Source organism: Diaphorina citri, unplaced genomic scaffold, assembly GCF_000475195.1.
Source record: "Diaphorina citri unplaced genomic scaffold, Diaci psyllid genome assembly version 1.1 scaffold237, whole genome shotgun sequence".
NCBI classification, from domain to species: domain Eukaryota; kingdom Metazoa; phylum Arthropoda; class Insecta; order Hemiptera; family Psyllidae; genus Diaphorina; species Diaphorina citri.
The window spans coordinates 179,309-246,896 of record NW_007377674.1 but is presented as its reverse complement, the minus strand read 5'-3'; the positions used below and the strand labels follow the sequence as shown (position 1 = coordinate 246,896).

General features: G+C 37.7%; 8 protein-coding genes across 14 annotated transcripts in view; 5 read left to right on the top strand and 3 right to left on the bottom strand.

Annotated features, from left to right (window-relative positions):
* LOC113466271 overlaps window positions 1-14,896 on the bottom strand; it is a 20,483-nt gene extending 5,587 nt beyond the window's left edge. For 2 of the 6 annotated variants that reach the window (XR_003390717.1, XR_003390716.1), the window contains exon 1: window positions 6,821-7,199. Coding sequence is in view for 4 of the 6 variants with exons in the window: in XM_026821520.1 (XP_026677321.1) it covers window positions 9,391-9,519 (129 nt within the window). In the remaining 2 variants the exon portion in view is untranslated. Of the gene's footprint in view, window positions 1-6,820; window positions 7,200-9,390; window positions 9,588-12,236; window positions 12,253-14,643 lie in introns of those variants that run through there. The other 4 variants (XM_026821524.1, XM_026821521.1, XM_026821522.1 and 1 more) reach the window with 3 other exon arrangements.
* Window positions 12,297-22,595, top strand: LOC103506481. Its single transcript, XM_008470869.3, has 3 exons — window positions 12,297-12,468; window positions 20,051-20,315; window positions 20,471-22,595. Exons 2-3 carry the CDS (start codon window positions 20,242-20,244, stop codon window positions 22,593-22,595), a joined length of 2,199 nt encoding a protein of 732 aa, XP_008469091.1. The 5' UTR covers window positions 12,297-12,468; window positions 20,051-20,241.
* Window positions 22,596-29,534: 6,939 nt separating this feature from the next.
* On the top strand, window positions 29,535-31,948 carry LOC103506480 (LDLR chaperone boca-like). Its single transcript, XM_026821511.1, has 3 exons — window positions 29,535-29,724; window positions 31,069-31,224; window positions 31,852-31,948. Exons 1-3 carry the CDS (start codon window positions 29,621-29,623, stop codon window positions 31,946-31,948), a joined length of 357 nt encoding a protein of 118 aa, XP_026677312.1. The 5' UTR covers window positions 29,535-29,620.
* Window positions 31,409-36,604, top strand: LOC103506479 (major facilitator superfamily domain-containing protein 9-like). Its single transcript, XM_026821510.1, has 4 exons — window positions 31,409-31,474; window positions 31,852-33,328; window positions 34,649-35,095; window positions 35,487-36,604. The coding sequence occupies exons 2-4, from the start codon at window positions 32,631-32,633 to the stop codon at window positions 35,689-35,691; spliced, it is 1,350 nt and encodes a 449-aa protein (XP_026677311.1). The 5' UTR covers window positions 31,409-31,474; window positions 31,852-32,630; the 3' UTR covers window positions 35,692-36,604.
* Window positions 36,605-41,246: 4,642 nt separating this feature from the next.
* LOC108252034 lies at window positions 41,247-42,631 on the bottom strand. Of its 2 annotated transcripts, XM_026821519.1 has the most exons (3): window positions 42,073-42,631; window positions 41,688-41,917; window positions 41,247-41,453 (listed from the first exon to the last, which is right to left on the bottom strand). In XM_026821519.1, the coding sequence occupies exons 1-3, from the start codon at window positions 42,171-42,173 to the stop codon at window positions 41,425-41,427; spliced, it is 360 nt and encodes a 119-aa protein (XP_026677320.1). In that variant the 5' UTR covers window positions 42,174-42,631; the 3' UTR covers window positions 41,247-41,424. The 2 variants fall into 2 exon arrangements, with proteins under 2 accessions (XP_026677320.1, XP_017298375.1); XM_017442886.2 differs by having other exon boundaries at window positions 41,247-41,917.
* A 7,475-nt stretch (window positions 42,632-50,106) lies between these two features.
* LOC103506478 (haloacid dehalogenase-like hydrolase domain-containing protein 2) lies at window positions 50,107-50,723 on the bottom strand. The gene is made up of 2 exons (XM_026821509.1): window positions 50,459-50,723; window positions 50,107-50,132 (listed from the first exon to the last, which is right to left on the bottom strand). The coding sequence occupies exons 1-2, from the start codon at window positions 50,706-50,708 to the stop codon at window positions 50,107-50,109; spliced, it is 276 nt and encodes a 91-aa protein (XP_026677310.1). The 5' UTR covers window positions 50,709-50,723.
* Window positions 50,724-52,403: 1,680 nt separating this feature from the next.
* LOC103506477 (trehalase-like) lies at window positions 52,404-54,406 on the top strand. The gene is made up of 4 exons (XM_026821508.1): window positions 52,404-52,421; window positions 53,141-53,303; window positions 53,776-54,064; window positions 54,391-54,406. The coding sequence occupies exons 1-4, from the start codon at window positions 52,404-52,406 to the stop codon at window positions 54,404-54,406; spliced, it is 486 nt and encodes a 161-aa protein (XP_026677309.1).
* LOC103506462 (trehalase) lies at window positions 53,905-61,222 on the top strand. Its single transcript, XM_008470849.2, has 9 exons — window positions 53,905-54,030; window positions 54,391-54,590; window positions 55,139-55,263; window positions 55,657-55,793; window positions 56,211-56,377; window positions 56,757-56,958; window positions 57,469-57,665; window positions 57,961-58,096; window positions 60,846-61,222. The coding sequence occupies exons 2-9, from the start codon at window positions 54,408-54,410 to the stop codon at window positions 60,908-60,910; spliced, it is 1,212 nt and encodes a 403-aa protein (XP_008469071.1). The 5' UTR covers window positions 53,905-54,030; window positions 54,391-54,407; the 3' UTR covers window positions 60,911-61,222.
* The last annotated feature ends 6,366 nt before the right edge of the window (window positions 61,223-67,588 follow it).

The following is a 67,588-nucleotide window of genomic DNA, read 5'->3' as shown; positions in this document are numbered from 1 at the left end:
AAAAAAAAAAAAAAAAAAAAAACACTCTGAGGCTTGGGTGTAGGTGTAGGGGCTAACAGCCCCAAAAGTTTTGTTGAGCTTTACAAATCTTGGAGCTTAACAGGTATACTAAAGGTTTACAAGGGAATTAAGGTAGACAAAATAATAATAATAAAACACGTTCTTTCCTCCTTATAGGATAAGGAACGTAAAAGAACGGGTTCTTTCCTGATTTCCAAACCACACCAAAAGAACAAACCACCCTGTTTCATAGAAGTCTGCATAAGGCTATTAGTGTAATATGATCGTCTGTGTCTAGATATCTACAGGAGCTTTATGAAAGACTAATTAGGTAATTACAATGACTTTGTTCATTAGAGAGATTAAGTTACTTAGTCAAAAGATTCGTTGTGTACCAGATAAGACGTTTTTATCCTCAATTTCCTCATGCAATCCAATCATGATTTTTGTTAATATCTGCAAGTCTGCAACTCTTTTTCTTTTTTAAGCAGTTTGCTATGGAACTTTTGATCCCTCCCTATTCCTTTACTAGTAATTTTGGGATCTGCTGAGTACATACGGATAAATGTTTTTCTGTGGTAAGCGTTCCCTGGTAGGTATATTTTTAATGTCTATTTTTTCCTTTTTTTTCAATGAGGTACATACTCTTTTTTGCCATTTATTTTTTATTACATATTTATTTTTTCTCTTAAATTGATAGATATGAAGATATCACAGTCTTCTAACATGGTATTTTTCTGGATATAGAAAAAATATAATTTATATATTTGAGTTTTTTTACGTTTTACCTGCCCCTATCATTACTATTATAACATGCACCCACGTACGTACATGTGAGTTTCAAAACTGACCTCGTACGTAAAGATAGGAAACAACTCAGATATAATCACATCTACCAAGTACATCAAACTGTTTCAAATCATCATTAAAAAACCTATGTAAATTCCTCAACGATGTATTACGAACATGCTAATTGTACATACTCAGACATTATTTTACAAAGACGTTGTATTTCAATCACCGTTGACCTTAAGATGGAATTCGGTGATTGTGGTGAATCTTTAATCTGACCTTACGCTCGAAGGAATGGAGTCTGGGTTAGTATCTTTGACAGTTCCTGGTTCAGTTAATATCAACTTGTTGGCAAAGGACCATTGGGTCAATAGATCGGGATAATGTCAACTCATTTGCATAGGTACTTTTTATACATGTCTGCACTTTTACACACATTTACAGCATACTTTTATAGTTTTGTACAATTTGTACTGAACTTTCACACACATTTTATTACAATTTAAGAACATGGAAGCCTCTGCCTTGGTTGGTAGCGCGTCTGCCTTAAAAGCGCTAGACCGCGGGTTTGGAAGAAAAATTCGGATCACTACGGATGAAGAAAAATTCGTTCAATGTGAACGCGGGCTGTAAAATCATTAATGCTCGAAAATCATCACCAGTTAGCTGCACAGGCATACTGCACTGGTCTTTTCTTTCTGTTGGTTCACCCTATGAAAAAATATAATTTATATATTTGAGTTTTTTTACGTTTTACCTGCCCCTATCATTACTATTATAACATGCACCCACGTACGTACATGCGAGTTTCAAAACTGACCTCGTACGTAAAGTTAGGAATCAACTCAGATAATCACATCTACCAAGTACATCAAACTGTTTCAAATCATCATTAAAAAACCCATGTAAATTCCCCAACGATGTATTACGAACATGCTAATTGTACATACTCAGACGTTATTTTACAAAGACGTTGTATTTCAATCACCGTTGACCTTATGATGGAATTCGGTGATTGTGGTGAATCTTTAATCTGACCTTACGCTCGAAGGAATGGAGTCTGGGTTAGTATCTTTGACAGTTCCTGGTTCAGTTAATATCAACTTGTTGGCAAAGGACCATTGGGTCAATAGATCGGGATAATGTCAACTCATTTGCATAGGTACTTTTTATACATGTCTGCACTTTTACACACATTTACAGCATACTTTTATAGTTTTGTACAATTTGTACTGAACTTTCACACACATTTTATTACAATTTAAGAACATGGAAGCCTCTGCCTTGGTTGGTAGCGCGTCTGCCTTAAAAGCGCTAGACCGCGGGTTTGATTACGGCCCGGGGCGGATTTTATCTTGAACGGATAATCTTCGTTCTCGGAACGGCTGACTTTCTTTGATCCTCTCTTCCTTCACTCTTCAATAAGACCTTAGCAGTTAAAATGATGATGTTTGCAAACAAACTCAACCATTGAACAAAATGAAAAAAACAGCAGAAATCATGATAATTTGACCTTCAATTTGCATAGCCTAGGTTAATAATATATTTCTTGTAGCCATTAGGTCCACTCTGGCTCACTATACTGCCTACTTGCCTAGGTTAGTGGATTGTGGAAATACCTACCCAGATAGCTGGATACTAATAGGATACTATGTATATTGTGCACATACATGGAAATAGATCAGTTGCGCTTACTTGGGTGATGTTTAAAAGTCATAGAGCGGGAAAAATGAGGATTAACAGAATTTTTCTTTTTCTCCTACAACTTCTAGATCCCGAGATAAATCGATTTAAAAATACTGGTGCTCTCTTCCTTCACTCTTCAATAAGACCTTAGCAGTTAAAATGATGATGTTTGCAAACAAACTCAACCATTGAACAAAATGAAAAAAAACAGCAGAAATCATGATAATTTGACCTTCAATTTGCATAGCCTAGGTTAATAATATATTTCTTGAGGTAGATAGGTAGCCATTAGGTCCACTCTGGCTCACTATACTGCCTACTTGCCTAGGTTAGTGGATTGTGGAAATTGGAAATACCTACCCAGATAGCTGAATACTAATAGGATACTATGTATATTGTGCACAGTGCACACAATACAATAATGTGTTTGTGCGCATACGTTTCTGCGCATTTCTTTCTGCTCCTCCGCAAGCGTGTTTGCATACTGGCGCTACCTAGCGAACGAAAAAAACACTAGAGCGGGAAAAATGAGGATTAACAGAATTTTTCTTTTTCTCCTACAACTTCTAGATCCCGAGATAAATCGATTTAAAAATACTGGTAAATCGTGAACTTTGACGTCACGGCATATGCTCCCGTACACGATGACGTCACATCAAATGTCCCAAGCAAAGCTCCCTCGCAGGCAACACATTATTGTGTTTGTGCGCATACGTTTCTGCGCATTTCTTTCTGCTCCTCCGCAAGCGTCTTTGCATACTGGCGCTACCTAGCGGACGAAAAAAACACCTGCGTAAAGTCTGATGTCACACATCTTTGAACTCTTTCATTAGAACGGAAAATAAAAATTGAATTTTCGACCTTTTACAATTATTTTTTCGGAGTTTTGACCTCGGATTTGAATTTTTCCCAACTTTTTACATAGGAATCGACCATTTATTTATAATTTTTACCCATTTCCCATTTGCAACTGCTCCAATAAGGAGAGGATGATGTCCAAGGCATATTATTAGTGTGGTCAGTGTCAGAGCTTTCCAACTCCATTGTCTATGCGGGCCACATGCTACATTGGCACTTCGCGGGCCACATACATAGGTCAGGAGGTTCGTATCCAGGATTTTCTTGACGGGGTGGGTGGATGCTCTACATTTTCTTCCGAAGAAAAATTCGGATCACTACGGATGAAGAAAAATTCGTTCAATGTGAACGCGGGCTGTAAAATCATTAATGCTCGAAAATCATCACTATAGTTAGCTGCATACTGCACTGGTCTTTTCTTTCTGTTGGTTCACCCTAAAGACTCTGCTGTCTCTTTGAATTTATTTGGGAACACGAATTGAGTAATCCCGCAGAAGTTATGAATATTTGCTACCTATTGGGTGTTATTAGTGGGTAATGTTTGATGTCTGGAAACTAGATTCTTGATACTAGGCAGTCTGGGTTAGGTCCATTACCTCTCTAAGTCTGAGTCGGAGGCACAGACTGGGTCAACATGAACTCAATAGGACCAAAATTAATAATAATAATGATAAAGTACCATAATAAAACATCAAAAGATATACGTACATACAGTTTTAACAGGTACATAGTTCAGACAAATCAGTAAAGCTTGAACTATGAAAAGAAGAATATTATCAGATGAAGAAAAAGAAGAAGAAATAAAGAATAAGGAGAAAAGAAATGAAGAAAATGACGAAGAGAAGAAGAAAGAGAAGGAGAAGGAGGAGGAGAAAGAGGAGGAGGAAAAGGAGAAGAAGAAGTAGGAGGAGGCGGAGGAGAATAAGAAGGAAAAGGGGAATCGATCATTTATTTATAATTTTTACTCATTTGCAACTGCTCCATTAGGAGAGGATGATGTCCAAGGCATATTATTAGTGTGGTCAGTGTCAGAGCTTTCCAACTCCATTGTGTATGCGGGCCACATGCTACATTGGCACTTCGCGGGCCACATACATAGGTTAGGAGGTTCGTATCCAGGATTTTCTTGACGGGGTGGGTGGATGCTCCACATTTTCTTCCATCCCATAGTAAAGAGCAAAAATAAAACCGGATGGGGCCCACCCAAAAAGCTTCGCCCATAAAAATGGTCTGGCGGACCGCGGGCCGCTAGTTGGAAATCGCTGGGATAGGTAATAATAATAATAATTTGCTCTGTTAGCCTATAGATGTGTCTCTAAAGTACCATTTAAAAATAAATGAGAAAAATTTAAATTATAATAATAAGTCAATGATAAGCACTTGGGATCTCAGGATGGGAAATCACAGGGAAAAAGGAACTCAATAAGGAAAAAACAAGAATTTTATTACTTTATTTTTTCTTCGTCGTCTTCATTTTTTTATTAATTTTAAACAAATTGTATTTTCCACCGGATGTACATTCTTTTTCCTCCTTCTTTTATTCTTCCATATACATTCCTTTTTTCCTCTTTCTTGAACAGAAAATGGGTCTGTGTCGTAGTATGTCCGTCCTGGTAGTGTAGTGTGTCCGTCAACAGATGGGCGAGAAGACAAATAATACTCCCCAGGTCCCCAGGTTTAATTAAATGGGGAATAATAGAACTTATTTATTGCAACCAAAATATGAGTATTCTTTTATGGCAATCCATCTACCTAGTTCACGAACCTTCTAAAAATATATTTTCAATTTACAAAGCTTCCCTGCAAAACTGTTCTTTTTTCGATTTAAAATCGTAAGCCTTTAACGCGCATTTATGACATATAAAAGGGCAGTTTGACAAAGAAATTTGGAAAAAATTTGCAGGTCCTGAATCGATGACTTTTTTTTTTTTTTTTTTTTTTTTTTTCAAATCCAAGGAGGGTTTCGAACCCGGATACTTTGCGTTTAGTGAACTGTAAATCATGCGGGATACGGTCATGCACATGAGTAGTTCTTCCGAATTATATTAATGTTTATTTTAACTTTTAATTGATAACTACTTACTCTATAACGAAGTATTTGCCAAATACGCTTTAATATGCGATTTGTCCTGAATTACTTAACAACACGTTCATACAGGCACTTCTCACGACTTTACCTTAAGCCACAGGTCGCTCAAATTTTGCAGACAGCTTTGATATTTCATGATGATCCAAAGTGTCCGCGGGCCGCACCTCGAGAAATGTACGGTTCGGCCGCTATTTAACGTCAAATCTTTGAGAAAGTCCAAAAAGATTCGCAATTCTCAGGCCTTTAGATTTCAGCCAAAGTCACTCGAACTTGGCGCAGAGATTCGATAAATTATGTAGATCAAAAATATCCTTGGGCTCTGTTTCCAGAAGGTACGGTTCGGCCGTTATTCCGGACCAAAGTTCCGCTATTTCGGGCTGTACTAGGAAAAAGCTCAAAAGGAACTAGCGCTTCTTACGACTTTACCTTTAGCCACAGGTCACTCAAATTTTGCAGACAGCTTCCATAATTAATGATGATCAAAAGTGTCCGCGGGCCGGACCTCGAGCAATGTACGGTTCGACCGCTATTTAAAGATAAATCTTCGAAAAAGCTTAAAAAGAGTTCGCAATTCCCAGGCCTTTAGATTTCAGCCAAAGTCGCTCGAACTTGGCACAGAGATTCGATAAATTAGGTAGATCAAAATAATGTGCTACCCTCCAACTCCAAGCTAACTAGGCTGGCAACTTGGTAAAAATGTGATTTCATATTAGGTAGATCAAAATAATGTGCTACCCTCCAACTCCAAGCTAACTAGGCTGGCAACTTGGTAAAAATGTGATTTCATAAATAACAATAACAATCACAAGTTAATCATTTTATACTTATTCCGCCACCTGACACATTAAGCGCGGTTACCTTTAAACCACCTTACCAAACCACAACCAATCTTATCACTTGTTATCACAATAAGTACCTACCTAATTTATCTTCATTATTTTCTTAATCATCATTAGGAAGTATTTACACTATTTACGCACGAGTAGATAGGTGGTAAGTAGATACTAAAGTTGAAAAAAAAAACCACAACCAATCTTATCACTTGTTATCACAATAAGTACCTACCTAATTTATCTTCATTATTTTCTTAATCATCATTAGGAAGTATTTACGCACGAGTAGATAGGTGGTAAGTAGATACTAAAGTTGAAAAAAAAACGTCCTGCTTTTTAAATGGGTTTTTTCCCTATAAATTAAATTACTTAAGTGATTACTTAGTAATTAAATTAGCAATAAAATCCTCACTTCCTAAACCCTTGATAGTTTCATGTTAGAAAAAGTTGCTAAAATGAAACTAGTGTCGAAGAAAGTTGAGGAAATTGGCCTTTGGAAGGACACAGTTGCTCCATCTATCTTTGATTAGGAAACAGAAAATAAATAAACACTCCAACTCACCAGACAAAAGTCGGGGGAAAAGACTTGAAAATGGCAAAGAACTTGGCTTAAACTCTTTCAAAAAATACTTTCAATTAAACAAATAAAATAAAAAGATCAATGTACAGTTGGGCACCAATCACTTCATAAGAAAAATCGCCATAAAGACATAAAAAACAAGTACTTAGGTATGTACCTTGAAGGGATGAAAAAAGTAAGTACACTTTTTTGAAGAAATATTTAAAACAGTACCTACACTCTTCGAACAAAGGTTTTAAAAAAGAACCACTTTTTGGACACTTGATTTTTTTTTTTAGATCCAAATAAAAACCGCTCGACCTTTTAAAAATTTGTCGCCGATTTTCAGTCCAAGAAATTCGAGCCGCGATCGTCACAACATAACAGATCGGTTAGAAACTGAAAAACCCGCCCAACCAGTACAGAAGTGATTCTGAGATATCGAACCAGCGGATTGGAGGGATAGTACTAACCAAACATTGAATCTAACTGGAAGAGGAACTTAGGTGTATCTCAGAACCGAAGTAAGCAGAGAGATAGAAGTACCAAACAAATCTATGTATACCAACTATACTGTGTCCAACATAAGAAGATGTACTTCATAGGAACTCACTGACGGTATTTCAGAAATGAGGGGCAAGAGAGTAAACCGGACTAACCCACATTTTTTGGATTTTTTCAGTTTTTGGACTAACCCACAGCCCGAAACGCCCTCTATCTGCTGGTAGATGAAATTATAACGATATCAGCTGTCGTAGAGGAAAAAGAACAATTCCAGTTGATTCCTCATTTTTCCAGCTCTATGACTTTGAAACATCACCCAAGTAAGCGCAACTGATCTATTGGTTGATTTTTAAAAAAATCAGCCATCAGATTGCTTAAAAAGAGATTAGCCAGCCTAGTTAGCTTGGTTGTTAGAACGTCTGCCTTGTAAGCGCTAGACCGCGGGTTCCCGCCCGGAGCGGATATTATCCTGATCGGATAATGTTCTCGGAAGGGCTGGGTTTCTCCTATCCTGTCTCCTTTCTCTCTTAGATTTCGGGACGATAAGACCTTAGCAGTTACTGTTCCCTCTATCAAACCTCTTTCTTAAAAACCTCTTTGAAAAGAAAACGTTAGCACTAGTTGGTCGAATTAATCCTTTTCTTTTTCTTCGCCCTTTCTCGTGTTCAGACGGAGTCAATGATTTTCGTCAGCCTCTCAATCAGCTCTAACTAGGGTGATTGCTTTGGGCTGACATTTGGTTTTGGCTACAATTTTTTTTTTTTTTTTTTTACGTGTGAAAGCTCTTCGCTCTAAGCCCTAGCTATTCCTCAGGATTATTAGTTATTAACATAAGTGAACCAAAATTATTTCGATTCTAGCTAGAACATGTAGAAAGTGGGTCTAATACGAGTATGAGTACCTATCCGCATCATTTACTTCAGTAGAGATGTGAAAGATGTCAGTTTCAGGTTTCAAGTGTGACCTAAGCAAATGCTTAAGTCACACTTGATGAACTTAAGAAACCTAAGCTAATGTTAAAGCAGAAAAATACCACGAAGGCATAAATTAGAATATTGATATTAGGCAAATATTCCTACCTATCAATTTAGGCCCATTAAGACGCGATGGTCGCGCTACGTCTGTTTTTTTGAAATTAATTTTACCTTTCCAAAATACAGGGTGTTTATACCTAAAGAAGTAACAGCCCGTTCACTTTGCACGAAACGAATTTTTCTTCGTCACGATTTTTTTTTTTTTATATATATATTATTTTTTGTGAGGCATATACAAATGATCTAGTGTTACTAGTGTGTTCACATTGCCAGCAACCAGCAACGAAGAAAAATTCGGATCACTACGGATGAAGAAAAATTCGTTCAATGTGAACGCGGGCTGTAAAATCATTAATGCTCGAAAATCATCACCAGTTAGCTGCACAGGCATACTGCACTGGTCTTTTCTTTCTGTTGGTTCACCCTATTAAAGACTCTGCTGTCTCTTTGAATTTATTTGGGAACACGAATTGAGTAATCCCGCAGAAGTTATGAATATTTGCTACCTATTGGGTGTTATTAGTGGGTAATGTTTGATGTCTGGAAACTAGATTCTTGATACTAGGCAGTCTGGGTTAGGTCCATTACCTCTCCAAGTCTGAGTCGGAGGCACAGACTGGGTCAACATGAACTCAATAGGACCAAAATTAAAATAATAATAATGATAAAGTACCATAATAAAACATCAAAAGATATACGTACATACAGTTTTAATAGGTACATAGTTCAGACAAATCAGTAAAGCTTGAACTTGAAATGAAAAGAAGAATATTATTAGATGAAGAAAAAGAAGAAGAAATAAAGAATAAGGAGAAAAGAAATGAAGAAAATGACGAAGAGAAGAAGAAAGAGAAGGAGAAGGAGGAGGAAAAGGAGGAGGAGGAGGAGAAGGAGGAGAAGAAGAAAGAGTAGAGGAAGGAGATGAAGAAGGAAAAGGAGAAGAAGGAGGAGAAGGAGAAGAAAGAGGAGGAGAAGAAAAAGAAGAAGAAGAAGAAGAAGAAGAGAAAAAAAGGAAATCAAACACCAATTTGTTACCTTGAAAGAAATCTCGTTGAAAACCAGGGGAAAATTTCGTGCAGACAACCCTCCCATCAGGGTCTTCATGGTTTTGGACATTTTCCACATAAACACAGAACAAACCGGACATCTCCTGAGGGAAGTCATACTACTTGATATTCTTGAATCACAATTTACACCTAATATGAATCACAATTTACACCTAATACATAGACATCTTCTGAAAATATCCAATAACAATTAAAGTCTTAACAGACACAGTTCATTTGCACCAGTATCACTTACAACTTGCGTGGAACAAATTCACAATAAAAAATAAATAACTATGTCACTACATATTAATTTTATTGTCTCTTAGGTTTGAGGGCTGCAACCCCTAATGAAACCTTCGTGAGGGGAAAATTTCCCTGCTTTTTTTAAAGGAAACTTCTGAAAAATAATTATTATATTTCTTATATAGCACTTGGCAAGTTCGCACCCACCAAACTAAGGTCACATTCTAAATGTCCTGAAATTTTAATTTGGTCCCTCCCATCAGGGTCTTCATGGTTTTGGACATTTTCCACATAAACACAGAACAAACCGGACATCTCCTGAGGGAAGTCATACTACTTTAATATTCTTGAAAAGTCCAATATGAATCACAATTTACACCTAATACAAAGACATCTTCTGAAAATATCCAATAACAATTAAAGTCTTAACAGACACAGTTCATTTGCACCAGTATCACTTACAACTTGGGTGGAACAAATTCACAATAAAAAAGTAAAAATAAATAATTATGTCACTACATAAATTAACTTTATTGTCTCTTAGGTTTGAGGGCTGCAACCCCTAATGAAATCTTCGTGAGGGGAACATTTCCCTGCTTTTTTAAAGGAAACTTCTGAAAAATAATTTTTAATTTAGCATTTCGCACCCACCAAACTAAAGTCACATTCTAAATGTCCCGAAATTTTAATTTGGTTGGTAAAATTCAGAAATGAGGGGCCAAGAGGTAAACCGGACTAACCCACATTTTTGGATTTTTTCAGTTTTTGGACTAACCCACAGCCCGAAACGCCCTCTATCTGCTGGTAGATGAATTATAACGATATCAGCTGTCGTAGAGGAAAAAGAACAATTCCATTGATCCTCATTTTTCCAGCTCTATGACTTTGAAACATCACCCAAGTAAGCGCAACTGATCTATTGGTTGATTTTTAAAAAAATCAGCCATCAGATTGCTTAAAAAGAGATTAGCCAGCCTAGTTAGCTTGGTTGTTAGAACGTCTGCCTTGTAAGCGCTAGACCGCGGGTTCCCGCCCGGAGCGGATATTATCCTGATTCTCCTATAAACTTGTCCCCTTCCTCGGTGGGATGATGAAACCTCTGTTCTTACTCACAACAGTCACAGCTCTATCTATGAAAAAAAAGGACCAAGAGAAATCTGGATCTGGACCAAGGATCTGGCAAATACTTGTATGTTTAAGTTGTGTATTAAAACAAAGAATAGATCAGTTGCACTTACTTGGGTGATGTTTCAAAGTCATAGAGCAGGAAAAATGAGGATCAACAGAATTTTTCTTTTTCTTCTACAACTTCTAGATACCGAGATAAAAATAAATGATCTAAAAAATACTGGTAAATTGTGAAGTTTGATGTCACAGCATATGCTTCCGTAGGCAAATGACATCATAATTCATGACTCCCACTTTGTTTGTTTGTGTGTAAGTGTTTCTGCACATTTTGACGTGAAATCTCATGTCACAACTCTTTGAACTTTTTCATTAGAACGGCAATTAAAAATTTAATTTTCGACCTTTTATAGTTACTTTTTTGACCTCATATTGGGATTTTTCACAACTTTTTACGTAGGAATCAACCTTTTATTAATAATATTTTCCCAATTGCTACTCCTCCATTGTTTAACTCCCTTTGACTTAGTTTATATTGATACCTATACATTAAAGTTTAGGCTGGTCCTAAATTTTACATTATTAAAAGGAATTTTAATTGTGTTAAGCATATTTAAATGCTTGTCACAAACATTGTTCCCCGATTATTTCACCTAGATAAATTATATGACATGACTTGGACTCAAACCACCAACCTCTAGATCCAAAGTCCAATGTGTTAACAACTGCACCACTGAGGTTGGTATTACATTATTAATATTGTTACATTATTACTCACTTGTGGGAGAATGACCTAATGGCCAAGTTCCCAACATTTGACAACAGCATAAATTTCATGACATGACTTGGACTCGAACCACCAACCTCCAGATCCAAAGTCCAACGCGTTAACAACTGCACCACTGAGGTTGGTTTTGGTGAAATATGGTTTAATAAGTATTGTTCAGTTCAGCCTTGAAAATCACTCATATTAAGGTGACCATTCTATTGAGGTCAACAAAATATGAACTCGGGAATACATTTTCACTAGAAAGGTAAAACTTGACTTATCATAATCAATTAAGTAATTTTTTCACAACAATGAATCCATGAAATGAGCCCCAGATGCAAAATTCCAATACTTTCAAAGCGCCGTACAAATATTTTTGCGAACGCAATATGCACAGCACAAGATCAGGGACGCCAACAGAACATTTTTTCCTATTGGTCAAACTGGAGAGATAAGAAAAATGTAAACATTGAGGATTGAATCAATTCACTCTAGCCAATATTGGATATTGGAAAACCGAAATACACTGGTTCGAAACCACCATCATACACAACAGAGTCTGTGGGCAATGTCATATACAAAAATCCCACTCCAAGGCATAGGTGTAGGGGAAACAACCCTCAAAGGATGGGTTAAGCATCTACGATTTTATGAACTGTGGACAATGATTACTAATGTAAGTATGTAGGACTTACCATTTGTAGCATCCATCCATAAAAATCAGCTGATTAGATTTCACGTCGCTTCGAAAAATCCGGGGAAACTGGGAAAAGTCTTGTTAATTTTCTTCGCTTTTCCGGTGTATTTCTAGCTTGTGAATGAAAAATCGTTGAATTTAAAATAACTCAGAACTGTAAGAAAACATTTACAAACTCTTTCTCCATACGAAACCGAATGGGGAAAATGATATTTCAGAAATTTACAAAGGTAAGTAGGTGCGCGAAATTGCGTGTGGGTAGACCTTCTGAATGTAGGGATCTTTCATAGCTACTAGTAGTTAATCTTGAAGAACCAACTGTACCACTGAAGGCGTTAGTGTTTTATTCTTCGTCTTGAAGTTGTGTTAAAGGTATTAGTGTTAATTTACTTGAGTGTCAACTGGAGTTATTTGAAACCTGAACAGGAAGTATGTTTTACCCGTTTATAATCTTAATTGGCAATAACAAACATCATGGCTCAATAGGTGATATCTAGTTGATTTACCTATAGAACTCACACTTTTACATAGGTAAGTATTGAGTACCTACATTCTATGTATTGTGGGTAGAAAATTCCTGATTAAATATTTATCAAGTCCGTTAAAATAAAATTCAAGGGGTTTGAATGGTGGGCTCAACAAATTTTACTTCAAACATAACTCGATTGATAAATATTTTTTTTAAAAACATTTTATCTACTGTTTTACCTACAGTATGGTTCTTTTTCAAAACAATGTATACTCACTGTGGAGCTTCTGAATGTAGGGATCTTTCATAGCTACTAGTAGTTAATCTTGAAGAACCAACTGTACCACTGAAGGCGTTAGTGGTTTATTCTTCGTCTTGAAGTTGTGTTAAAGGTATTAGTGTTAATTTACTTGAGTGTCAACTGGAGTTATTTAAAACCTGAACAGGAAGTATGTTTTACCCGTTTATAATCTTGCTTCTGAATGTAGGGATCTTTCATAGCTACTAGTAGTTAATCTTGAAGAACCAACTGTACCACTGAAGGCGTTAGTGGTTTATTCTTCATCTTGGAGTTGTGATAAAGGTATTAGTGTTAATTTACTTGAGTATCAACTGGAGTTATTTAAAACCTGAACAGGAAGTATGTTTTACCTGTTTTTAATCTTGATCGGCAATAACAAACATCATGGCTCAATAGGTGATACCTAGTTGATTTACCTTTAGAACTCACACTTTTACAGAGGTAAGTATTGAGTACCTACATATTGTGGGTAGAAAATTCCTGATTAAATATTTATCAAAACCGTTAAAATAAAATCAAAGGGTTGTCCTGAACGGATAATGTTCTCGGAAGGGCTGGGTTTCTCCTATCCTGTCTCCTTTCTCTCTTAGATTTCGGGACGATAAGACCTTAGCAGTTACTGTTCCCTCTATCAAACCTCTTTCTTTAAAAACCTCTTTGAAAAGAAAACGTTAGCACTAGTTGTCGAATTAATCCTTTTCTTTTTCTTCGCCCTTTCTCGTGTTCAGACGGAGTCAATGATTTTCGTCAGCCTCTCAATCAGCTCTAACTAGGGTGATTGCTTTGGGCTGACATTTTTGGTTTTGGCTACAATTTTTTTTACGTGTGAAAGCTCTTCGCTCTAAGCCCTTGCTATTCCTCAGGATTATTAGTTATTAACATAAGTGAACTAAAATTATTTCGATTCTAGCTAGAACATGTAGAAAGTGGGTCTAATACGAGTATGAGTATCCGCATCATTTACTTCAGTAGAGATGTGAAAGATGTCAGTTTCAGGTTTCAAGTGTGACCTAAGCAAATGCTTAAGTCACACTTGATGAACTTAAGAAACCTAAGCTAATGTTAAAGCAGAAAAATACCACTAAGGCATAAATTAGAATATTGATATTAGGCAAATATTCCTACCTATCAATTTAGGCCCATTAAGACGCGATGGTCGCGCTACGTCTGTTTTTTTGAAATTAATTTTACCTTTCCAAAATACAGGGTGTTTATACCTAAAGAAGTAACAGCCCGTTCACTTTGCACGAAACGAATTTTTCTTCGTCACGATTTTTTTTTTTTTATATATATATTATTTTTTGTGAGGCATATACAAATGATCTAGTGTTACTAGTGTGTTCACATTGCCAGCAACCAGCAACGAAGAAAAATTAAGAACTTTATAACTTGATTGATAAATATTAAAAAAAAAAAAAAAAAAAAAAAACGTTTTATCTAATGTTTTACCTACAGTATGGTTCTTTTTCAAAACAATGTATACTCCCTGTGGAGTCTGCGGGCAATGTCATATACAAAAATCCCACTCCAAGGCATAGGTATTAGGCATAGGAACAACCCTAAAAGGATGGGTTAAGCATCTATGATTCTATGAACTGTGGACAATGATTACTAATGTAAGTATGTAGGACTTACCATTTGTAGCATCCATCCATGATTCTACTCTCCTTGTCTCGGGAAACTGAATGTACATTGATTCATCTCGAAGATCTGTAAATTAAAATCAGTTAAATATAAAATTAGAGTAGTTTTTAATAAATAGGTATAAAGTCTAAAAGTTTTTCAAACCAGCTTTTGTTGGTCCAGGTGAAGCCAGGGTGTGATGGTCTCCAGTCAGGTTTATCTTGTCTTGAACCACATACTCAGATATATGATGAGTGATGACACATGGGATGATGGGATGGGCATGCTACAACACAGACCACATGCGTCTAATGTAGAATAGAATAGAATAGAATATACCTTGTTTATCCTGCTCGAATGAGACTAAAAAGTCCCTAAACCCCAGCAGTCTAAACAAGGTCTTGTGTATTTTATGGGTTTTGTTTCATTGCTACATGTACATTGCTATGGGGACGTGTAGCAGTTGTTTCATTGCTACGAAATAAAAACAGCAGTGAAACACTCTTTTTTTATGTAATCAACCATTGTGAAGACTTGGGCTTGTTCATATCCATGTTAACCTTCTTTTATTTGCCAGCTACATAGGCTGGCCACGGGTGTTTATCCCACCTTAGGTCCCATAAGGACATTACACTAAAACCATCTGGGATAATTTGGATCATCATATAATGAAATGCTATGTCCTAGAGATCAAAGGCCTATTAGTTTTACTTTCCTTTTTATTAATATTTTAAACTTTTATTTTTGATCAATATGTCACCTCTGATGTTATCAAGATATTTAACATGAACATGTAATATGTGTTCCCCATATTTTGTCAAAATATATGATATATGAGACCTTCGTTAGACTGTGGGGGTAAAGGTAAAGGGACTTTTCAGTCCTATCCCAGCAGGATAAACAAGGTATATTCTATTCTATTCTATAGTCACGCCGACAATTTTTCACAAGGAGTGAAAAGGTACAAAATGGATGTGGCCTATTATCTCCAACACCTCATCACTAAATAATACCATTAAATTTTGGCAATAATAATATGATATAGTAATAATCATCATTGTCATCTATTATCAACACTCAACAGCAGCATGATGTTGCTATTTTGATTTCAAACAAGCCAAGGTCTTTCTAATACAACATAGAAGATAAACCTTGCTGTTCCTACCAATCTCCCTGCATACCACACAGACAAGATTTAAAATACCAATGTACCATTATGTACATTGTACCTACCGTCCTACCTCATAATAATGATACATACTCGTGACAAAAAAAAAAAAAAAAAAAAAAAAAAAAAAAAAAAAAAAAAAAAAAAAAAAACCTATGGGAAAAAAAAAAAAGGAAAAAGAAAAAAAAAAAAAAAAAAAAAAAATGTCTACAAGTGAGAGTACCCAAATCAATGTAGGTATACTACCAGCCTTTTACAACGGGACAAACAATGCAATGTTTGTTTTCACAAAAAATAAAATAATAATCATTGCATTGTTTGTCCCGTGAAATAAAATAATAATAATAATAATAATAATAATAATAATAATAATAATAATACTTTATTTTCCTATTTATTATGTAACATAAGAAATATTATTTTTTTAATCAACGAATTTCCAAGTGTTATGTAACGATTAATAATTTTATTATTTATATTAACTAGTAATTTTGTCTGACGGTGATTGAAGTCCCAATTTCGTGAGAAAAAATCAGCTGGTGACTTCAATTGCAAAGGATGGCCTTTGTTGATAAGACTGCCCAACTTCTTGCACGTGACCTGATCAGGCCCCCATTACTGAAAGGGATGGTACCTAACTTTACGAGTAAGTAAAAGTAAAATACAGATGGGGCATTACTACCAAATCCTTCCAAAATAAATGTGTCAAATGTAGAGAAAATTCACGAAATAGTTATGTATCTACCCTCAAACAAAGTTGCAAATCAGCGGCAGAAGCATGTTCAGTTCCCCATTTCCGATTGCATTACGGAAGACTAAAGTAAGACAACATTTCACGTGGTTGGTATTTGTATGGGTGACCCAATAAGGACAATCACAGGTACTATACAGCTGGACTTTCGCGGTCCCACCTAGGCTGGGTGAGATTAATGTAGCTGGTTGAAATCGCACCGAAATGTGAATTGGCGAGGAAAGCCTGATTACGTCCAGGACAGTTAAAGGGCTGCCTTTGACATGCCAAAAAAAGTACAACTTTCAATGAGTCCTGTAAGCTCCAATAAATTACGGGTAAGCCCTTAGTCAGCTGAACTCACCTCTTAAAGTGAATGGTGACTGGAAACTTCCAAAAAAGACGCCATGACGCAAATGGCAAAGCGGCAAACATCAGTTAGGTCAGATGGCCTCAACCTTCCAAACACGAATAACGCACAAAATAGCTAATCGGGACACGAATCAAAAGGAACAACCCCTCCATCAAACCTCGGTAGCGATGACAGTCACAAGAATAATGAGGGACACAGATCAAAAGCAACAACCACTTCGTCAAACCTTGCCAGCGATGGCAGTCACAAGAAAATTGACAAGCCGAGGAGCCGATTCAAGACCGGCAAGAGCAGCAAACACCGGCGAGATGCTGCGAAGTTGGCCCGGGACACGAATCAAAAGGAACAACCCCTCCATCAAACCTCGGTAGCGATGACAGTCACAAGAATAATGAGGGACACAGATCAAAAGCTACAACCACTTCGTCAAACCTTGCTAGCGATGACAGTCACAAGAAAATTGACAAGCCGAGGAGCCGATTCAAGACCGGCAAGAGCAGCAAACACCGGCGAGATGCTGCCAAGTTGGCGGAAGAGCTACTAGACCTACTGACGGACGTGGAGAAGCTGCTGATCAACAATTGTGCTGATCGGTACGAGATGATGATTCTGCTGGAGCAGATTATGGGGGACTATGGGAGATCCGCGCGAAAAGCCGTGGCGGACTTGAAGAAGTTCATCGTCACGTTCAATAAGAATAATTCCTATTTGTGAACCAACAAAACAGAATTGCTTCATTTAGAACCTATTAGTAATGAACCACAACATAAAACGATATTCTCACTTGTAGGTTGTACCTAGGTTTTTTTTAAAAAGAGATCCAAGCCAAGATAGAGAGAGCAAAGCGAGAGGCCGACGACAAACGCCGACCCCATCTGAACATGGGAAAAGGCGAAGAAGATTGAGAAAATTTTCAATTCGTAGAGGGTCCTTGTAACATTGGTCATATCGTCCCTAAATCCAAGAGAAAACGACAGGATAGGATTATTAAGCCAGCCGTTCTGAGGACAAACCTTATTTGTTTAGGTCAGGGATAAAGTTCATCCCGGGTGGAAATCGAACCTGTGACCTAGCGCTTACAATATTAGGTGCTCTACTTTTCCAAGCTATCTAGGCTTAGGCTGGCAAAGAAGGGATAAATTGATTTTTTTTTTCTACAACATACCTTACCTGATCTGTAAATTAAAATCAGTTAAATATAAAATTAGAGTAGTTTTTAATAAATAGGTATAAAGTCTAAAAGTTTTTCAAACCAGCTTTTCTTGGTCCAGATGAAGCCAGGGTGTGATGGTCTCCAGTCAGGTTTATCTTGTCCTGAACCACATACTCAGATATATGGTGAGTGATGACACATGGGATGATGGGATGGGCATGCTACAACACAGACCACATGCGTCTAATGTAGCAGTTGTTTCATTGCTACGAAATAAAAACAGCAGTGAAATACTCTTTTTTTTATGTAATCAACCATTGTGAAGACTTGGGCTTGTTCATATCCATGTTAACCCTCTTTTATTTTCCAGCTACCTAGGCTGGCCACTGGTGTTTATCCCACCTTAGGTCCCATAAGGACATTACACTAAAACCATCTGGGATAATTTGGATCACCATATAATGAAATGCTATGTCCTAGACCTAGAGATCAAAGGCCTATTAGTTTTACTTTCCTTTTTATTAATATTTTAAACTTTTGTTTTTGATCAATATGTCACCTCTGATGTTATCAAGATATTTAACATGAACATTTTTGACATCTGATTTGAACTTCCAAAGGTCATTTTAGAATGACTGAATGATTCCTATTAACAACATGGAATGAGCCCAGATATTATGTCTGGGTGTCCATATCCCTCTTATCTCTAACAAACACAGAAAGTAAAGTAAGTAACACGTGTAACTGCAATTAAACTCACATGAAGCCATGAAGGGTTAAACGCTTTGATGTGTGAAACACGAAACACTTCATCAGAAGACATGCTATTGTTATTTTACTGTGTAAATGAATTACTGTATGTCTGTGTGTCTGTATAGTGAAGGGTGTGAGATTTCCTCTACTAATACTCATAACTCTTCTAAAATGCATACCCTTCCTTCACTGATATTTTGTGTGTATCCCCTTTTTTTATCATCACTATTATCATTTATTTTATTTTTCTCTCTTTTAAGTAGGTACTTTATGAACTTTTTTTTATTATTTAATCAGGGTGTTCATGTTCATTTACTCTATTTGTAATATGTGTTCCCCATATTTTGTCAAAATATATGATATATGAGACCTTCGTTAGACTGTGGGGGTAAAGGGACTTTTCAGTCCTATCCCAGCAGGATAAACAAGGTATATTCTATTCTATTCTATTCTATTCTATAGTCACGCCGACAATTTTTCACAAGGAGTGAAAAGGTACAAAATGGATGTGGCCTATTATCTCCAACACCTCATCACTAAATAATACCATTAAATTTTGGCAATAATAATATGATATAGTAATAATCATCATTGTCATCTATTATCAACACTCAACAGCAGCATGATGTTGCTATTTTGATTTCAAACAAGCCAAGGTCTTTCTAATACAACATAGAAGATAAACCTTGCTGTTCCTACCAATCTCCCTGCATACCACACAGACAAGATTTGAAATACCAATGTACCATTATGTCCATTGTACCTACCTACCGTCCTACCTCATAATAATGATACATACTCGTAATATGCTCGTATGAACTTGATTATAAATAGATAAAATAGAGAGATGCTTAGATTGCTTAGACCTGGCAAAGATAGAGGACACTTAGAGTGAATGTTTTGATAGTCTCCTGTCACTTTGATAAGGAAGTCAGCCTAGCATAAATACACACACTTGGGTACTTACTTATAATTACAATATTTACAACCAAAGTTAGGCTATTTTTATTATTATTACTATACTTTACTGCTCCGATCCGGTCCAGTCCCTCTGTATAAAATCTGTTCAAATATTTGTCACCACCAGATAGGCAATTTACTTGATGAGTATAAGCTTTTTACTTTGTACATCTTTCCACGTATTTTTGTCCTATGATAATCTGCAAATTCCTACAGGACTATTATCTGTCTTTCTTTATGGCTTTAATTATTCGTTTTAATGATAGCGCTTCCGACTTTCAGACTGGCCATCACAAGTAGATGTCTGTTTTCGGTGTACTTGGTTTCACCGAGAGTCAGTACAATAAATTAACAACCAACCCATGCGAATAATTATCTTAATTACACCCAATTTTTGGCACACAAACACAAGTAAACAACAGAAACACGACAGAGCGTCGTGGACGCCACACAAAAATTAGACAAGGTTAGACATGGACAAATCCTTCACGTCACTAACATACAAGAAAGGACCGTCGAAACAACAATGCTCGCAATTCATCGAGAGATTCAAGTCGGTTGTTCTAATGAGCACGGAGAATGAACGAGACAAAACGGAGAGTCTCACAGATGAGCTGAAACATAACGAAGACGAAAGTAAAGGTGATGAAGACAGAAGTGAGCAAGAGGAACTAACTGAAAATGCTCGCAATTCATCGAGAGATTCAAGTCGGTTGTTCTAATGAGCACGGAGAATGAACGAGACAAAACGGAGAGTCTCACAGATGAGATGAAACATAACGAAGACGAAAGTAAAGGTGATGAAGACAGAAGTGAGCAAGAGGGACTAACTGAAGCAGAAGAAATAGAAAAATACGAGAACAAACTGGAATGTGCATTGGACGAAATTAAAAGCGAAGACTTAACGAGAAGTGAAGAGGATAAACTGGAATGTGCATTGGACGAAATTAAAAGCGAAGACTTAACGAGAAGTGAAGAGGATAAAATATTAGACGATCTCAGAACCAAGTGCAATGTTTTCCGAATCAAAATTGGAAGTGACTATGTGATCACAATCAACACCGGCAAAAATAGGATCGAATCAATTCACGAAGATAACGTTCCGAGTGGATTTCAAACAAGTGAAGTCAATGAAGAAGCTGAAACAAATGAATCTGAGCCAAGGGAGATTGAATACCATGACATAGAGCCTGTTGAAGGAGAACCAGAATCAAATGGACCTGACTTTGTTTGTAAAGGTGGTGAATGCAATGCTTGCAAGCCACCATCAAGAAAAAGAAGAAGAAATAAAAGTGAAGGACACATCAAATATAGCGAAAAACGTAATGAGAAGGAAACAGCGAGTTCACTTGAAACAATCAATGAAACTTCTGAAACATTTAGTAAATCAGGAAAATTCAATAATGAGTTCTTAAAGACTGCTAAACAAATAAGTCGTAAATTGGCATTTCAGTGTGAAGTTCCAAAAAGTGAAATAACTGAAAATGTTACTTTGACAAGTAAGCCAGGAAAAGTGATAATAAATGAAATCTTCGACCCTAATGGATTAGTTCGATTAAAAAAATCAAGCAGCGGACTAATTCATTCACGGCCTGGAGCAACTCGAATACTGCCTATAGTACCTGAAACACAATCAGAAATAAATAATGAAACCATCGGTGAGAGTACTTTGAGTGTTAAATTAGATGCCATCACAAAAGACAAGCAAGCAGAGGAGAATGAAAATTCATCTCAACCAGAAGACGAGAGCGTATGTGTGCTGGAAATTGACATCAAGGAAGATATACTGGACACCCATATCGATGGAGACAGCAAACATTCCTTTAGAAACGTTTCCATCAAATCCACCAACCTTAGCATAACGACCAGTATGAAGGAGGATCTGGATGCTCGACTACAAGCGGATATCATGACAGATCTAAGTTCCGACGCTCTGTGTAGTATATTGAGTGCAGTGCTTGAAGAAATGGCAATCCTTAACAATAAGGAGAAAACACAGGATCCGGGGACAATAGAAAATATACGTATTGATAGTGTGAACACAGCTAACGGTACAGATGATGACATTGTTGTCGTAGCAGACAACTACTACATCGTCAATATAGACCAGCTGAAATGTATCGGCGAAATTATGAACCGAATAGACCAAGTGCTCAACAAACTACTGACGTATCATAAAACTTATGTTTCTAGAAGCAAGCACAAAGCGTCAACGACACCTCTTCAGCCCAAAACAACACCAAGTAATGACGAGGGAAACACAAATATGAACAAAAGCTCAGTGGGTTCAGTGGCAAATCATTCCATCATATCAGAAGATCGCACCCCGGCTCCAGGTCAAATCATGACGGACTTTCCAGTCAACCAAATGACAATTGAAACAATCAACTCAACATTTGATTCTCCAAACACCAAAGGCATTTCGAATGATCCGCCTGAAAAATCAATAGATACTCTAGTCGGAACGGAATTTACCAAGTCTTCAACATCACCTCGTTTCGCTACTTTACTAACAGGTGAAGAGACACCGAATACTATTCCTAGTGATGGCACATTTAACACAGTCAATACTCACATGAGCGAGTATCTTTCGAATCAAGGTACGAACAATAATTTTTCGAATCAAGGTACATCTAACAACATTGATACTCAAGGTACACCTCACACGATCGAGACTCTCCTGTCAAATCCAGATCCCTCGACGCCAATGGAAACGTCCCTACTCGCCTCTCTCGGGAGTCAAACAAGCGACACGGGACACGATTCACTTTCTTGCTTTGATCTACGCTTTCCTTTCATGGGCTGTCTAAAATGCTTCTTCTTTTAAACTCTAAATAAAGCTTAACACTTTTGTATTATTTTTTTTTTCTTTAACCTACAAACTGTTTACTACTAAACTACTGTGACGTTTCAATGCGAATATTTTACTTTTTTACTTAGGATGTTTTTTTTCACTTTCTTGCTTTGATCTACGCTTTCCTTTCATGGGCTGTCTAAAATGCTTCTTCTTTTAAACTCTAAATAAAGCTTAACACTTTAGTATTATTTTTTTTCTTTAACCTACAAACTGTTTACTACTAAACTACTCTGTGACGTTTCAATGCGAATATTTTACTTTTTTAGGATGTTTTTTTTTTCTTTCCAAAGATGAGTGTTTTTTCATTACTGTTTTTATAAATATTTCATAGGAATGAAACAACTAAAATCTAGTTCTTTGTAGTAAGCTTCCCATCATATGGGTGATAAGCTGATAAGAGACAATCAAGATACCTATGTACCTACTTCATATTTAGGTGTTGGGTCAAGACAACAACATTATTCTATCTACATTCAAGACTTTCTAGAATGCAGACCGACCTCAGTAGATCAATTGTTATAACACAATATTACAAAATTCCCTTTGATAATGTTTCTGATGAGCATTCAAAAAAAGGACCTTTAACTTTAATTCAACTTATTATTTTTTTTACAGAAGAACATGTCTGCTATCGAGGAAGGACTGAATTCGCCTGCCTATCTATCATGGCGCAAACTACAGCTGAGTCGCGCCAAATTAAAAGCGTCGAGCAAAACTTCAGCTTTGCTATCTGGATTTGCCATGGTAAAGTTTTAGACTATTCTGTACAATGTTTCACTAATGTCCAGGACCGTAAACCGTATTTCAAGGGGAACGTTATGATGAAATGGCGTTAGTTAGGTATCACGCAAAAGAATTTTTCACATCACAAATTTTGGCTCCTTTAACAAAAGGGACTAAAATATATAAGACCTTGGTTAAACTGCGGGGGTAAAGAGACTATTCAGTCCTATCCCAGCAGGATAAACAAGGTATATTCTATTCTATAGCGTTAGATAGCTCGCAAAAATAAATCTCATATGATCAACTTTTTGGGGATTATAGGGTCAGAAAACGTAATTTTCTTTGAATTTGAAGCCTGAAGTAATGCTTTCTGTGTTTCTGAGATACAAAATGATTGATTCATCATCTGATTGGATAAATTATTATTTGTGCAATTTTGTTTTCAGGTTGCCATGGTGGAGGTACAGCTAGGAAATGATTCCAAAGTTCCCCAAGGAATGCTCATTGCGTTCGCCATCTGTACTACACTACTAGTCGCGGTAAATTGCATAAAATAGGTCATACCTGTTTTATTTTGCTTAAATTTAACTGGACTATTTTTACCTTGAGTTATTTTCTTTGACACATTCGTAAGACGTAAGACCAAGTTACTATGAAGACGACATTAACTATCCCAAAAACAGACTTCAATAAAGCTAAAACTCGATTTCTTTTCCTTTACTAAGTATAAATTCCTACATGAAAAATCACTTTTTCGAGGTGTCTAACACGTACTAATTAACACAAATAAGTGATCATTTTGTAATCAAAACTTGCGTAAATTAACACAAATGGAAATTTGGGATGGAAAAAATTCATCATCTCATTGTTTTGTTCTGCATAAAAGAACGACTACACAGAAAAAAAAGAGTTTTATATAGGGAACTGTAACCGCTAAGGTTTTATCGTCCCAAAATCGAAGAGAGAAGGAAGGCATGGTAGGAGAAAGCCAGCCGTTTCGGGATAAAATCCGCCCCGGGCGGAAATCGAACCCGCGGCCTAGCGCTTACGAGGCAGACGCGCTACCAACCAAGCTAACTAGGCTGGCTTGTGTAAATCAAATGGGTGAAGTCAAAGAAAACCTTTCTTTTGTGTTTGATAATTTTTTATGTCCTGGATGGATCGATCTAATGACTTTCACACTTTGGATTTCATTTTCCGGCGGGTTTTCCCAAAATTTGAAACTCCCGTTACCCCCAATTGGTGGGGAAGCACAGCGACAGTAATAATGGATTAAACCCTTCGTACTTGTGGCCTTCAGGTAGCACAATGCTTAACAAGCAGGACGATTTTACACTAGATCTAGTAGTTAATGGGGAATTAGGCAGTAGTAATTTGCTACTGAAAAACTGATAAGAGAAAATTTGGACTAATATGTATGTCAGGATTGCCGGGAAATTCTGTCTAGTTTAGAACAAGAGGGCGTTAACTGACCTACATTACATCCGTTCAGAGGTGTAGACAGCTTTTTGGTGTACATATAATGGAATAAAAAAATTAGTGAAATTGTTGTTTGTTGCAGGAAGACTGCGGTAGTAAAGGGACTTTTCAGTCTCATTCTGGCGGGATATTCTATTGTAAAATTATTTATTGATTTAGACTCTTTATTAGTTATAGGTATGTAATTCAATCTCAATAATGTACACAAATACATACAAGAAATTAAAAATAAAGGGCAAAATTATTTCCTGGGGCAATCTCTACCATTCAACTCTCTGTACCCTTTATGCTAGTATTCTATTTAATCTGTCAGTAGCCGAAAATAAAAACCAACGTCTGAGATTATTATTATTATTATTTTGCTGAATCATCACGTGGACCTGACGTGTAGGTACTTTGTCTGAAGTAGGAGTAGATACCTAACACCTAACATAAATAAGGTGCCATTAAAAGATAATACCTACTGTGATACTCAACATATTATATGTAGGTATCATACATAAGCCGTATTAAAATGTAGGTACTAGGTAGGTATCCCTTGTGTTTGTGTAGATTCAATCTTGCCTTTGACTGCACATGAGACACATGAATTTAATTTCTTATGTCATACATGACACAGTGGGTTACCTGAGCTGAATACCTAAGCAAATTAGCGAATTCTAATACTTACTGCCTTATGAGTCGCACTTCGTGCTCGGACCCACCCTGAGGGCTTTGTGATTGAACTTCTTCTTTACTATGACCATCAACAACCTCAATCTTGCACCCTGGACACATGAAGAAGTCCTCACTCATCATCATCATCACTATCTAGAATATAGTCATAGTTCTTAGGGATACAGCTACGATGGTAACATCTCTTGCACTCTGTACAAACCTGCAGTTTCTCAATATGTTTATCTAATGAACACTTAGCGCACACTTGAACCTTATCCAAAGGAGCTGGAGCTTGAGGGCTTTGCGTGTTCTCTACGCGGGGTTGCGTATACGGTCGCGCTTCGAGCTCCTGGGACTTCGCGGGGTGTGCATAAGATCGCACTTCGCGCTCCCGTGGCTTCGATTTCAGTTAAAGAAACCATTTACTGATGATAATTTGCAACAGCCCATGTTTGATACCCGCTGGCATGAGATACATTCGTCACCTGCATGATGACTGCTAGTCACCACCTCCTCACGGCTTTCATGAATGATTTCGTCAAGTACTATTTATAGATTATAGAGTAATTAATAGAACAGTTGCGCTTACTTGGGTGACGTTTTAAAGTCATAGATAAGGAAAAATGAGGATCGACGGAATTTTTCTTTTTCTCCTACGACTTCTAGATCCCGATATAAATCGATTTAAAAAATACCGGTATATCGTGAACTTTGACGTCACGGCATACGCTCCCGTAGGCGATGACGTCACATCAAATATCCCGAGCAAAGCTCCCTCGCAGGCAACACATTAATGTGTTTGTGCGCATACGTTTCTGCGCATTTCTTTCTGCCCCTCCGCAAGCGCGCTTGCATACTGGCGCTACCTAGCGAGGCAACTGCCTGAAGTCTGACGTCACACATCTTTGAACTTTTTCATTAGAACGGAAAATGAAAATTGAATTTTCGACCTTTTACAGTTATTTTTTCGGAGTTTTGACCTCAGATTTGTATTCTTCACTACTTTTTACGTAGGAATCTACCATTTATTAATAATTTTTACCCATTTGCAACTGCTCCATTACCTCATTACTCATGAGTACCTACTTACTATCTACTTTATGTATATAGGTAATAGGTTCATACCTACGTGTATCTACTTACATACTATCTTAGGTACTTAGGTAGGTATAGGTACTGTCTAAGTCAGGGATCGCCAACCCGTCGATCGCCAGCTACCAGTAGCTCGCGAGAGGTTTTCTGGTAGTTCATAGGTTGTCGCGACAAATTTCAAGATCAGAGCTCATTTATGTGAGAAAATGTGAAAAAAATCCCCCAAAAAACAGTTTTTTTTTTTTTTTGGCTTTATGGTTTTCTGGACAAAATTTGCACCACCACTTTTCGTGTTCCTGGTAAAAAGACCTTTAATTTGATATATAGGTCGACTAGGTTTCGATAAGTCCTTCTATGGGGTCAGACAGACTGAACATTACCTTAACACGAAACATACCCTCTAATATTCCCGAACCGTTCGCTTCGGGAAAAAATCGTGTCGTGTGTAGTGGGAAACACTCCCATTGAAAATTACATTGCGTACAGGACATTCGGAAAAAAATCGGATGAATCTCACTTCAAGACACGAAACTGAGAACGGGCTTTTGGGTGATTAATTTTCACTTACCATCACCATCTTCAAGATATTCCGCCTCCCAACAAGGGCACCTTCTCACTTCCTACATCCTTCTTCCTGGTTCGCTTTCCCATGGTTTGCTTACTCCGGCAGTAGTTCATATAGTCATCTCAGAATCCGGGAATTGGTGGATCGATACCTCGACACGGAGGTGGTCTATTTCCCTTCACCTGAGGAAAAAAAATATAATAACTTTAGTGATCATTGTTCTGTTATTTATTACCTACTTTTCAGAGTTCAGATAAGTAGTACGAGGTAGGAGGTCATCTGCGTTATGTTAGGGAACTGTAAACAACGGAGGTCTTATCCCAGAAATGGAATGAGAAAGGAAGACAGGACAGGAGAAAAATCAAGCCGTTCCCTAGAACGAACCCTTCCAGCCATAGGCATTGTTGCCAAACATGTCACATGTGCAATGGTAGAGAATCTCTAAAAGGGGAAGCTATATTGCACAGTGCTTCCTCCGACAGTGAAACAAAGTCAGGTAAGGCGATATCCACCTTATCTGTTCTGGAATCCAACCTCTGAACTTCTGGAATCCAACCTCTGAAAGCTACCTCTGCATTTTAAAAGAGAGATTTTATCAAAAATAGACCTTTACCTGAATTGCAACAATGTAAGGATTTCCTGCAATCTGATTGGTTCCTTCATTTTGGGTTGATGACTCATTGCTGTCACATTGATCTGGATGAACTATAGTGACGGCATGAGGTGTGATTTATGTAGGTATTTATACTATTTTACAGATTATACTACTAAACTAGTGATAGTTAGTAGAAAGTAGGAAAGCAGGTACATATTAGAAAGTTGTTACAAATAATATTACCACAATGCTTTAATCCTTTAATGTTTATCCCATTCTTGAAATAGCTCTCCACTCATATTTACCTAAGTGGTGATGTCATAAGGTTTATAATAGAGTTCAAGCTGTACGAGTAGCAATGTAGGTTGTAGGTACCTAAAGTAAAATAGAACCTTGTTTATCCCTCTCAAATAGGACTGGAAAGTTCCTTTATCGTACATTTCTCGAGACCCGGCCCGCGGAAACTTTCGATCAGAATAAATTATCGAACCTCTGCAAAAAAATTGAGCGACCTGAGGCTAAAGGTAAAGTCCTGAGAACCACTATCTCATTTTGAGCTTTTTCCACGGTATAGAACTTACCAGTATGATATTTAGGGAGCACTGAACTCCTTTTTTCGTATATCTATATAGTTCTATAGGTAGAGATAGCTATGTAGGTATTCCTACACCGAGTAAAAACACGCATACGTGTGTAAGTGTATGGGTATTAGGAATAGGAATAGGTAGGTATCCCTAGATCCCTATTACCTATTTTCTAGAGAACGCACTAAACTTTATTTCGAAAAAACTCGAGTATAGAACACTAAATTGCACTAATAGAAAAGTTTCCTATAGAAAGGTTAAAAACTAAAGAATAAATATTAAACTATAGAGCCGATAAACACCGAAAAAAGAGTGGTAGGTAGACAAAACTAGTGTTTATATGTATGTAGTAGGTAAACGTCAAGACTTGTGTAGGTACAATTTGGACAACAGTGGTGGAATCACAGGGAGATGTTTGTAAAAAGTTATAATGTGAGTGAGCACGAAGACTATATTCACATTCCGTCCGCGGATTCGATTCCTGGTGGATGTCATTATTTTTTTCGGTTGCATTCTTTGCTTAGTACCAAGGCGTCCAAAACGGAGAACCGACCATCGACCCTCGCCAATTCAAGAGAAAATGAACAAACTATGCTCATGAAAAGAAGCGTCCTCAACGGAGCCTTGATCATAGTATTGACCCTCGTAGAAAATCAAGAGATTGAGCTGAGTCCTTTTTCATGCAATGGTCGATGGTCTCAGCGAGGGTCAATGGTCGCCGTGGTGGCCGCGCGCTTACTGTTTTCAGTGTTTTCTAAGCTAATATGACACATTCTCAACCATCGCTATCGAAGGTCTCGTGTTCAGTTTCCAAAAGAAATCCGTTTCCGGTTCCGACCCAGCAACTAAATGGGAGTAGCTACCTAGCAGCCTAGCACCTACCTACCCATTGTGTCTCTTTTCAACCATCTGATGAGAGGCATACTACGGGACAGGCACACACGAGTCTAATGCAGCAGTTGTTTCATTGTTACGAAATAAAAACTGCAGTAAACTAGAGGAGGAGAACTATCGATAGCACTATCGATAGTTTTGACTATCGAACGCTATCGATAGTTGAGGCTTGACTATCGATAGTTTTCGATAGTTTTAATTTTTTTTTTTTTTTTTTTTTTTTTTTTTTTTTTTTTTTTTTTTTTTTTTTTTTTTTTTGAAACACTCAAATTTAAACACACCCAGGTCATCCAGTATTAATTAGTGTTTTATTAATATTTTAATTAATTATACCTTCATTTTTCAGTTCAAAGACAATCCTGACCCAGAATCCCTGCTGAAGTTGAGTAAGAAAGGAAGGACGTTGATGGTATTTGTGAGTGTAGATGGAGACCCTACTCGTGATGAAGCCGAAAGCATAACTAAGCTGTGGCAAACTAGTTTGTTCAACAGTCACATTCAAGCTGAAAGGTTAGTTACCTATTTAGCCGTACTCTAGTGTCAACAGCCTATTGCTCTTGGGAAGTTACTTTATAACTAACAGTAATTAAACTCACATGAAGAAGTAAATGCTTTGATGTGTGAAACACTAGGTACATCAGAAGACATGATAATGTACCTGATACACTGGACCCCATTGGTTTAGATGAAAATAAAACTGATGCCTACTGATAAAATTATGAAATTTGACATGATAATGTACCTGATACACTGGACCCCATTGGTTTAGATGAAAATAAAACTGATGCCTACTGATAAAATTATGAAATTTACTATGGTTCGTCCATTTGAATATGGCAGCAAGGAGTCATCGACCCAAAATGAAAGAACCAATCAGAATGCGAGAACTCCTTGCATTGTTGCAATTAAGGTAAAGGTCTATTTTTATAAACTCTCTCTTTTAAAAAGCAGAGGTAGCTTCGATCTGTAACCTTTTTTTTGAGGGTCAAGTCCAAGAGGTTGAATTCTAGAACAGGTAAAGATGGTATCTATTTTTAATACTCGCATCGGGTACTTATTATGCAATTTGGTATGTTTGTGATCATTCATTATCATTACCTATCTGGATTTAGTAGACATCGTGTTGTTCTAATTTCAGTTTTTTAGTAATTAATTATTTTATTTAGAGCAATGTTATCAATTAATTATTTTATTTAGAGCAATATACTGCCAAAATGAGACTGAAAAGTCCCTTTCCCTTTACTTGAGCAGTCCAAACAAAGTCTTTGTTCAAAAAATGAAATAAAATAATAATAAACAATTTATTATTATTCAATTCTAGTAAGAAATCATCTTTTCGTTACTTTTTATAGGAATACATAAATCATTACGAATACTGAATACCATCGGCATAAAAAAAAAAGTATCATTGTGGGAGGAAGCACTGTGCAATGTACCTTCCTCCTTTAAAGATATTCTACCGTTGAACCTTTGACACGTTTGGCAACGTAGCCTACTTTTTAGATGAATCCTTGCTGCCATATTCAAATGGATAAGGTATAGGTAGAGGAGGAAACTTGGTTTTCCAATTACAAAAACAGGCTTTTTATGAAAATATCTCTTGAACCTATCATGGAACTTGAAGGGACATATTATATTTTTTTTCATAGCTGAAGTAATGATCCCTTTGGGCTTCAAAAGCATTACATTACATTACATTACATTACAGGCAGCTTCTTATTCAGAAGGTTGCTATATTATAAGTTGTTATAAGCACTACTCTGGACAAATGTAGTACATACTTATTTCAATTAATTTTATTTTGAATCACCCATGATCAATAAATGTTTGAACTTGACCTTTTTCATCCCTCAGGTACATGGTAGAAGATTCCAGGGCAATATTTCTGTTCAAGGATGGATCTCAAGCATGGGATGCTAAAGATTATCTAGTTCAACAAGAGAGGTGCAAGTCCGTGACCATTGAGAACAAAGTTTATCCTGGAAAGTTGACAAAAGAGGTGAGTGTGGGGTGAGTGACCTACTCCCTCTAGTATTAAAGCACCTTAAAAGGTGGTGAGTGAAGTAAGTCATGGATTCAAAGAATCTGGTCTTAAAAAATACCAAAGCTGGGTTAAATGTAGAAATTTCACCAAAAGTCGCTCAAACTTGGCAGAGAGGTTCTTTATAAAATGTAGATCAAAAGTCTCCTCGGACAACAAGAGAGGTGCAAGTCCGTGACCATTGAGAACAAAGTTTATCCTGGAAAGTTGACAAAAGAGGTGAGTGTGGGGTGAGTGACCTCCCTCTAGTATTAAAGCACCTTAAAAGGTGGTGAGTGAAGTAAGTCATGGACTCAAAGAATCTGGTCTTAAAAAATACCAAAGCTGGGTTAAATGTAGAAATTTCGCCAAAAGTCGGTCAAACTTGGCAGAAAGGTTCTTTATGAAATGTAGATCAAAAGTCTCCTCGGACCCAAGGTCGAGAAATGTACGGTTCGGCCGCTAATCAGCACAAAAGTTTTGAAAAAAAAAAAACTCTGGACCAGTACACCACCAAGGCAGGTTAAGTACTGTTGGCTGAGACTAAAAGTCCAAAGCACTTATGGAACCTAATCAAGTAATCAAATTTTTACATACATATGTATTTTCCCCCCCAGGCTGAATCACCAGAAGACATTCAGTCCGGCCAATTCAGCAGGACTACCGTGGAAAAGGTCTCCCCACGCGATGAGTTATAGAACTTGCCATCAGTGAATCGGTAGTACCTCCCACCGCTCAACGCTCTCTCACATTCCTGCTATCCTGTGCTTACTCTTAGAGGAGCTGTGACTTCAACTTATACACTCAATGAAAGTCAACTCCAAGCATTTGAAATCAACTTGCACCCTTCAAAGAGATTAAGGTATACCTAAAGCTCGTCAAAGGGTGTTGAAATCTCAGTGTTTTTGGGGTCAAGTAACCCAGGATCATAGCCCCTCCTCATAGAGAAATTATGCAGTTATTATTTGTTTAAGATTAATTTTAGTTTAGATTTATATTTTTGTATTATTCTACAAAGTATTGATTGTATTGCTTAGTATGTATTCGGTGTACTTGTAGGGTCATCTAGCATTTGTTCAAATTGAAAATTGAATTGTTTTTCCCAGGGATTTGTTTTGGGTATATACCTAGCTATGTTATCAACCTAACTACCTATTTAATTTTTTCCCCTCTCTCGTGATAAAAATGTTCAATGTCATTTTTGGTCACAAATTTGTGGTCTCCTTATCTTTCTCATAGTTCTTGTTTTCTTTATTGCTGATAGAAAATGTAGATTTTCAATAGGATATCGGTCAAGTTGCATACATTTTGTAAAGTCTTCCACTATTTAAAGGTTCAGCAAACTCGAGTGTTTTCATTGGCTTTGTGAAGACTCACAATAATACCGACTTTCACCATGGGGTCGTTGACCCCGCACAAGATTTCTTTCATCTGTTTCCTCGACCTGTTTGCTGCTAGTCTAATCGTTCCTCTCGTCAACAACTATCTACGGACCCAAGTCCTGCTATCTAACTTCACCATTGGGGCAATCGCATCTACATTTTCTCTGCTCCAAATCATCAGTGCCCCCACTGTAGGATACCTGAGTGATCTGTATGGACGTAAGACGATTCTCCTCACTTGTCTATTCACATGTATTGTGTCCTACCTTCTGCTTGGGTTATACAAGAGTGTCTACGTTATCTTCTTCGTTCGGATCCTTCTTGGTTTGTTCAAACACACGCAGGTCCTGTGCAAAGCGTACATTAGCGACATCTGTGTCGACTCCACCAAAGCGTTCAGTCAGTTGATGATGGTCACATTCCTAGGCTTCTTCATAGGTCCGGCGATAGGTGGCCATGTTATCCACTATGAGAATGGGTTCTTCTACATTTGTTGCATGACGTCGGCCTTGTTTGTGGTGAATTTCGTGTACACCTATTGGGTTGTGACGGATGTTAAAAAATATCCCACAAGGACGTCTTTGTCGCCAAATGGTTTAGAAAGCTCAGATGTGAATCCTTTACTACAGGAAGAGATCGATATGGACATGGGGAATGATAGACCTCGTGATATCAAGGAAGAAAGACATGTTGAAAAGGACTCTCGTGCAAGGCAATAGACATTTTTTTGTCTTTTTAATTTTAGAGAGATTTCTGGACTTTCTTTTTAATTCCCTGACTTTTCCCGGTTTTACACTCTAGTAGACACCCTGTCATAATGTCGAAAAAAGTGGCAAATACTTAGCTTTAGGGGGGCAACAAAGGGCGACAGGCCTTAATCCGGGGCTGCTTTCACTACACCTATATTCAATGCAAAATATCCATTCTGAAGCCTTGATTTAAGGTTAAATATTCCACTTTGGAAAGCTGTGCCCAACACCATTGATTATTTAATTTATTGATCCAAATATTCCAAATGGGTAAGATAATATCTGATAATCACGGAGGTCGCGTATCACAAGAATCGGCTGCACTTTCACATTCAAACACACCTCGCGACCTCTAGTGGCAGGATTTAAAACTTCTGTGCAGTCTCCGATACGCCGGATTCGCGGCAATTTTTGAAATCTAAAAAAGTTCATCTTTGCATATTTAATGCCGTTTTTGCCACAAATTCGGACTCAAATCTTTTATTTTACTGTTAAATCAATGCATTTTCGAGAGGTATCTTGTGTCAAGCCATTCTGAATAAAAAAATAAAGCCAAAGAATCAACCGGCGTTCGTTTGTTTTCCCACGTTCAAAATTCAAACAACGGCCTTGGTGTTTGGAACGAAAAATTCACAGAGAAATAATGCTCTTGTCACTTGAAACGCAGCTCGTTATCATTTTCTTATCAGTCTGTCATCTGGGCTTAGTTAGTTGTAAAAAGTTCAAGGAGGGTGAAGAAAAACCAAAGTGGGCCAAGAAAGATCTGAGTTTTTACAACGATGCTGATTTAGAAAGACTGTTTGACCAGTGGGAGGTAAGTTTTCAAGTTCCATTTTGGCAATTACATTTGGTATCCAGGGTTTGTAATGTGTTGAAATAGATTTATGCTAGTCACTGAGCCATAACAGTTGTGTTTCATAATACTTAAGTCTTTGAAAAGATGCATTTTGCTTTCCACATGAGACTAAACATAAGGACCCGAATCTCAACTTGGATCTTGAACATATAGGTAATATACGAGCACATTATGTATTAGGAATAATAGAGATAATGAAAAGTGACATATACGATCGTCATGCATACATGCAAAAGGCGTCTATATCTTCTCTGAATAGTATTCGCTCCAACTCAACTCTCTTTGGTATAGTTAAGCCACCTGCATTCAGTTTAGAAAGCTCAGATGTAAATCCTTTACTACAGGAAGAGATCGATATGGACATGGGGAATGATAGACCTCGTGATATCAAGGAAGAGAGACATGTTGAAAAGGACTCTCGTGCAAGGGTGTCCCTCTCACAATCCAGCTTTCTCACATATTGTCGCGAGACGTTCAACATCGATTGGTCCGCCTACTGGGGTATCTTCCTCATCAAGTTCTTGTACGCCCTCGCCATGTCCTTATTCTACAGCAACTACATATCTGTTCTCACGCACAACTTCCATGCCAACTCTCAGGTGACAGGGTACACTGTCTCCTTCCAAGGACTCGTGGGTTCCTTCTCCAATGTGCTGATTCATATCGACAGCAGGAATAGTTATTCTAGTCTCTACTACAGCTTCATTCTGCTCACCGTGTCCATTCTAGCCTTGTACGTGAGCGTAAATTTATATCTCTTTGTGCTCCTTTTAGTTAGTTGTAAAAAGTTCAAGGAGGGTGAAGAAAAACCAAAGTGGGCCAAGAAAGATCTGAGTTTTTACAACGATGCTGATTTAGAAAGACTGTTTGACCAGTGGGAGGTAAGTTTTTGAGTTCCATTTTGGCAATTACATTTGAGGTTCAGGGTTTGTAATGTGTTGAAATAGATTCATGCTAGTTACTGAGCCATAAAAGTTGAGTTTCATAATACTTAGGTCTTGGAAAAGATGCATTTTGCTTTCCACATGAGACTAAACATAAGGACCCGAATCTCAACTTGGATTTGGGACAAATTTTTGCCATTCAAAAATGTCAAGGTCTTGTATACTTTGTATGAACTGCCCTTGTTATATGAAGTTCTTAATAGGGCAACATCAGTGGCATTTACAATTCGTTGACATCGATAGCCAAAGTGATAACCCCCCTGTTGGGTGGAATCATTAGTGATTGGGTGCAAGATAATTATAAGGTGACGTTTTTGGTAGCAACATCAGTGGCATTTACAATTCGTTGACATCGATAGCCAAAGTGATAACCCCCCTGTTGGGTGGAATCATTAGTGATTGGGTGCAGGATAATTACAAGGTGACGTTTTTGGTGGCATTTCTATTTGGTGCGGTAGGTGTTGTGACGACCAGGGTAGTCATGATGAAATCTAGACGTATTCAGAGGGAAATGAAGAGGGTATAAACAAGATGCCAAAGTGACCTGAGAAAAATATGTCCGCAAGAACAAAGGGTAAAGGGTGTAAAAATTCATAAAAACAACATTAGATAAATTATAGAATTAGATTGTTTAAATATTTTTTTTCAGAATCAGGAAATAATTTTTGGATTTAGGACTTTTAGGAGTATTAAAATTCAAGTAGACATATTTTGTGTACATAATAAAATTATCTACCAAATATTGTTTTTATAAGAATTTTTGTTATAATTTCTTTCCTTTGGAAGATTTACTGTGGATTTCAACAATACTTTGTTAGCCCCTAGAAGGCCTGTCTGAACAGGATATTAGGGGATTTAAAGGATATTATTAAGGGATATTATTTTGATAGATGTTTTTAAAGTTTATTAAATAAACCATTCTCGTTATTATTAAAAGAAGGTTATTGAAACCCACCCCTAGATATTGGTACAGTTTTAGTGATTTGGATTTCAACACGACAATGTTCACCTCTGATTAACTTTAGTAACATAAATTGGGTGCTCCTACAATGGAGGGAAAAAAGTCTGGGTATACCACCTCATTTTTACGCTCAAGTACGGTCACCTCGGTTTTGGAGCGTTTGCCTTTAAGATAGGTGCCGTCTCAGTAATTTTTCGCACTAATTACTTAATTTAACATAATCAACTTTTTCCCTACCAATTGTATTTTGCCATTAGTGTCATTTTTTTAATGGCTAAAAATTGTTGGAATACATTTTTGCCCACATTTCTATCTTTAAAAAAAAAAAAAAAAAAACATACCTATGAATGGGGAAAACTATGGCACATAAATGAGTCCCTTTTATGTGTATCCAATATGTGTACATGGCATAATTGCAGGTTCGCGCGTTTTTACTTAGTAGATCTCCTAATTACATCGATATTGTTCGACTATTTTACTCTATTTCTCCTTTTGTTTCATTAGAAATCATCAGTCATCGGGTTTCAGCCATACTTGAAAATACTTTTTTGTCGAATCTTCAGCAAAAAAAGAGAAAAATAAATCTTTTTTTGAAATGCACAACATTTATGTCTGTCAAGTAAGTGACGGGACAAACTGCAAAACAGCAGAATAAATTATCAAGTGAGTTTTAGTGTAAAATCCTCTTTTCCCCCCATTCACCACGGCAACCATGGACCAATTCAGGTGAGTATACTAAATCGTCTCGCTGGGGGATGGTAAATTGAAAATCAACTTGTCAATTGGTAAAAGGTTAATGGTTAGTAGTGAGGTAAATGTTCGAACCAATAATCTAATAAGCGACCTACTCTTCAAGACATATTTATGTTCCTAATGTTCACACTTTCCAGTGGATGATATCATTTCTTATGTTTTACTACTGTAATTGACGGCTTTACGACCAATGAAAACATACAGGGTTCAAATATAACATTTCTTTATTTTATAGAACTCATTTTCGTAAAACACATAGGTAGTTTTCTGAAGGTACGAGTATCACCAAATACTCTTAACATCAGGAATATTCTCACCAACTATTCCATCCTCAAAGCAAACCAAACTGTCCCCATTCCTCCACCTCCTTCTGCCCCTAGCGAGCCATTCCCGGAACGAACCTTATCTGTATAGGATAAAGTTCCCCCCGAACGGGAATCGAAACATCTTTTACTTATACCCAGTATCCATGATTTATTTGTTTACAAAACACTAAAAAGATTGCAGAAAGGTGTTACTATTATAGTATCAATTCCTTATTTATCAATGAAGAATAGTGCCTACCAGTACATTAAATTTGACACCAAATGACACATAATTATCAACCAAATGTGTCTAAGACATAAATACGTACATGTAGGTTGGACATGATATCTGTAACATAGGAATATCTTTGGTGTTTTTTTCTATATTCCATTTATAATATTTTGACTTTGACCAAACAGAAGCAATAATACTCGTAGAGCTATAAGTTTTCAAGAAAAATGAACCAAGTCATCACGGCAATAATCTAGGCGCACATAGCTACATAATAACAAGCTGAAGCAATTCATATCATTATAACAATGGGAGGCATACTTAAAGGTCTAAACATTCGGCCTGTCAACAACAACAAACAATTCAACAATAACAAACCGTCAACAAAGTAGTCAAAATAACAACAACAAAGATGGTACTTCCTATTTCCTATATCCTAGACAGAAGTTTGACAGTCCCACCACCTAGACTTCTAGACACACGGCAGTGCGCCAGGCCAAGTTCTGGCTTCAGCACGCAGTGTTGTGCAATTGTGCATATTATACGCTTTTTCACCCCTTTTACATTACATTACATTAAAATGGGGGTCTTTTCTGACGAAATTCTTTTGTGTGGAGTCCAGTATGTAGGACTATTGCACCCCAAATATAACTCCATTACTATGATGTGTGGTTGCTTTAGGTTGACATTTGGTTTTGGCTACAAAAATTTTAGACTGGTTGCCCTCCGCACTCAACCTTGACTATTTGGTTTTTTTTCAGTACTGTTACTTTTAAAAGCAAGGTTTTTACTTTTAAATTATAAAATTACTCTGTACCAAAAACATAAGACCTTGTTTAGACTGCGGGAGTACCTTGTTTAGGATTTTAGCACGTGAAGATTTTGTAGTGCTCTTCGTTCTTCCATATTTCCAATTTGGCGACTTCCAGTTTGTCATTGTCATCCATTTCCTTAACTATCTTCAAGGTTGATTGTAGTTCTTCTTTTACTCCTGCTAAGATTCCACTTGCTATTCTCCTTGCTTTGGGATGTATGTATAAGGAGTAGCCTTTTATTGTGATATTAGAATCCTCTGTTAGATTGGCTTGTTGAATGCAAAAGGCGTCTATATCTTCTCTGAATAGTATTCGCTCCAACTCAACTCTCTTTGGTATAGTTAAGCCACCTGCATTCAATTGCAGGACGGATAATTGACTAGTTTGATGATGGTGTTGGCTAGTTTGCTGATGGTGTTGACTAGTTTGACATGTCTCGCCACCCGGACATCCGAACGGGGGACTATTTTGTGTCCGGAATTTTTTACATTGGGACGCATGACATGGCCAAGTTGCTCATTTTGCACTACCCAGGGGGCACTTGTAGATTGAAGATACCGCGGAAGCGAGCAACGGTTACCCCCCCATAATGACCATGCCATTGACTAGTAGTTTAAGTCCAAAAAAAAAGAGGACCATAAGTAGTTCCATTAGTAACATCAGCACACTTAACTATACATTAATAACAGAAACCCCCGAAAATAATACGACACCAAACCTCAATCATTAAACATGCACATAACTTAAACCACTCCCACTCACTAGTCACTACACATGGAACAAGGATTAGCGAAAATTATCAGCCGAAATAGTTTCGGCTATTGAGTAGCCATCACAAAGTCTGAGGAACCTCTTCCATAACCCGGGTACTAATCACCGAATTTGACAAGGCTAGATAGGAAAGCTCAAGGAAAAAAAAAAAAACGGACAGTATAAATGAGAACAAAGACGGAACTGACGGAATATAAAAAAAGGGACAACTTTGAGAACAAATAAAAAAAGAAGGAAAGATTAATGAAGATAAACTTGTTGTATGCCTCGTTTTTGGGAGTCGAACCTTCGCTATCATGGCAGGATAAGGGATTTTTCAGAATTCAGAAGGGATTTCGCACATTTTAGCACGGATTTCGTACATTTTAGCACGGATTTCGTATATATTTTAACAGCAATTTCGTACATTTAGGGATCAATCGGAACAATGCCACAAGTCAAGCCTGAGCTCAACTGTTTTCATAGGTAGGAACCACTGAATTTCCTCGGGTAATTAAGTCAACACACTGAAGCTTGTGGAACATATAGGTAATATACGAGCACATTATGTATTAGGAATAATAGAGATAATGAAAAGTGACATATACGATCGTCATGCATACATTTTTCCGCCATCCTAGGTCTGAATTAACGGGGAAGAGGGGTTTTTCTGGGGACAATCTATTTCTCATATGTGTTTCACCACCGTTTTTATTTCGTAGCAATGAAACAACTGTTACACTAGACGCATGTGGTCTGTGTCGAAGCCTGCTCCCATAGTATGCCCCTCATCAGATGGTTACCCATATCCTTGCGATGAATTTAATTTGAATAAATCATGTACTGATGAAAATTTGGAACCTGCTCTCATATGTGTTTCACCACCGTTTTTATTTCGTAGCAATGAAACAACTGTTACACTAGACGCATGTGGTCTGTGTCGAAGCCTGCTCATCCCATAGTATGCCCCTCATCAGCTGGGCGAGAAGAGACACAATACTTCCCATTTAGGTGCTGGGTCCCTTGGTTGATGGCCTTGTTAACCCATATTCTTGGGATGAATTTAATTTGAATAAATCATGTACTGATGAAAATTTGGAACCTGTCTTGGAAACGTAGGTAGGGCAGGAGGGCGCTTCAAGCCCTAGCTGAGGTAGAAAATTCAACCATTATTGAGACTAGGTATGTCCAGAAGAACAGTACAGCTGATTGTAAGGATAAAGGGACGAGTTAATTGACCAAAGAGCTGTATGAATACAATGTTGTTAGTTATACGTTATGCCAGACCGTCAGAACGTGTATGGCGGAAAAAGCTTCAGACCAAGGTCTCTCAAACGGTGTGACCGATTACAAGGTCTTTCAGACAGTCTGAGCGTGAGTGACGGGCAATAGAATTTCCTCGAGATGTGTCCAAACATAGTCGACCGGCCGTCGATCGACAAGGAAAAACTATGTTATCAAGGCAGTGTGGACGGTTCAGTCGACATCGATCGACGGCTGTTCGACCATGTGTGGACACATCCTTAGAGGTAAACCCTTCAAATAGGCCCTGATTCGAAGACGCATAATCGCTCATTTATATAAATGACCAAACGAAGTACCCGATAGTCCAGACAGTTATTTGGTTTTCCATCAAAAAAACTAACTTCACTTGACCAGGTGCAGCGGTCAGCTGAAGGTGAACTCCCAGTCTTTTCGTGACACTGCGGCCAATTGTCCTGGCGACTAGTGGCTAAAGCGCACGAATAGTTGTCAAGGAAAGCTAATCCGAGAAATCACCGTCAGTAAAAAGCATTGCTTCGTGACACTGCGGCCAATTGTCCTGGCGACTAGTGGCTAAAGCGCACGAATAATTGTCAAGGAAAGCTAATCGGAAAAATCACCGTCAGTAAAAAGCATTGTCGAGGGCCGTTTTTTAACCGTTTTATGCGAAAAAAGAACGCCTGTGAAAAGGCATAGAAAAACTTGTACTATAACCGGAAAAACTTTAACTTCAAGCTTGGGGAAAATTCACGGACCAATTTTTCTACCAATAAAACCACAGCCCCTCACTGACTAGAAGACCTAGAAGTTAGCAGATCTCCTAAGAACAACAACAAACAATTCAACAATAACAAACCGTCAACAAAGTAGTCAAAATAACAACAACAAAGATGGTACTTCCTATTTCCTATATTCTAGACAGAAGTTTGACAGTCCCACCACCTAGACTTCTTGACACACGGCAGTCCGCCAGGCCAAGTTCTGGCCTCAGCACGCAGTGTTGTCCATATTATACGCTTTTTCACCCCTTTTACATTACATTACATTAAAATGGGGGTCTTTTCTGACGAAATTCTTTTGTGCGGAGTACAGTATGTAGGACTATTGCACCCCAAACATAACTCCATTACTATGATGTGTGATTGCTTTAGGTTGACATTTGGTTTTGGCTACAAAAATTTCAAGACTGGTTGCCCTCCGCACTCAACCTTGACTATTTGGGAAAAGGTGAGTTGGTTCCCAAAAAAAGGTCCATTTTTGTCACGTATGAATTGGTTCCCCTTCAAAAATTTCATGTACGAATTGGTTCCCCTTGGAAAAAGGTATTAATTCCATCTACAAAAATCTTTTCACATTTGCATAAAACTTCAAGATTTGAGACAGTAGAAAACACGATTATGTTGCTTTCTGCATCATTAACCAGTAAAAACTTTTCACCAATATTTGTTTGAATATTAATTTTTTCAACACTTTCATGAGCTTCCTTTAATTTCTTAGGCAGTACTGGGTGAATGGATAATCTGGCTCTGTGCATATTGTGTCTAATAAGGACTAAGTCATTTGAATCCAGAGTTTCCATGTCATCTTTCTTCAACTCAGTACAAATCAACTTGGCTGGTCTGGATGAGATGTCAGTCATTGCTTTTCTCTTCAACGAATTACTCATCTTCTGCCTATTCAGAACTTTTTCATCAACATTCTCGTGATTATGATTGTTACACTTTTCCACAATAAACTTTCTATCGGCCACAATAAATACTAATAACGTTTCCATGTTAACAAAACAAATAATTAAGGAGCGCGGTAGCGCTCCGCACTCATCTTCTGCCTATTCAGAACTTTTTCATCAACATTCTCGTGATTATGATCGTTACACTTTTCCACAATAAACTTTCTATCGGCCACAATGAATACTAATAACGTTTCCATGTTAACAAAACAAATAATTAAGGAGCGCGGGAGCGCTCCGACCCGCCAAGTCAAAAAAGTTTGACCGCGCTACTAGAGATAAAATATACTGAATTGTTGTTATTCAAAATCAAAAAATTGTAGAATGAGGAAAAAATCATTTAATATAATTATTATAACTTCCTGATCAGGGCAGGTATCAGGGAACCAATTCATACAAACCTTTTTCCAACCGGAACCAACTAATACGTTTTTTCCCAGTTGGGAACCAACTCGTACTCAGCCGACTATTTCTACTTTAGCAAGGGAAATTTCAGGCCGGTATCCTCCCTATTTAAAGTCTCCCAGCCAGACAAGTCAAAACTCCGTTACTATCTACTATAATATAATAGGCTATACTTGCTTATTATGGATGCTTCTAGCTTAAACGGAAGGGGTAGAAAGAAAGCCATGAAAATAGCTTATTTTACGATAGCTTCGCCTTCATTTAAAGTCTCCCAGCCAGACAAGTCAAAACTCCATTACTATCTACTATAATATAATAGGCTATATATAGTATATATACTTGCTTATTATGGATGCAAATTTTCGAGTTCTACCTTGAACGGAAGGGGTAGAAAGAAAGCCGTGAAAATAGCTTATTTTACGATAGCTTCGCCTTATGAAGGTGAACTCCCAGTCTTTTCGTGACACTGCGGCCAATTGTCCTGGCGACTAGTGGCTAAAGCGCACGAATAGTTGTCAAGGAAAACTAATCCGAGAAATCACCGTCAGTAAAAAGCATTGTCGAGGGCCGTTTTTTAACCGTTTTACGCGAAAAAAGAACGCCTGTGAAAAGGCATAGAAAAACTTGTACTATAAACGGAAAACCTAACTTCAAGCTTGGGAAAAATTCACGGACCACTTTTTCTACCAATAAAACCACAGCCCCTCACTGACTAGAAGACCTAGAAGTTAGCAGATCTGCTAATCTTCGCCTTCGTTTTCTGATTTCACTTGTTTTATAGGCCAATATTTCTGGATAGGAACTTGGCCTTTTCTTTCACATTTTGTGTTTTTGTGGAGGTAACTATCATTCCGAGAATGATGGATGAGTTAGGTGCCAGAGACGCTGCGTTACCAAATAATCAAACTTTTCCGAATAAAAGATACAGGGTGTCATAAAAAAATGTGAAGAACCTTTCAGCTTCACCACAAACATAGCAAGCTTATTTTATAGCTTGGAAAATAGTGTGCCTGCTTTGTATGCGCTTGGTCGTGGGATCGCTTCCCACCCGGGGCAAACTCCCTGCTAAACAGATGATGGTCGTTCTTGGAGCGGCTGAGGCTTTCTCCTGTCCTGTCTTCGATTTTGGGACGATAGGATCTCCGTTGTACCAACGGAAGTTTCTCAAATCTCTGTAAACATAATATTTTACAGCACAAATGACTTACTGTCCGTTGTGTTAAAGCGACTAAAGGTAAATAATAATAGTAAAAATTAAACATAATATTTTACAGCACAAATGACTTACTGTCCGTTGTGTTAAAGCGACTAAAGGTAAATAATAATAGTAAAAATAAAAAAAAATAAGGTCTAATTTTGGCAATTTTTCACATTGAATTTCGGCGATTTTTTCGCGGACACTCTGAATAATAACTTTAAGGTTGCCATACATACTGATATACTACTAGGAAATCTAGGTCTGTAGGACATTCAGAGCACGTTCATGTTAAAGTGATGAATTGAGTCAGCAGCAGGGCCATACGTAGGGGCGGGGCGAGGGGGCCCCCTCTTGAGCTTCATTTTTCTCCTTTACTGGAAAGGCTAGGGGACTACAGGAAGTATACCAGCCTGAATTTCCTTGCTAAAGAAAAAGCAAAAGTTGAATGCGAAGGGCATCCACTCGTAAAAATTGTAGCTAAAACCAAATGTCCGCCCCAAGCAATCACCCTAGTTAGGGCTGATTGAGAGGCTGACGAAAAACGCCGACCCCGTCTGCACACAGGAAAATGCGAAGAAAAAGACTGTAGACTCCAAAAATCTGGAGCATCCACCCCCCGAAGTACATCACCACTGTTTGGACTCTCGCCCCCCTTGATAAAATCCTGGCTACGGCCCTGGGCAGCAGTTTAAGGGTGTTAAAACGGGGTGGACCATTCAGTGTAATAGGCAGTCAGGGTAGGACGGTAGGTAACTCGCGTAGCTTAACTCCATACACAAATTAATTAATAGTAGGTAGGTAACTCGCGTAGCTTAACTCCATCCCTAAAGGAAATTTAGCTAAAAAGCCCACTCTTAGGCTTAGGTGTCCATACTGCCCCAAAGCAGGAGTTAAGCTTATACGAATCCATGAGGACCCTTCAAATAGGCCCTGATTCGAAGACGCATAATCGCTCATTTATATAAATGACCAAACGAAGTACCCGATAGTCCAGACAGTTATTTGGTTTTCCATCAAAAAAACTAACTTCACTTGACCAGGTGCAGCGGTCAGCTGAAGGTGAACTCCCAGTCTTTTCGTGACACTGCGGCCAATTGTCCTGGCGACTAGTGGCTAAAGCGCACGAATAGTTGTCAAGGAAAACTAATCCGAGAAATCACCGTCAGTAAAAAGCATTGTCGAGGGCCGTTTTTTAACCGTTTTACGCGAAAAAAGAACGCCTGTGAAAAGGCATAGAAAAACTTGAACTATAACCGGAAAACCTAACTTCAAGCTTGGGAAAAATTCACGGACCACTTTTTCTACCAATAAAACCACAGCCCCTCACTGACTAGAAGACCTAGAAGTTAGCAGATCTGCTAATCTGAGCCATCATGACTGCTCAGAAAAACATGCAGTTCCTTATGATTTTCGCCCTGAGCGGTGTGTATCTCATCCGGGGAGCTGAATGCCTCTCCTACAGAGAAGAATTTGACTCCCAATATGCTGACTATGCCGTTGCTGAAGACGACTACTCTACTTCGAATCTACCCGACAGCTGCTTCAGGTAAGATAGTTATATAGTTATTTCATTAGTTCATTTTCTAGTTACAGTAGAACCTCGATAATTTCAACTAATTGGGACCGAGGGTAGTTGAAATTATCGAGGTTCTGTATAAAAGTTGAAATAATCGAAATTCGGTATAAAACAATGAAAATAGGGCCAAATTTAGAGGTACAAACAAAAAACACGCCTTCGATATTGTTTTCTTCGTCATTAGTCTCATTATTTGAACATTTTCAATGGTCTCTGATAAAGTAGGATTTCCAAGATAGGGAAAAAACCCGATTTTTGGAGTTGAAATAATAGAGAGTTGATATAATAGAGGTTGAAATAATCGAGGTTCTACTGTATTTCTTTAGTAGTTATTTCACTCCACATAGTTATGTCATTTTCTGTGGGGGTATTCAAACTGGGGTAAAGGGACTTTTCAGTCTCATCCTAGCATTATCAATGATGTAAATATATTCCATTATGTATTCTATTTTCCTCTTTCTATTTCTCTCTTCTCATCTGATACTTATTTAACTGCTGGGGAAAAGGGACTTTGAGCTATTTTCTGGGCAGTATAATCAAGGTGTATTCTGTTCTCTTTAATAGTTTTTTTGTCTTTTGTAATAATATTACCTACTTTAACTGTCCTTCGTTATTTCTTTAAATTTATACTTTCCATTTCAATTGATATAAAATGCTTCGGAAGTTAAATAAATAAAAAAGTGTTCTATAATTATGAACTGCTACAAAAGGTACACCGATGAACAAACCACTACGGAAGTACTTAGATCCAAATAACACAGGCATCCATCTCCTTGACAGGACTTATTTGATATTCTGAGGAGTAATTCGTGATTTAATATCTAGCCCTGAGATTTTGTAATAAAGACCAACACTTCTGGTCTCATATATCTAGTATCTACCTGCCATATCTCTGATATATAACTGTCATATTTCTGCTGTTTGGTGCATGAGGGTTACCATAATTACACCAAAGACAGGCACTTCTGAATTTCAAGTTCCCTGAGTCAGTTCACTACCAATACTCAATGAAAGTTTGAGGTTCTCAGGGAAATATCACAATGGCTTCTGTGATTTCGAACGGACAGTGTATTTGGTATTAAGAGAGAGAGAGAGAGAGAGAGAGAGAGAGAGAGAGAGAGAGAGAGAGAGAGAGAACATTGGAGATCAGATCAGAATAGTCACAGGTACATAGGTAAAATCAGTCACCCATTTTAGAGTAGGAACCAAATTGGTAAGTACTTAGACCTTCACAAACCCGGGAACCAAGTAGTGGGTACAAAAAAAGGTTTTGGAAACCAACTGGCTTCCTAAAAAAAGTGCCACTACTGGGAATCGAACCCACGAGTCGAGCTCAAGGACCCAACTGAATGTACCTGTGCAGAATCATCCTCCCTTCTCACATGCTAGCCCTGTATAAAACCACATAGACTGTTTTAATGAAATCGTGATAGGTGTCGAAGGTACTAAAAAACTATCCAAGTGTACATACCCCCCTATTTAATGGTCAATTTGGTCATATCAAACAATATTTTTCATTTCGATCAGTTCAATTTGGCGAAAACCTATAATACTCATTTCGGACTTTAATTTAATTAATTTATTTTTAACAATTTTTATTTCGAAGATTTTTATCTATTTATTTTTACCAATTCATTTATTTATTTATTTCTCAACCTACTTTTATTTTTAATATTTATTTCACTTGTTTTTAATTTAAGTTTTAACATTTTCTTGAAAAACTCTTTTTTCTACATTTAATTTTTTGACATTAAGGAGTGTTTTCTTTTCGGTTTTACATTGTTTCGAAGTAATTTTTAATTTGTCAAGATCGTTTTATAGAAATTGGTATATTTTGGACAGCCAATTTTCTATTTTTTTAAGGGAATTTCTCACAGGTACTTCTAATGCATCAGTACAGTAATTAGGTCTCTACTAGGCACTTGTTAGGTTCATTTTGAATACGGGAACAATGCCTCTGTAGCTCAGTGCGATAGTAAAGTGTGTTGGGGGCTCGTCTATGCACATACTATTCAGTGACTCATTTCACATGTGTGATTCATTTCACATGTTAATGGCCCAGGCAAAGTAGAAAATTCATCATCATTTAACTTTTTTATTAATTTTTAAAGAATTTTGATAGAGTTAACTGGAATTGCTAAGGTCTTATCGCCCCGCGAGCAAAAAGAGAAGGAACATTTTATCCTAAACAGATAAGGTTTGTTCTCGGAACGGCTGGCTTTACCCTATCCTGTCTTCCTCCTCTTTTCCCTTTCGGGTCGATAATACCATATGTTAAGAAGGTTCTTCTTGATCCCTTGTGTGCCGCGTCCATTTTAGTTTAGGACTATAGCACTGCACATACTGCACTGCACAGTTACAGTTCCCTCCATCAAACCTAAAAAAAAACTTGGAGCTAGAGTTTGAAAATCTTCCTACATACCCTGTATAAAAAGTCAGGTGTTTCTCACACCCTGTATAATAGAGTCACGTGTTTTTCGAGTTTTTTTTTACTGGTCGTTAGTTCAGTGAAAGTATCATTTAGGCAACACATAAGGTGTTCACTGGCAATAGGTATAGTATAAGGGCAGTTCTTAACCTATAGACCACGTCCACATATGGTCCACCAGACACTTAAAAGGTTTAAAAGTGGGCTGCAATAATAATAATAATAATAGTAATAATAGACTCTTGAGTGGATACCTTGAGTGGATGCAATAGGTACCTACTTTTTACTTTCTATTACTACAGTATAGCCAGCTATACTAGTAATGAAAGTATTGCAATCGATCCAAATTTTTATACCTAGATAGAAGATAGGTACAAAAATTAACATGTTCCGATTCATAGCTGGGACAGTGCGAGTCTTTCTTGGTGTGACTCTTGGGTTAAACTGATTTGCCTTTTTTATGAACCAATGATATAGCTTAATCCAAGCGTACTTAAACTAAATTTAATCCTGGCCATAAAGTGGTTGGATGGAAGAGCTCCTTCAGGAGAATCCTGCCACTTAAAAAATAAAAGCCTTAAAAAATAATACAACAAAAATAATAAAATAAATAAATAACAAATCGTTCCAAAAAACGACTAGTACCAAGTGGTTCGCAAAAATTTGGCTTTGTAGTCTGCCACTTCAAAAAGGTTAAGAACCCCTGACCCAGGGAGACATATGAATACCAATGTAGCACATGGCAGTGACCAGACAGAAATATGACCTCATGACTTCACAAATATGACGTCATAGTCGCGTGATCCATGGCCTTGAAAAGCAGGTGACTCGGTTAATATGGGTGCAAAAACTTTAAAACACCGGTCGCCAGTTTCACATTGCACCTATAGTAAACACATCGGGGTATCAAGTTAAATGTAAATAAACACTACCTGAGGGTATGTCTACATAATTTAACTACACAGATTTTTTTCACTCACAAAACTCACAAAGTACTATATTGGTGTACCAAGATATCCAAGATAAAATTATCTAATAATTATTATCGACTAAGATAAAATTATGCAACAATCAGTATTTTAATGGCATATGTAGGTACTAGGCGCTCTTTAACGGTAGACCTATAACAACCACATCAGCTAAATCATAAAATGTGTTACCTACAAACTATGCTGATAAAATTATATGCTATCTTGCTATCTGCACCACAACAATGCTTACAATCTAGTTTTTTTTTTTTTGCTAGCTTATCGATAAAACATAGTACAGACCTATGTACAATTGTACATACATAGGTACCTAGTACCTACTGTATTCATCCATATCCAGTAAGGATCGAACATACGTTAATATAGCTAATAGGACCATATCTTTTTTGGATGAAAGTCAGCCATTTTGATGATTTTGGCAACATGGCCAACAAACACTTTTCTTCAGGGAGAAAATCTGTAATCTGTCCCACTTGACAACATGGCAATCACGTTACTCGTTATAAATTTCATTGTTATGACACCAGATGAATATGTTGAGAATTTGTGCATAAACAAATAAAGAAAGAGGTTTAATTATGGACTTATTCTTTCCAGATCTAATGAAACAATGAGCGTTAATATGGAGCGGCTCGTGAGGACTGTATAGGTATAAAATACCTATGCTATCTAATAATGAACTTTTCGTTGAAGAAAATTGGTACATATGAACTGAAGAAAAATATTATAATATTACTAACTAAATTGAAAACCTAAAAGGGGAAAGGGGTACAACCTATACAATAAACATTCCGAAAATTGGGATCTTACATTTGGTACTACTTTTTTTGAGGGGTTAAAGACTTGGTGAGGAAATTTTCACCACCCTGAGGTTTTTGGAGGGATATCATTATTTTTTGTATATCCTGATATCTGACCGCACGGCACTGCGCCAAGCCAAGTTTCATTACAGCAACATGGACGAATCAGAATAATGATAGGGAGAAAAATACGGGAAACGATGAGAATAAATTTGAAGGACCAGGAGATTGATTTCTTTCCTAAAATAAAGAGGAGAAGGAGTGAAAGTTAGACTTTAACACAGGAAAAATAATCGAATAGAGAGGGAATTCGTTTTTACTACCATCTCTATGACAATCTCACAACGATGGTATTTTCAAGACATTTTCTGTGACTTCTTATCTTTAAACTCTATATTTAAAGAAATTTCAATCTGAGAATTTAACAAGAGCGTGTCGGTCGAATACACGAGACATCAATTTGTAAAATACTTCAAATGTCAAGATAGGACAAAAGATATTTCAAGACATTCAAGGATAGTTCTAGAAGATCTACATCTCATAACAAATGCCGCCCGTCGCATTCACATACCTCAGTCTACACCTATCTACTACCAAGATCTATGTAAAACCAAGCATAAGTCTTTAAACTTGTTCTTTTATACATACGAGTAAGAAGTTGTACTCTATTCTAGTACTGCACAGAGCTCACTTCACTTTGCATGATTGTTTCAAAACCCACGTGGCTTTAATTTTCATTAAAAGTCCGTTTGGTAATATTTGCCTGGAAATGCAAATTTGGAAAAATCGAAGGGAAAGTTTTGATTTTTCATAGATGAGAACCCTTCAACCTTCGTGGTCTGTGAAAGCTGAGTATGGAAATTATCAAGAATGTAAGGAGAGTTAGTTCACCCTGCCAGAATGATACTGAAAAGCCCCTTTATAACAGGCCAACCAAAACCGATGATTGCCTTCAGCCCGGAAGTTACATTTTCCTATTTGCCTACTCTGTTTGCTGTGTTATTCGACTTTTTACACTACACAATAAACGGGGTTGAACTAAAAATAAATATATGCATAAGAAATAATAATAAAGTACATACAACTCACCTTTATGTATAGCAATAATGGGGGCACTCGGATTGGCTTTCAGAAGCCGGAAAGCTCTATTGAGAACCTCGTAATTGAATTTGTCCGGTACGAGTCCCACAACTACGGAGTCCCGCTCACCATCCTTCATTTCCGGGTAGTTCTCATGGAATTCTCGCTCTACGCTGTCTTCTGTGATGAGGAGAGGCTTCAGGCCTCGCTTCTTAACTTCGTCTATCGCTACGGAAACCGAGGTCAAGATTTCCGACATGTCCACTTTGAATCCTGAAATACAAGACGAGGTTATTTAATTAGATACATAGATAAATAGATAGATTATCTAAATATTTTCTTAAAGAGGTTTTCGGTGCGAAGGACGTGGAATGTTAAAACACCTGCATTAAAAAAGAAGAAAAAAAGAGGTTCGATAGAGGAAACTGTAACTGCTAAGGTCTTGTTGTCCGAAAGCGAAGAGAGAAGGAAGACAGCATAGATTTTTTGCCCCAAGAGGTTTGTTAGAGGGACTGTAACAGCGAAGGCCTTAACGTTCCGTAAGCAAAGAGAAGAAAGACAGAATAGGAGAATAAAAAAGGCGGTGTAACACTTTTTTTTTTAAGCCAGCCGTTCCGAGAATGATGGACCTTATCTCAATGGAAATTCCAGATATAAGCCACTATCTTTTTCCAAAGACATTAGCTGAGTAGACACTTTCCTTTGAATAAAACAAGTTCTGGTAACCTAGCAGACCAATTTTATTTTCCAATTCACTTCTATTAGGGTGTGCAAACCGATTCCGATAAAGTTCTTTTTTTTGCCATACAATGGAAATTCCAGATATAAGCCACTATCTTTTTCCAAAGACATTAGCTGAGTAGACACTTTCCTTTGAATCAAACAATTTCTGGTAGCCTAGCAGACCAATTTTATTTTCAAATTCACTTTTATTAGGGTGTGCAAACCGATTCCGATAAAGTTCGTTTTTTTTGCCATTTGAAGTCAACTTTTGAAAAAAATGTATCGATATTTCAAAAGAAAACGTTTCTGTCTTAGCATTGCCATTTTGTCTTTCATTTTACTCACGTTATTTCGTGAACAAAGACAAGCTTCGTAAGGGCCTCGCTAGCCGACATACACAGTGGATCTCTTGGTAATGTAGCTATGTTGTTAGATAAATTATAATTTAATTTGATCTAAATATATATTTAAACCTACAACTTGCTTTTTGCTTTCCAGTTTCTGTCTTAGCATTGCCATTTTGTCTTTCATTTTACTCACGTTATTTCGTGAACAAAGACAAGCTTCGTAAGGGCCTCGCTAGCCAACAAACACAGTGGATCTCTTGGTAATGTAGCTATGTTGTTATATAAATTATAATTTAATTTGATCTAAAAAAATAAATATATAAGCCTATAACTTGCTTTTTGTTTTCCAAAGTCAGCAATTGGCTTGACCATGTGTTAACAAAAACCGATTCCACAGTATGGAAGAGACAATTGCCAGATTATATGTCGCTCTGCCATATCGTGTGATTCTACTCTCAGAGATCAATAGTCTACGTCAGGGATGTCCAACTTCCATGTGTATGCAGGCCACATGCTACATAGACAGGTACTTGGCGGTTCACATACACAGGGGAGAAGGAACGTATCCAGGATTTCTTGAGTGGGGGATGCTCCTCATTTTTGGAGTTCTCCACATAGTAAACCAGCAAAAATGAAGCCCGAGGGGCCCACCCAAAAAGCTTCGCGGGCAACAAAAATGATCTGGTGGGTCACATGTGGCCCACGGGCCGCTGGTTGGAAATTGCTGGTCTACGTTATTAGTCAGCAAAATTATACTGCAGGTGCCCTATCTTATTCTCAATATATCTTTTTGTCAGCAAATTACTGAGTACTAAGTCTTTATACTTTAATTATCTCATACTGAATACTTTTTACTTTTAATTCTGCTGACTTGGACTGGAATAATGAACCAGAAATGTAAGGTATGTATGACTTTTTTTTTAAGAGGTGGGAAAATCTTAGATTTGTAAATCTACTAAATTTCACAAAGTGTTGAAAATGAAATGTGCACATAAAAATTTCACGATTATTCGAATGAGAAAAAAACTAGATCCGAATTGCGATAAATTTTGTAGAATCCAGTCTACCTGGTTTAAAACCTGGAAGGCGGTAGCTTGATATGTTCCATGTTCGAGTTTTATTAGCATGTTGGTTTTAAAATTTGTTACCAATATTTTGCATCATATTGAATAAGAAATGACTAAAGAGTCTACAATCGTATATTTGTAGTTTTGCAGTATAATGTAGAATGGATTTTTTAATTTTGGAATCTCACTCAGCAAAAAAAGGCCACGGAGGCTTAGAAATGTAGAAATTTTACATTATATTGCATATTTTCGTGACTAATTACTATCTAGAATTTCCAAAGGGAAACAAGCGTTATATTTCCAGTGACCTCGGCTGGGATTGAACCCACGCCCTCCTGTTTACCAGTCGAGCGCCTTGACCACTACACCACCGAGGCAGGTTAAATAGTGTAGGACAGGAAACGTGTTTCCAAACGACTCGAAATCGTTTGTCGATCTCAAACTGAAACAGCCAGAGGACGTGATTCTGGCCAAGTTCCGAGCCCTACTCACCAATAATGCTGATCCCGACACCACCACACTAACCAACTTTGTCAACGAATACTTTGAAGCAGGTGATAGGAAACGTGTTTCCAAACGACTCGAAATCGTTTGTCGATCTCAAACTGAAACAGCCAGAGGACGTGATTCTGGCCAAGTTCCGAGCCTTGCTCACCAATAATGCTGATCCCGACACCACCACACTGACCAACTTTGTCAACGAATACTTTGAAGCAGGTAATGATAATAGAGTAGAATAGAATAGAAGGACCTTGGTCATCTTGCCCGAATCTGAGTGTATAGGGTGTTTACTTGAGGCGCTATTATGTCTAGCAAGAGATTATCCATAATCTGAGCCAGCAGGTTGAGACAAGTTGCATACTTTGAGTTGTAAAACTGAACCAGGATGTCACGAAGTTGCGGTTTTAACTCTAGAAACAGCTTGAAGCCCAAATTAAATGGCACCTGTTTTTCTAGCACGCTTCGAATCAAACGTGGAGAGGGAATAAGACTGAAAAGTCCCTTTACCCCAGCAGTCTAAACAAGGTTAACAAGGTCTCGTATACTTGATAGGATAACAATCACATAATATAACAAGGATGAGACAATTCGTTACAAAAGACCTAGTTTAACAATAAAATAAATAAATAAAACAATAATAAACTGTGGTTTTGTCTCCATTTTAACACTTTATTTTACCTCCACACAGGCAATGAGCTGCAAGTCTGGAGTCCTCCAGATTTCACCTCCAACCCGAGTATCGAGAACAAAATCTCCGACGCCAAATACAGACAGTTTGCCCTCGACCTGAACCAAATTTGGAAAGAGTTGGGCCGCATAGTAAAACAAGATGTAAGGGACAACCCTCAACTGTACTCACTCATATACACACCCAATGGATTCTTCATTCCTGGAGGACGGTTTCGAGAACTGTACTACTGGGATACGTACTGGATTGTGCAAGGTAAAATCGGCAACAGATTGTGCAATTGTGCAAGGTAAAATTGACAATAGATTGTGCAAGGTAAAGTTGACGATAGATGGCTTAAGGTCCTTAAGTGAAACGGGGCTTAAGGAATTACGTAAAATGCAATAGTCCTGACAGAAACCGGACATTTTTAGCTCAATAGGATCGGCTTGATAGATGGATAAAAAAAAAGAAGGACTTGGAGGCATTTAGTCCAAATTTGAGTTCGATTTCATTTCCTAAACTAGCTCTGTACGAAAACAGACATGATAGCTTTTTTGTTCAATTCCCTTTTCTCTCTTCGTTTTTTTCATCGGTGACTCTTTTCACATCAAAAACATCTTCCCTCATTTTCAGGTATTCTCCTCTGTGATATGAAAGACTCCGCCAGGGGCGTGATCGAGAACATAATCAGTCTCGTAGATCAGTTCGGTTTCATGCCTAACGGAGCTCGAGTGTACTATTTGGAACGCTCTCAGCCGCCACTGCTTATTCCAATGGCTGCTAGCTACGCTAAGTATACGGGCGACACCAACTTTATAAGAACCCACCTTAAGGTATGCTCTTTATTTAAGACACTTGAAAAAAAAAACTTTAAAAATTAATTATTTTTTAAAATAATATTGACTTTTTTTGTTGTTATAAAGAGGGAACTATAATGGCCAAGGTCTTATCATCCCGAAATCGAAGAGAGAAGGAAGATAGGATAGGAGAAAGCCAGCCGTTCCGAGAACGAACATTAACCGTTCAGGATAAAATCCGCCCCCGGGCGGGAATCTAACCCGCGACCTAGCGCAAGGCAGACGCTCTACCAATCAAGCTAATCAGGCTGGCAAGGTATGTTCATATTGTCATAGAGAAGAAAAAAATTGAATTCGGTAACAAATATAAAACCTGATTCTAGTTTCACACCTACCTATCGGAATGGACCGATAAAGAAACGAGAAACGAATCGATAAAAAAACGAACCGAAGGGCCTAGTCTACAGAAATTTGGAAAGTACAAATTGCTGTCGTGTTTGTAATAGGAAATTTCAGCTACCTTAAAAAATAGCTGAAAGCCTCAATCAAGTTCTAATTTTAGCCTTTCTAAAACTATTCCCCAGTCACTAACCAACGAGTTTGAATACTGGATGAAGAGACATATGGTCACTGTAGAGAAAAATGGCAAGTACTACACCATGGCTCGATACTACGCTCCGTCCAGAGGCCCTAGGCCCGAGTCTTACAGGTAAAATAATTAGTTTTAGGTTTTATCTGATACAAAAGGGTTAATAAATATGTACGGTTAGCCCAGTGGTTACACTGTACGGTTAGCCCACTGGTTACGCGTAATGCTATGCAGAAGGTCCCGGGTTCGATGCCCACCAGCGACATTAAATTGTACTCGTTTTTCGATTGCAAATGTTTCAACGGGTTACTTTCTGGTTTTCTCGTGTTGATCCAGCACCTAAATGGGAAGTATTGTGTCTCTTCTCGTTCATCTGATGAAGGGCGGGGACGGGCAGGAAGATGACACACATAAAATAATCTTGCTGATAAGCTTTTCGTCTTCATTACCTTCGAAGACCTCTAGTGGAGCTCCACAGGTTCATGAAACTACTAACAGAGACTTTACTTTCAGAGAGGACTACCATGAGGCAGCAGATTTGCAGACAGAGGATGAGAAAAACTTCCTGTACTCAGAGCTGAAGGCAGGTGCCGAAACCGGATGGGACTTTTCCAGTCGGTGGTTCATCGCACGGGACGGTAGCAATAGAGGTAACACTGAAGCGGTACCTTGAATCCAAATTACCTCTTGATTGTGGAAATGATAAGTCAGATCTGAGACAGCCCATTGAAGGGTGTGACACGTGACAGGCATTCGAGAGGGACACGAAAATTTGTACCCCCCAACTTTGTGGCTGAGTGGTCAAGAGCACCGGCTGTCAATCCGGAGGTGCTGGGTTCGAATTCCGGCCAGGGCGGAAATTTTATAACTAGACTTTTCCGTTCTTGGATAGGCATGAGTGTAAAAGAAAGTGCCTTGAAGTAATGCGAAAGTGGTACCGAGGTACAATCTTTATTTATTTATTTATGAATCAGTTAAGTGACTGACCATGACTGTTTTTGTTGTTTTCTGTTCTCTTGCGAACACAAGTGTTTCCGGCTTTAAAAATTTCCTATTCCTACTTGCAGGAGGCCTCAAATACATTCGCACCACATCGATCATTCCCGTGGACCTCAATGCGATCCTTCAGATGAACGCTAACTATCTGAGCGAATGGTGGCTCAAATTTGGCAACAAGGATTTGAGTGCCAAGTACAAGAAGATTGCGTACCAACTGCTTGAAGCCATTCATGAGGTGACACTCAAATTAATATAGAGGACTAATGAAATATTTGTTTTCCTATCTGTAGGGTAGAGCATCTGCCTTGTAAGCTCTAGGCCGCGGGTTTAATTCCCGCCCTGGTCGAACTTTATTCTAAACAGACAAAGCTTCTTTCTCCGCCAGCCTAGTTAGGTTGTTTGGTAGCGCGTCTGCCTTGTAAGCGCTAGGCCGCGGGTTCGATTCCCTCCCGGGCGGATTTTATCCTGACCGAATAATGTTCGTTCTCGGAACAGCTGGTTTTCTCCTATCCTGTCCTCCTCTCTTTGATTTTAGGACTATGGGACCTCAGAAGTTACAGTTCCCTCTATAAAACCTCTTGAAAAAGTGAATAAAACTGTTTCCTTTCTCCTAGGTTCTATGGAATGAACAGGTTGGTGTATGGCTAGACTACGACATTAAGAACAAGAAGCCCCGAAACTATTTCTACGTCTCAAACATAACTCCTCTGTGGACATTGAGCTACAAATTCTCCAAACAATATGTGGCTGAGAGAGTACTGCAGTATTTGCGAGACAATGAAATCATCACCAAGGACAATCAAGTGAAATTCTATGGTAAGCACCTATTTTAACCAAACGTTTTGTGTTGCATCCTTGTCACATTTGACAGCTGCATGCCAAATTTCAAGTCTCTAGCTCTTACCATTCTCGAGATATTTTGTTTACAGACAGACAGAAGGACAGTTCTTCTAATAGGGACAACAGATATGAAGAGGTTGTTCTATGTCGCATGAGGATCGGTCATACCCGAGCCACCCACAGTTTCCTCTTCAAAAGAACCCCCCCGCCATCTTGCCGCTGTGGCGATCTTCTTACCGTTCTCCACATCCTGTCCTGCCATCTGCATGCCAACATCCGCGCCGCCCTACCTACTCCGATAAGGAAAGTAAAAATAGGGAATTAGTTTAAACACTATGTATTGTGAAGTGCCTGTACTGAAACATTGGAAATACAAATGGTGTATTCCCAACCTTGGATCTTTGATGTGTTGGAAATGTTCCATCTTGAAGAGGGGAAACCATTTCAGTTTCCAAAAGGAATACAGTTTATTTTTCTCCCTCACAGGTACCCCTACCTCCTTGTTCAACTCTACTCAACAATGGGATTACCCTAATGCCTGGGCCCCACTACAGGCATTCATCATACAAGGCTTGGACTACACGCAAGACAAATTAGCAAAGCAAGTGGCATACCGACTGGCTGAAAAGTGGCTCTTCACAAACTATATGGGCTATGAAACTAGCAAGGCTATGTTTGAGAAAGTAAGTTAACACATTTGGAGTCAAGTGGATTGGAACACATCACATGCCTTTTTCAAGGGTCTAGGACGTCTAGGTCTTTGCCTACCTTGCCCTTGGGATCAATTTCATACACAGTTACCTCGAGGTAAAAATCTCACTATAAATCTGCACAAATAAAACCAAATTGTACAAACCTCCAAAGGCTGATGAGACTTTCAGAGCCTTTTTACATTAAGATATTGAAAAAAGGTTGACTGTTAATCCTCCATAACTCCCAATTAACCTTTTTTTTTTTTTTTTTTTTGTGATATTTCAGTATGATGTAGAACTCATTGGAAAGACAGGTAATGGAGGCGAGTACGAGGCACAAACTGGATTTGGTTGGACCAATGGATTCGCATTTGAGCTTCTAAATAGATACGGAAAAACTATATCTTTCAACAATACTCAAGGTAAGTAATAGAGAATTGATGTAGGTTAGTACCTAAAATAAGTAGTTATTACCAAAACAATTATCAGAGGAAATATAGGTATTATAACATAAAACATCACAACTGTGACATCTCTATGATAACAAAAAATCTACACCTTAACAATTCTAGCCAAATAAGGACATGAAGTTATAACTCTGTTGGTGGATTTCACCACTATTTTTTCAGCCCTTAAAAGACCTACAGGTCCATTTGATTTGTATAAAGGCCGTTAAGCTATCAGCCTGTTGGAGGCAAAAAAATAGGTTGGTGAAACCCACCAGAAGTAGGAATAGAAAGTTACGACTTACCAGAAGGTTATTTGATCTCAGGTTGCTGTTGAAGAGTTAATGAGCGAGGTCCTACTTCAACACTACTATTAATCACACAGGAATGAAGGATACGATAGTCCTAAATGACAATTTTTCTTGATCAGTCCGCAGTTCTTCCTCATTCCTCAAAATATCCCAAACGGCAAATTTTAATTTTTTGAAATTTCCCGCTTAAAAATTTGTTGATAACGCAGGTTTCAAATTTCGCCACTAGGTAGCGTTTCAAAATCTCAATAAGCACCGTTCACACGATGTGAGAATTGTGCGTGAAGTACAGGGTACCTATGAAGTTTGGAAACAGGCATGGTAGAAAGAAGGGAATTTATGGAAAGCGTTTTGTTTAATGTTTTAGGATCCTTCCTAAGCCAACAATGGTTCTAAGAAGGCTCTTATTTTCTCTTGGTTTTTGATCATTTCCCTTACAGGAAGCTACTACAATAAAATCCCCGGATCCGGTTACTTATCCGGCTATTATCCGTCTTTCATGTCCGGAAGACCTTCCTTCATGTCTGCTGGATAAATTTAGAATATTATCTTGAAGCTTTCTCATATAGGTAGAATATAAAAGGTACCATGATATTTTGATACCGTGTGGTTTGTTGCTTCTGTGTCTTTTTTCGCTCCTGTTCAGAAGTCACGCCAATGGACAATTGCCAGAAAAAGGAGCTGTCACAAAAAAATGAGCCCTGAGCAGTGACCAGTGGTATTATAGGGTTAGGTTGAACACAAAAAGGAGCTTTCTTTTTCATTGTCGTGGCTTCTGAATAGTTACCAAACTTTTTTTAATGGTATTCTTTTAAGTGGCAGTGTTTTCTTGAAGGACCTTTTGACTGTGGGTGTGGGTTATTTCATGACATGAATTGTGTTGTCCCTATGGTTAGGTATCTGTTATTACTTAGATGTAGGTAAAAGGTTTCTGTTTTGCTTTGAACAAAACAGCACTAAAAAATGTAGGTAATATTAGACGTGGCGGGTGCTTTCCGTCAGCCTCTCAATCAGCCCTAGCTAGGGTGACTGCTTTGGACTGACATTAGGTTTTGGCTACAAAAATCTCACGAGTGGATGTCCTCCGCACTCCAACCTTGGGTACCTATTTCGTTAGCAGGAGAAATTTCAGGCTGATATGCCCTTCCTGTTTGAAGTTCCCTAGCCAGACTATGCTGGTCTACTTCCTATAAGTCCCCCAGCCAGACTAGCCGGTCTACTCCCTGTTTAAAGTACACCAGCCAGTCGAGTAGCTATGGCTACCTACCTACTCTGATTGTGTTAAAACAGAAACCATTGAATCATTTTCCTATTTCAGAGCCCGTGTTGTGTTCAGCACTATGTAGCTTACTGTAAAGGATTCCTAATAGGATGAAATCCTAACAAGGACTTCATGAGATGTGCCAATTTGTTACTTCTAATTGTAAAGTCATAGAAGAGAGAGAGGGCTCTAGGAATCTGCTCATAAGAGAAGTGATGGGTCTGTCCCTGTCCCTGATATCTAAAAATTAATCGGTTAAGGAAAAACGGTACTTACCTACAACAGTAGATCTTGGAATTTTTTTCAAGTAGACCCTATCCAGTAATTAGAGTAAAATATAAAAGGTCCCTATCCCTGCCTAGTTATTTAATAACTTATTACGTAATTACGTATGGTAGGTACCTACCTAGGTAGTAGCAAATAGAAAATCCAGCTACCTATTCTACAAAATATATAGTATAGGTATTAGCTTTAGCTCGTTAAGTAGGTAGGTAGGTACACCTGATTTCTTGGCTTTTTTTGAAAGCATCAGGTACCTACCTAAGTCCTACACCTACAAGTCGCACCATTAAACTTAAATACAAACCCACTTTTTCACTCACTTTCACAGTGTGAACAGTTCTTGTTGAGCACCGATTTCAGCACTTTTATCAAGCGCACTTGTAACCTTCCTACTTGTTACGTGTGATTTTCTACAGCAACCCCACTTAATTCGCTTTCCGCACATTTCTATTTTGAAAGCAGAGCCATATTTGGGTGTGGGGGGGATGAGGGGGCCCGAGCTTTATTTTTCTCTTTTACTGTAGGCCAGACTCCGAAAATTTGCAGCATCCATTCCGGTAGTCCTTTTTTTTTCATTAGGCGCTTTAACAATGTTTTATGCATGTCGTTCGCGCCGTGGCCGGTAGTCCCCTTACTCCTGGTGTAAAGGGAATTTTTGTCCTATTGGGGCTACCTACATAAATAAATTGACACTACTTTGAGCTTACTCTTTATTTTTCTATTTTCGCCCACTTCTAAGTGCATTGTTTAATTTTTTGGGATATTTTTTTTCTATTTTTGCCCACTTCTAAGTGCATTGTTAAATTTTTTGGGATCTTTTTTTTTCTTTTGCTATTTCTATTACTGTTCAATTTTGTATTTTCGTTTTCAGAATTGATTGAACAGGAGAATGCTAGTGGAGAATCCGATTATTTGTTGGAGAGTGACCAACTGTGAGGCATCCTGTTCCTGTATCCTGAATCATGTCCTGTTTACAAGATTAGAAGGTACAATACATGGACTGACCTAAGTCATGCTGAGCTGGCCTTTCCATAGTGCTCCCTGGATCCTTCGAGCAAAAGATTCCAATTAGGAGTTTTCGCTGAATTCCCATTAAGGATGAGCTAAGGATTAATTTTTTTATCTATTTATTACTGAGAAACTATTTGATTGAGAAGGCAATTTTTATAGGTACCAAGTTTAGTAGGTAGGTCAACTATATTTATTGTACCTAGGTAGGTACCCTCTTCCTAGTCTTCTTCCTTAAAACTGTCCTGACTCTTCGTTTTCCAGCGTAGGTATTATTTAAGCTTCCAGACATTAATGGCAAATTTGTATGAACGCCGTGAAACTATATCGAGTATGCAATGCGCTTTACATTATTGTGAAACAATGAAAATGTAATGTACCTACCTAGGTTGGATTTGGCGATTCTATTTTCTAAGATGATTTATTTCGCAGCTTTAAACCATTATTTCATAGGAATTTTATGTACTTACCTATTCATTATTGAATTTAGGTTAGGAAGGAAACGATCTAGGTAACTTTTTTTCCATTCAGGTAGGTATAGGTAGATACCTAGGAATTTTTTTCTTTGTTAGGTATAATTTAATTCTAGTAGATAGTAGATTATGATCTGTCTTCCTTTCTTGTCATTTGCATCATCAGGTATTATTTATTTCTCTTTCTTTCTTTCATTCTCTCCCTCCCTCCCTCTCTCTCTCTCTCTCTCTCTATTTCTCCCTCCCCAGTCTCCTCTCTTTACTCATTTTTTTGTTCATTACCTATAGGTATTTATTATATTTTAATTAGGTAGGTATTACGAAGTAGTGTGATCATTCCATTTTCTTAAGTATCCCACTCTTGGGTGAGATTCACACTCCCCATACAGTAGGTACATAATATTAGTAAAATTCTCACAGTACCTACATTCCTACATATGTATTTACCTACTTATTGAACATAATTTTAAGTAGGTATTTATTGTAACTCGTACTACGTGTATTATTTATTGTAATATCAAAATTTGTTATTGATATTTTTTGTGAATACGTAGATACAATAATTATTTATTTTGGTAGGTGAGTGAAGATATTTGAGTGCGTTTTTCTTAAGGACTCTGAGATTTATGATGCCCAAACGTAAATTAAAACCTAATTTTTAATTCCTACATAATAGGTAATTTTAACTGCACCTATTTATGGTTTTAGTCAACACAAGCGTTATTTTATTTTGTTAAACTCGTTACGTTTACATGTTGATGTTTACAATTTTCTGATGTTTTAAAAAAATACATATACAATCAAATTTGTGTGTTTTATTTATTTTGATTAAACCTATCAAATAAATTTACCTGTGTTTTTTCCCCATTTTCTGCCTTAAAAAAAATAATAATAATAAAATAAAATAAAAAGAATTGTAATAACAGAAATCTTATTGTCCCGAAAGCGAAGAGAGAAGGAGGATAGGATAGAAGAAAGCCAACCGTTCTTAGTTAGTTAGCTTGGGTGGTAGTGCGGCTGCCTTCTAACCTCAAGGTCGTGGGATTGATTCCCTCCCGGGGCGTACTTTATCCTAAACAGATGAGGTTCGTTTTCGGAAACGGCTTGCTTTCTTCTCTCTTTGATTACGGGACGATTAGCCCTCAGAATTTACAGTTCTCTCCAATTGCATGGAATCAAGGTACCTCTTCAATATTACCTCTGTCTCTGACTCTCTATCTTACCAAGTACATAAATAGGTAGATAGGTACCTAATATACCTACCTCCGATCTGCCGTCAGTTGATCAAACTCGAGCTCTCTAACTTATAAAGTAAGTACCACACCAGATACCTACCTTCACCAAAGTAGGTAGGTAGGTAAGTACATAAATATAGGTAAAAATGAGGTAAATCTACAATAGATAGGTACCTAATATACCTACCTCCGATCTGCCGTCAGTTGATCAAACTCAAGCTCTCTAACTTACAAAGTAAGTACCACACCAGATACCTACCTTCACCAAAGTAGGTAACTAGGTAGGTAGGTATTAGGTAAGTACATAAATATCTATAGGTAAAAATGAGGTAAATCTACAATAGATAGGTACCTAGGTAGCTATCTACAACCTCCGGCCTGCCGTCAGTTAACCAAACTCGAGCTCTCTAACTTACAAAGTAAGTACCTTCAACACTAGATACCTTCACAAAACTAGGTAAGTACATAAATAGAGGTACCTACAGAGGTACATCTACAATACCTAGGTAATAGACTAGACTGAGAGAAAAACTAGGGTGCCAGCAGCCCAAGGCCTTAGAATTAGTCCCCACAGCCCAATTAGCTATTACCACACCGTCTTTGTCCACACTAACATACTTGCAAAATACAACATAGGTAGGTACTTACAAAATGCAACATACTTACAAGTCACAAGAATGATGATTGATGAGATGAGCATTAATACCTATTGTATTGTTGCTTTCCTAATTGATTAACATTATTGCGGGAGAGAATTATTAGCTAGGTATTGCAGAATAATCTATAATTAGGTACTCATATTTTCTTGTCTCATCTTTATCTTCTTCAGATCCGCAGAGAGCAATTTTTTTTTCCCCCTTTTCCCATTTTTTTTTTTTTTTTTTTTTTTTCTCAGTGTAGGTAGATAGCCATCTATGTAGATAGATAGTAGATAGATAGCCATCCATCTATCTACAACCTCCGGCTTGCCGTCAGGTTACACGCTACATTGCTTTCTGAAGATCACCTCTGTGTTGTGAAGCGTAAAATTGTTTAAATGCTCACGGAACAAACAAGTTACCTACTAACCTAGTGGTAAGTCACCAGAGAGAAGTATTATTCATGATTTCATGAACGGACTGAATAGGTTTAGGGTACCTACTTTGTTATTTTCTATTATTATTTTTATGATCGGTCAATGAGCTATGAAATTAGGTACTTACACTCGTTATGAATCGGTTTAACACACGTTTTTTATCGCTTAATAGGGGTTGTGTTCCCATTTGGGTATTACAGTCATTACATTGAAATGGGGGACTTTTCTATATATTTTACCGAGATTAGTTTGTGCAGAACTGTAGGAATTCGGGCGGCCATTAGTCCGGTGAAAATATTGAATAGCATTTCAACAACCTGAAACCTGCCTCGGTGGTGTAGTGGTCAAGGCGCTCGCCTGGTAGTAAACAGGAGGGCGTGGGTTCAATCCCAGCCGAGGTATGGGATTTCATCCTCAATATAATTTGAGAATTTGACCACAATAATAGTAGTAGTCTACTGCTGGAGTAAAGGGACTTTTCAGTCCTATGCGAGCAGTATAAATAAGCACTATTATTATTATTAAAATCAGGGGAAATAGCTCAATAATAGAGTTCTTCCACCCTAAGTCTTCTAAAACTTCTGGCACCCTGTCACTTTTTTTTTTCCTCAGTGTAGGTATCCGTAAAACAGGACACTCACGGCAGATAGGTATAGTGGTATAGGTACTACTATATTTAATTAACAGGTAACGCATGACATTATTGACAATGTCATTGTCTAAATTGTCCAGACATATTGTCAAACATTAGTTGACAAAATTAATTAATATAAAACCATTAACGCAGATAATTAATTAAATCAAGGCGACTTGTATCAAACACCTAACCTAATACCTAGTAAAATACGCATGCTATTATGGTTATTGTATAGGTACAGTGACAAAATAGTAGGTACCTACTACCCTGCTACCTATAATACAATAGTATAACACCTATAATATTGGTAATATCTAGAGAAATATTCTGACATAAACAGTGGTCGTCCATTCTCTATCACCTCACCTAAGCCTTTGTAAAATATTGCGGGCCCTCGAGGCAGGGTGTCCTAAAATAAACGAGGTCACATTTTAAGTTCAACTTGGCCCTTGTTTAGATGTCTGACATGTTGAAGACAGTCGTTACCTACATAAATAGGTACACCCTGTATCATATATAGGTATAGCGGTATAGCTATAATTGTAGGTTACTGTGATATCAGAAAAGTGTCATTCCTGTCTGAGGCAAAACACATCAATTCAGCATGGTCCTAGGAAAAACATAGATGCCTACCTATGCTATAAGTAGGTACCTCTGTACCCATAAAACTGTAGACTGTTGTAAAATATGGCGAATAGGTAGGTATCTATCGTGGCGCTAAACATGTAGGTAATGTAGGAACATGTGTGTTCTGGACGTCCTAATTGGCACGTAGAATACGCTTGTCTATTTGACAATAGGTACGTATTTATACTATTTTTATAGGTTCTTGTCTATTTTTATAGCCTCTTGAAAATCGTACATCAATAATAATTACCTATCATAATGTTTCAGGTAAGTTAGGTAGGTAGATTAGGTGGTATGAAATTATGACATGATTTCATGAATTTGTTTGGGAAATACTGTGGTATCTTTTATGCTATTGTGTTGGTCATGATGTTCTATTGTTTTAAGTGCCTACTAAAAGTTGATTGCTGTACGTTCTGGGGTTTTCTGAAAATTTCCAGGATTTTCTAGAGTTATAACTCGTTTAATAATATGTAGATACAAGGAACACAATATGAAATTATGATTAATGAGTTATGATTATGACACTATTCCAATAATATGATTGGGAAATACAGTGGTATCATTAATGCCTCTTTCATAGGCCTAAAAATCCGCCCCGGGCGGGAATCGAACCCGCGGCCTAGCGCTTACAAGGCAGACGCACTACCAACTAAGCTAACTAGGCTGGCTAGAATAGGTTTTATCCAGCTGAGAATGTTGAGATCCAGGCCTTTGACCTGAACGTAAAATCAGTCCAATCAAGAAACGATCGGGGTTACAGCTGTTTCCCATCTCCCTATTAGGCCAGCCACTCACTATCAGGTAGACCTGACAGGCGGACCGGATTAGGTGTATCTGTCAGGTCTACCTGATAGTGAGTGGCTGGCCTTAGAATTAGTCCCCACAGCCCAATTAGCTATTACCACACCGTCTTTGTCCACACTAACATACTTGCAAAATACAACATAGGTACTTACAAAATGCAACATACTTACAAGTCACAAGAATGATGATTGATGAGATGAGCATTAATATTGTATTGTTGCTTTCTTAATTGATTAACATTATTGCGGGAGAGAAATATTAGCTAGGTATTGCAGAATAATCTATAATTAGGTAGGTACTCATATTTTCTTGTCTCATCTTTATCTTCTTCAGATCCGCAGAGAGCAACTTTTTTTTGCAATATCAAGCGTGCCGGGAGACGCGCGAAAGTCTAGAGCAGCGGTTCCCAACCTTTTTTTCGCCCGCATACCCCCCCCCTGTGGGGTTTTTTGCGCCTTCTTCTTCTTCTTCCTAACCCGCCGTTCCCCCAACCCACAACCTGTTAAATTTGAATGGGGAAAAAAGACTAACACTTGAAACTTCTGTATTGAACTTGGAATATTTATACACATAAAGTTTATTGAGATTTCATTTCAGACAGGTTATTTAACAGTTGACAAACAAAGGTCTCTTATTGAACTTATTAGGGTCTTTACTGATTACAAAGTACTTGGAAAAATCACTCGGTCTTTCTTCTACTTACTTAATGTCTTCTGCTACACTTTACTTCTGATACACTTCCTACTAATCACTTTCTTCACTACTGCCTTTCAACCACTAAACTTCACTTGTACTAATTACACCTTCTATGAGATCCCCCTTGCTATATCACCCTCTTCTCTAACTTTGGATCTCACAAAAAACTATAACTAACACGACTCTAATGGCTACTTGATAGCGACTCTAATGGCTACTTCCTAACTGTCAAACCTAAAAAAAAAAAAAAAAAAAAAAAAAAAACTATAGGTATTTCTCTCAAAAGATATACCTACCTACTCTTATGACGGAAGAGGACTTAAAATATCTCTAGATTCTCTACCAACAGATGGGATATAAACTTAACACGTCGCGTCAGATTTTATCCAACACCTCATGTATCTTTATTAGCATGTACTCATACCTACGTGATTGGTCAAACCGGGTATTTTAAATATCGGTTCTCACAGCTTTGTGGTAACCATTAATACACACTTCAAGTTTCTAAGCTGTCAGTAGCTCGGTGGTTTTTGAGCCGCAACAAACTCTATTTTTCAGTCTGGGTTTCAGACCAAATTTTAAATCATTAAATCAGACTATACGGTTTGAGACCGTAAATTAAATAATTAAATACTATATCGAACTTACGGTTATTATAGACGGTACCTAACCTTCTTTACTTGTCTTGGTTTTTAAGATCCTGCGGAGCTTGGAGCAGGTAAGTTTTTTTGATCAATTTGTCCTTTATTTATCAGTTTTAGGTTAGGTACTTACACTCGTTATGAATCGGTTTAACACACGTTTTTTATCGCTTAATAGGGGTTGTGTTCCCATTTGGGTATTACAGTCATTACATTGAAATGGGGGACTTTTCTATTTTACCGAGATTAGTTTGTGCAGAACTGTAGGAATTCGGGCGGCCATTAGTCCGGTGAAAATATTGAATAGCATTTCAACAACCTAAATCAGGGGAAATAGCTAAATAATAGAGTTCTTCCACCTTAAGTCTTCTAAAACTTCTGGCACCCTGATTTAGGTTGAGATCGGAAGAGCGGT

What these genes read in the sequence shown, in the direction of transcription:
- LOC103506481 (XM_008470869.3), top strand. Translation starts at nt 20,242, where the DNA reads ATGGACAAATCCTTCACGTCACTAACATACAAGAAAGGACCGTCGAAA. An exon ending in TGCTCGCAATTCATCGAGAG is followed by an intron (nt 20,316 to 20,470) that starts ATTCAAGTCGGT and finishes ATTCATCGAGAG; the next exon opens with ATTCAAGTCGGTTGTTCTAA.
- LOC108252034 (XM_017442886.2), bottom strand. Translation starts at nt 42,173, where the DNA reads ATGGAAACGTTATTAGTATTCATTGTGGCCGATAGAAAGTTTATTGTG. An exon ending in GATGAAAAAGTTCTGAATAG is followed by an intron (nt 41,918 to 42,072) that starts GCAGAAGATGAG and finishes AGTTCTGAATAG; the next exon opens with GCAGAAGATGAGTAATTCGT.
- LOC103506477 (XM_026821508.1), top strand. An exon ending in CAACGAATACTTTGAAGCAG is followed by an intron (nt 53,304 to 53,775) that starts GTAATGATAATA and finishes ACCTCCACACAG; the next exon opens with GCAATGAGCTGCAAGTCTGG.
- LOC103506478 (XM_026821509.1), bottom strand. Translation starts at nt 50,708, where the DNA reads ATGTCGGAAATCTTGACCTCGGTTTCCGTAGCGATAGACGAAGTTAAG. An exon ending in CATTATTGCTATACATAAAG is followed by an intron (nt 50,133 to 50,458) that starts GTGAGTTGTATG and finishes TTGCATTTCCAG; the next exon opens with GCAAATATTACCAAACGGAC.
- LOC103506479 (XM_026821510.1), top strand. Translation starts at nt 32,631, where the DNA reads ATGGGGTCGTTGACCCCGCACAAGATTTCTTTCATCTGTTTCCTCGAC. An exon ending in GAAAAGGACTCTCGTGCAAG is followed by an intron (nt 33,329 to 34,648) that starts GCAATAGACATT and finishes CTCTCGTGCAAG; the next exon opens with GGTGTCCCTCTCACAATCCA. An exon ending in TTAGAAAGACTGTTTGACCA is followed by an intron (nt 35,096 to 35,486) that starts GTGGGAGGTAAG and finishes CGTTTTTGGTAG; the next exon opens with CAACATCAGTGGCATTTACA.
- LOC103506480 (XM_026821511.1), top strand. Translation starts at nt 29,621, where the DNA reads ATGGTATTTGTGAGTGTAGATGGAGACCCTACTCGTGATGAAGCCGAA. An exon ending in AGTCACATTCAAGCTGAAAG is followed by an intron (nt 29,725 to 31,068) that starts GTTAGTTACCTA and finishes TTCATCCCTCAG; the next exon opens with GTACATGGTAGAAGATTCCA. An exon ending in ACAAAAGAGGTGAGTGTGGG is followed by an intron (nt 31,225 to 31,851) that starts GTGAGTGACCTA and finishes TTTCCCCCCCAG; the next exon opens with GCTGAATCACCAGAAGACAT.
- LOC103506462 (XM_008470849.2), top strand. Translation starts at nt 54,408, where the DNA reads ATGAAAGACTCCGCCAGGGGCGTGATCGAGAACATAATCAGTCTCGTA. An exon ending in ACGGGACGGTAGCAATAGAG is followed by an intron (nt 55,794 to 56,210) that starts GTAACACTGAAG and finishes TCCTACTTGCAG; the next exon opens with GAGGCCTCAAATACATTCGC. An exon ending in ATCTTTCAACAATACTCAAG is followed by an intron (nt 58,097 to 60,845) that starts GTAAGTAATAGA and finishes TTTCGTTTTCAG; the next exon opens with AATTGATTGAACAGGAGAAT.